This window comes from Humulus lupulus, chromosome 7 (genome assembly GCF_963169125.1).
Source record: "Humulus lupulus chromosome 7, drHumLupu1.1, whole genome shotgun sequence".
NCBI classification, from domain to species: Eukaryota; Viridiplantae; Streptophyta; class Magnoliopsida; order Rosales; family Cannabaceae; genus Humulus; species Humulus lupulus.
In genome coordinates, this window is record NC_084799.1 from 73,407,237 (window position 1) to 73,479,325 (window position 72,089).

Sequence of the window (72,089 nt, forward strand, 5' to 3'; positions counted from 1 at the left end):
CAATCGCAATACACATAAATACAACATTTATGCCCTCAACGGGCTGAAATTACAAATATGCCCCTAACAGCCAAATGGGGCCCACATGCATATTTAATCACCTAAACATGCACTTCTAATCACATATTCATTAAATTCACATATTAATACAATATATCAATTATTGCCCTCCAGGCACGCTAATCAAGGCCCCAAGCCTTATTAGCAAATTTGGGTCGCTACAGCTAGGGCAAAGGACCCCAGGTTGATTTTATGGTCATCTATTCAGGGAAAAAGGCCCCGGAGTGAATTATTAGTCTCATATCCTAGCATTGACTTATTAGTCAAGGACGGCATTAGCACGGTGAGTGCTGGTCGTAAAGCATTGACTTATTAGTCAAGGACGGCATTAGCATGGTGAGTGCTGGTCATAAGGCATTGACTTATTAGTCAAGCATGGCGATAGCACGCTGAGCGTTGGTCCATATGATTTAGTCTAACCAGGAGCGCATTATACACTTGACTGACCTATGTGTCAGAGATAACTAAAGTGTCAAGTATGCTGGGCCAGTTCCAAGGCTCGTTATACAAAGGACAGAGCAAAGGGGCCCAAGGTGTCTCATTAGTCCCATGTCCTAGGGCATTGAGCCAGTATGATTCCATAATCATGTATTTTAGGCATTGGGCCCCGATATGATTCATTGATCGATTATCCAGGGCAATTGGTCCCATATGACGCTATAGTCATTTATATGATTAGTATGCATGCATGAGAAGGATTATTACTGCTAGGCATGCTTTTTATGATTTGGATATATGTTGTTAACTAATTATGAGCATGTTTAATTTTTCTTGCTGAGCCTTGGCTCACAGGTACTATGTGGTGCAGGTAAAGGGTAAAGAAAGTTGGACCATCCTTGAGTTGGAGAGCTTAGGTGACGATGTGTACATATGTGGCTGCTCAACCACCACGGCCAAGGGTTTACAAAGGAACTAGGGTCGAACCCTACTTTGCCACTTAGGTCGACAAGTTATAACTCTTTTATTGTAATTAACCTTTTAAATGTATTTTTGGGATCCCATGTATGCAATAAACATTTTAGTGAAATGTTTGTATCTTTGACCAAAAAATTTAACCCTAAACCGTTAATCATGTTTAGCTACACGATTATGGCCAAATGACTCGCTTAGAGAGTTTAGCCCTATTTAAAATACATAGTGTAACGGTCCCTGGGTAGTAGGGCGTTACAACTTGGTATCAGAGCGTGCCAAGGTTAAGGGTTCCTAAAGACATGCTCAGCATGTACAATCGTCACTAAAGACAAGCTCCACTTAGGGTATGGTGACTATTTATGTGGTTATGTGTTTAAATGCTTAAATAGGATATAAATGCTTTACATGCATGCCTTATTAGGAAGCATGAGATTCTGATAGGGCCTGGCCCTTGACTATTGATATGATTATGTGATGACCTGCTTAGTGAATATGTGAATGCTTTATCTGCATGCTAGAGTTAAAAGTGTGATATTTTGTTGGCAAGAGCAGGGGTTATTGATTGATGCATGAATGTTGTGGGCATGTATTTTAGTACTACAGTGGTATGTGAATATGGTTTCGTGTGATTGTTCCCGTGGGGGAAGGCTTTTGAATGTGCTCATCATGCTTAATGAGTCAAGTTATTGACTACAGACTAAATCATAGGTTATGTACCCATGGCAGTTAATAGGACTCTGTGGTATTTATATTGAGGCTGGGAATTACAGTGAGGGCCTGAGCCCTCCACCTGCCTGTCAGAATTGGCAACAGGTGTTTACAAATATGCAATTAAGATTGCAGAGGCAAGAGGAAGATATCAAATGTTTAAAACAGCAGGTTTTGTCAGGGAACACATCTTCCTTTGCTATGCCAGGAGTGGCACTAGTATTGGCTCAGCCTAGGGTTGAGAACAGATGAGAGTTTCTATGTGGCAGATTTCAGGAACATTACCCTCCAATTTTTGAGGGAGGCCTAGATCCATTTAGAGCTGAGCAATGGACGGGCATGATTAGTTCCATTCTCGACAATATGGGGGTGGTGGGTCACGATAGGGTGATCTATGCTACATATGTGTTGTGGGAAGATGCATGGACGTGGTGAGAAGTGGTATCCCAAGCAAGTGATACAGCTACGATGAATTGAAAAGAATTTAGGTAGTTGTTTAATGAAAGATATTATTGTGATGCAATTAAGACAGCTAAGACAGTAACAGTAACAGATTCGATGGGTTGGCCAAGTTTTCTTTTGATATGGTACTCACGGATGTAGCTCAGAAGGAGCGATTTATCTTGGGGATGAATTCCAGAATAGCTAAGGGTGTTGGAATCGCCCCAGTTCATGAGATCTTTACCTATGCTCAGGTGGTAGGGAGGGATCTTATTGTTGAGAGCACAAGAAATGAGATATGGAGGGAGAGTGCTGGAGAGCGCGGAGCACAGGCAGTGATACCTCCGTTTATTGGATCAGGCAGGGGTAGAGGCCCCAATGATTAGGAAAGAAAAGCTATCAATGTATTCGGTACCTCTAGTTTAGAAAAGGGGTTCCAAAGTGCTCAGATAGGCCATCAGGGCGAGGATGAGTATTGGAAACTCTACTCGGAATGCACTTGGTGCAAGAGGCGCCATCTGGGAGAATGTCGAGCAAAGGCATGCTTCTTATGTGGAATGGTTGGGCACTTCAAGAAGGATTGCCCAGGGCTAAGGAAGGATGAACCAAAGGGGGCGGATAGCTCGACTCTAGCTTGAGTGTTCGCTCTGATACAGTTAGAGTCAAAGACTGAGACTGAGACTGGTTCCTCAGTAGTGGCGGGTCGGCTTCCTGGTTATGATTCTTGTATTATGCAGACTAGTTTTGGTGCCATGTTGCTTTTTGTTTTGTTGCATTTAAGAGAGGCATAGACTTGATATGCATATTACATGGTTATGTCGTGATGGGAATTTGGTACCCTATTAATAATTTTAAGAGATGAATTAGATTATTATGGGAAAGGACTCATCAGTTAACTTGATAGAGTTGGTTATGACCGACTTTGATATGATCCTGGATATGGATTGGTTAGCCAAATATGGGGCAATGATAGATTGCAAAGAAAGAATAGTGACCCTTGGGCTTGAGGGTGAGAAGCCCTTTGTATTTGTTGGCACTATGCATGGACCCCATATACTTATGACATCTGTACTTAGAGCTAGAGACCTATTGCAGGAGGATGCATGGGACTCTTAGCTAGTGTGGAGGATACCACTCAGGTCGTGTCAGTGAGACCAGGACATACTAGATTAGTCTGTGAGTTTCTGGATGTGTTGCAGGGGATTTGCTAGGGTTACCTCTACACCAAGAGATAGATTTGTGATTATGTTGGTGCCAGGGACGGAACCAGGTCTAGGGCACTGTATTGAACAACTTCAGCAGGGTTGTAGGAACTAAAAGTTCAGTTATTGAGTAAGACAATATTCTCCAAGGTGGATCTTCGATTTGGTTATTACCAGCTGAGGATCAGGGAGAATGGTATGCAGAAGACTATTTTTCGTAGCTGTTTTGGGTATTATGAGTTTAAGTCATGTCTGTTGGATTAGCTAATGCTCTGGTAGCACTTATGGAATAGATGAACAGGGTGTTCAAGGAATATTTGAATTGGTTTGTGATCGTCTTTATTGACAATATTGTGGTATGCTCTCAGTTAGAGATTGGCCAAGGCCAAGGAACGCCTCAGGGGTCAAGAGTTTCCTTAGATGGGCAGGGTATTTCATGTGCTTTTTGAAAGAGTTTTAAGTCTTCCTACGAATCAGAACAAGTTTATGGGTTATTATGATACATCATTGACATAAAAGGTGATTGCCTATGCATCACGATAGTTGAAAGATATGACCAGTACTAGAGCTGAGTTACTGGTGGACCAGTTGGCCAATATTACACTTGAGTTTACTCTTTTAGAGAGAATCAAAGGAAAAAAAATTGTTGAGTGACACACAGATGGGAAGGAATGAGGGGAATGTCTTAGCTGGATTAGCTAAGGACCATACAGTGTCAGACATGAGTTTGTTGAGGTATAAGGATCGGACTTAGGATCCGATGGTCACTGGATTAAACGAGAGATTCTGGATGAATCTCATACTACCCCTTATTCTCTTCATCCAGGCACCATGATGATGTACTAGGATATGAAAGCTTTATAGTGGTGGCCTGGGATGGAGATGGACGTAATTGAATATGTGGCAAAGTGCCTAACCTGTTAGCTGGTCAAGGCAGAGTATCAGAAACTAGTAAGGTCATTGCAGCCTTTGTGTACCACAAAGTGGAAGTGGGAGGACATCACGATGGATTTCGTGATGGGGTTTCCCAGGATAATGGGCTAGCATGATTCAGTGTAGGTCATTATGTACCGGTATACAAAGTCAGTTTACTATTATCAGTAAGGATGAATAATACAGTTGACAATTATGTAGATCTCTGTGTGAAAGAGATAATACGCCTTCTTGGGACTTTGAGGTCTATCCTGATGGATAGGGACCCTGTATGTACTTCCAAGTTTTGGGAAAAAAGTTACAGAAGGCGATGAGTATATAGCTGGAGTTCAGTACAGCTTATTATCCTCAGGCTAATGGTAAATCAGATAGACTTATCCAGTATTTGGACGGGCACCTTATGAGATGTTGTAGGGTAGGAAGTATAGATTATCCATTCATTGGGATGAGATGGGTGAAAGGAAATATTTAGGTCCTGAATTAGTTCAGAGGACCACTGAGGTTATGGAAAATATTAGAGCTTGGATGCTCGCTTCTTACGAATAGATGGAAAAGTTATGTTAATCTGAAATGCAGGAACGTGGAGTTCCAAGTGGGAGACTAGGTCTTCCTTAGAGTCTCACCATGTAAAGGGATGAGGAGATTTGAGGAAAAAGGGCAAGCTGAGCCCTAGATTTGGTGCTCGAAAAAAGCTACAATCTTAAGCTGGTATATTGAGTACTTCGCATCAAATAGATGCGAGAATACAAACCCAAGCATAAAGACCATGGGTTACTCCACTCATTATCAATCAGTTTTGAGATGAAATAACATGTGTTTTAGATCATCTCCACATACAATCCCTAAATGCACTCCTGAGCTAAAATAGGGAGTGGAATGGGTCTTGAAAAAAAGAGCTACAACCACTCAATACAATGACTCTCTAAAATATAGAATGAATAAAGAGCTCTCCAAATGTAGCGAGCTCTCTACTTTTTTTTAATAATATCTCACAACCACCTTTTTACTTTAGAAATTCAAAGTTATTAAAAATTATTAAAATAATCAATCTTAGCCAAAAATAAGGAGCATAGTTGGAGTGAGGTGAGAAATTTAGCTAAAAAATAAGCTCTCTTGGAGTTGCTCTTACCATTCATTCCATTCTATACTATATAACTTTCTACTCCCTTTCCATAATGCAATATAGTCTTGATCTCATTTTTAATTCATCAAAATCATATCCAATCTCATTATCGTGACCTTTAAACCACGTGGATTAGTCATATATCATACTACCATAAAATTTTATTAATATATATTGGGGAATTTTAATACGTTTGAATATAGTTTTCGGTACTGTAAACTATTCGGAATTTTCTGAAAATTTGCAGGATGTTCTAAATAGCTACAATATACATGGTTATAAAAAAAACCGCACCAAAAACTATTCAGGGGTCAAGAAACACTGAGAGTCCTACCGGTAGGGCTTAAAGTGAAGCCGCTATAGAAGAATTGTCCTATAAATATATATATATATATATATATATATTATTTATGCTATCTTGAGTTTTCATTTCTTTATTCATGAACACATTAACATGAAGATTTTTATTTTGTTTTTTTTTTCAAAAAAAAAACTGCTATACTCTCTCTAAAACCTCTCTACTAATGAAACCCTAGTATCTGCTAGGACTTCTCAAATGACCTTTGGCTTTCTCTCAGTCGGAGCACACCTGTGGCGCTTCAATTGAGTAGCCTTTCCCCTGCAGCAAGACTTCCTTGACCATGGTGCTTTGCTTGTGGAATTTGGCTTCCTCCATCACACTTGAATATCTTTCTCCTTCTAGTTAGTCGTCTTGGGCTCCTCCCCAGGCTCTAACTCTGTGTTTGGTCCATGCAGTGGTGGCTTTCAGCTTGGAGTACGGCTTTGGTAGGCTCTGAATCTAGTGGTCGAGCCTTGCAATGTGCGGGCAGTTATTTCGACTTTGCGGTGTTGCGTGGAACCTTCGATGTAGGTTCGATGGTCTCGAGTTCACGGTGGTCTTCAAGGGGTTGTATGAGGTAGGTCTCGACTTTGTTGGTGGTGTGATGATGGGCCACAGTGAAGCTTTGTAATGGTGGTTTTTAGTCTTGGTTTTATTTTCGTTGTTTCTATTTGAGTTATTCTGCTTATGATGATTTGGTAATGATGATGTTTTATCACCTTGTCCTCTGAGGACCTTGGCTTGTTCCTGTTTTGTATGATCGATCCATTTGTTCAAATTGCATTTGGGTTTGGAGCACCGTTACTTGATTGCAAAAGATCCTTTGAAGGCATACTACCTTTCTTTGTATCTTGATAGAGGTTTTGATCCAATTCAGTGTCTATCATTTGTCGAGATTGATCTTAGTTCGTGGGTTGTAATGCTCTATCAATGTAATGTATTCAGCTTGGTTAGCCTTTAATTTGATTATCGCCCATTCTAGCCGGTGAATAAAAGTTCATTTCCACTGAAAACAAAACATACAATTTGTGTAAAAAATGTGTACGACATCACTCGTGTTTTAATAAATAAATTACATTCTTTTTAGTCGGCGTTTAGTTGGAAATAAGGAAATAAAATTTATTTTTATTCTATTCTTTTGGTAAGCATTAATATGTATTCCAATAAATAGCTTTTCCACTATTTTGATTGAACAACCGTTCTTTCTAAAAATAAGAAAAAACGCCATTCCAATGAACAATTAAAAAAAAATTATTATTTTTTGTCAGAAAAAAAAGTTATTAATTTGTCATTATTTTTACTCATTCATATGTTTTTGAATCTTCACAACCAAAATGTACCCTAGTTCCTGCAGATAGTGACTAAAAAAAACTACTTCGAGGCTTGGCTGTGGAATAAAATTACTGTTTCTTTAAAACGAAAGTTAAGAAAAAGGCTCCATGTTAGAAAAAAAAAACCTAAATATTACATCAATCAACTTCCATGATGAGCTCAACAAAATCCATAGCATGAATGGATCTCATAAGCTGCCACAAGATACAATCTTCCTGCATGAAAAGTGCAAAAAGAAATGTTACTTCAAGTAAATGCAACCATCATTCTTAAATGTATCATATTTCATACATAATTTCCCAACATAACTCGTGAAAAAAAGGACATCATGAACTGGTTATAGTTCTACACGTAGTTAATACCTGATTACAATAATATTGTCTCTATGTTCTGATGCCAAATATATTATTTCTTCTTTTTACCACCGCCGGCTTTTGATTTCTTGTTACTGGCGGCTTTAGAAGCAGTGTTCACGGGTGTTTCCTGCCAAAGAACAAGCAAAACAAGTTGAAAGTTGAGAATTGATTGATCCAACCAATGATGGGTCCAAAGACTTCTGCAGATATATCTTAAGAACAAACCTACAAAACAGACATCTATTTGCTGCAAACAAGAAAACCCAAGGAGATACAAGTATATCAGAAAACACAGGACCGTAGCTGGTTCTCAATACCAGAATCCAAATGACTGGCAAAAGAGTCCTATTGATGTGGCGCCATTATTTGATTAGTTCATAGGGGAGGCATCAAACTATGATAAATAAAAGTTTTATATGGTGAAAAGTTATTTCTGCTAATTACTCACCACATTCTTGAGCTCAAAAGGCTAGAGTTATAAGCTAGATTTTACATCATCCCATTACAAGTGCGGTATGAAAAATAACAAGTCAAATTGTGGAAAGAAAAAAAAACGTGTGTGAATTACACCACCATTTTGTGCTAAATATATTGAATTGCAAAGGAATTTAGTAAGGAGTGGCTTTGAAGGTCACCAGGATTTCAACTTCAACCGGCAAAGCAAACACCTTTGGATAGTGGCATAGGGTACTTGAAACCCAGATCTAATATTGCCAGGCCCAAACCGCCAATGCTCTTGTTCCCAAATGAATTACATGCTTTCAAAGAGAACACTTTAGGCTTCAAGGCTGGTTTAGGCGATCTTAGCACACATTTGCTTCCCTGTTATCCAATGTAGTGAGAAATTATGGTAACAGATCAGGGCAAGACTTCTAGAACATTAAGGGACAAAGTGACCCTTCCATAATGGCTCTCACATAGAAGCTTAACAACAAAAAGACCAATAAACCCTTTCACCTTTTTTCTATCCTCTCAAATAGGGTATAAAACACTGATATTTTATGGAAAATTAGGCAAAGGCTCAAATTAATGTTTTCCTTGAAAAGATTGAGCAGAGAGAACAAACATCATCAGCTCAAATCGTACATTCAGATAATACATTCATAGTGAAATTAGATACTAGTAAATTTTGCATGATGGTGATTAGAGCAAAAACAGTTAATGAAAATTCTCAACAGCTGGGCATAACACCCCACCTAGGGAGGGTGGGTGGGGGGGAGAGAGGCAGGCAAATGAATTGAAATAACCATTATGGATCCACATATAAACTAAGATCAAATCTGCAGCATTCAGGTCATATCTTAAGGGTATGAACCAACTATATCTAGTAGCGTAATAAAACCATGGAACAGAAATGTTAATGTACAGCATGAGAATATACACAAACAAAAATTGATGACAGATGACAAAAGCATAGGATTCTTAATCAGAATGTACCTTCCGCTTAATTGGTACGGCTGGATTAGCAACTGGCTTGAAAAATGATTCCAATCTGTCAAAGGAATGCAATGCATCACAATACCAAAGAGAAGGAACACGTGGACATATCTATACATCATATAACTATCACTTACCTGCCCTGTGATGACTTGTTCTTCGCCACTTTAATTTTTTCTATTGCCTAAAATAATTAGAAAAACAGAATAAATAAAACATTCAGTTTTCCACAGCAAAAGTAATGAATTCTTTTTTGCTAAATAAAAGTAACGATATCTGAATAAGTAGAATGCACACCTTAGTCACTCTGTCACTGTTGAATCCATTCTCATTTACCAAAAAGGTAATCAATCCCTGTAAAAACAAAATGAAAACTTAAAACTAATTTTAAACAGTTAAAAAAGTTGATACATTATACTTATGTACAGCATATATAGTGAAACCATACATACATATGCTCCCAGCGGAAACATATTCATATGTGAGTATTAACATACAAATTTATTAACATATATGATATATGATACACACACCGGAAAAAAAAGGGTACTCAAGTATAAATTACTTCTTCATCTGGAGCAGTCCACTTAATCTCAGGTTCCTCTTCATTAGTATAGACTTGCGGCTCTTTAAAAAGCTGCCTAGCCTCTCGATACGGCCAATTATCTGGTATTTGATACCTGAATAATTACGAAAATTAATTAGTGAACAGAAACAGTGAGATTGAATGTAAAGCGCACCCATTCTACAAACTAAGAAGGATTATTCCCCATGTGCTGTTAACTCAAAAAACAAACTCAGTAAGCTTGCGAAAATAGACCGCATAAGCCAACTTGCAAAACCATTTCAAAAGAATAATATTCTAACTTACAATTGTCGTCATTTTCATTACCTATCGCTCTGATAACAATAATTATATTTACAAATCAAAACTAATGATTTTAAGTCTAATAAGCATCATAATCAAGTAAACCACCTCTCTTTGTTTATGTTCTCCAGTATATTCTCTATGGAGCCATGTTGACGGATGAGCTTCAATGCAGTCAGTCCTCCGATACCTGTAGCATATCGATTTCTGGGTATTTAATACTTGATGCATCATTATAAGAAATCAAACTTCAGAGTCAAGCTTCGTGCTAAAGAAGAAAAAGACAATATAAATGAATATCTAAATAAACAAGAAAGGTGTGTGTGTGTGTGCACATTTGTGGGGTTGAACTACCTCGGATGCTGTCACAATAATCACATCCAGAAAGAATGCACAAGTCAATGAACTGATCCATGGTAAGATTTAGTTCCTCCAAAATCTAGAAAGAAAAAAAAATCATAATCAGAATAGCGCACCAAACCTTAGAATATTGGTATGATATTGCTAGTAATTAACAGTAAGGAATTAGTAACTGAGCTCAAAATAAACTCCTCAACAGCCTTTTCATTGAAAATACCCAGAATTCGAGAGCTGGGTTCTCTCCAAATACAATCTGATTTCTCAGTAAAAGAATGCACACTCTGCTCTACTTCTCTCCTCTATTTATACTAAGGCTTATCAATTCTACCGTGTTCCCCTTACACAATACAAAATCCCTTCTAACTAACTCTCCTCACTCCTACTATCTGCTGACCTGTCATTCTTTCTGCCCTTACCCCTCCTAGCATATACATAAGTCAATGGTGGTCTAACATTACCCCCGGCCCAAAGACGCACCTTGTCCTCAAGGTGGAAGTCTGGAAACTGCTGCTGAACCATTGCTAAATCCTCCTAGGTAGATTCGAACTCAGGTAGATGCAGCCATTTGATCAACACTAGCGGCTGTTCACAATGTGTTCCTGGTCTCATATCCAGCAGCGCTTCTGGTTCGAGGAGCCACTCCAGTTCTCCTGTCAGTTTCTTGGGCAAGGTGGTAGCTGTTTGGTGCGGCCCCAAAGCTGGTCTGAGCATAGACACATGAAAAACAGGGTGTATCTTTGCCTCAGCTGGTAGTTGCAGCTTGTAAGCCGTCATGCCTATCTTGGACAGAATCTGGTACGGACCAAAAAACAAAGGTCCCAATTTCTGGTTCTTACGCTTTGCCAATGTCTGCTGTCTATATGGTTTAAGCTTCACATAGACCTTATTACCAACTGCATATTCGATGTCCCGTCTCTTCTTGTCAGCCTGAAACTTCATCTTTTGCTGGGCACGGTGCAAGTTCATCTTCAGCAGGTCCAAAACTTCATCACGCGCTCGCAGATTTTTTTCTACAGACACCATAGATTGGTTACCTTCTAACCGAATTAATGGTGGTGGATCTCGGTGGTACAACGCTTTGAATGGTGTCATTCCTGCTGCCGAATGATAAGATGTATTGTACCAGTACTCTACCCAAGCTAACCATTTGACCCACTATGACGGCTTAGAGCTTACAAAGCAGCGTAAGTATGTCTCCAAGCACCTATTAAGTACCTCGGTCTGGCCATCCGTTTGTGGATGGTAGGCTGAGCTATGCTTGAGCATCGTCCCTTGTAACTTGAATAGTTCCTTCCAAAAAAGGCTAAGAAAAATTTTATCCCTATCCGAGACAATGGACCGTGGAATACTGTGTAACTTGACCACCTCCTTGAAGAAAGCTGCAGCGACCGTAGCGGCTGTGTAAGGGTGCCGAAGAGGAACAAAATGCCCATACTTTGATAAGCGATCCACCACCACAAGAATTGAGTCAAACCCATTAGATAGTGGAAGACCCTCTATAAAATCCATTGAGATATCATCCCATACTTGGTCCGGTATTGGGAGTGGTTGTAGCAATCCGGCAGGCGATTGGGCCAAATACTTACACTGCTGGCATATGTGACATTCAGCGACGAATTTCTGTATATCTCCCCTCATCCCGTGCCAATATAAATCGGCTACTCGCTGAAATGTACGGAATGCCCCTGCGTGACCTCCCACATTACTGCAATGATACTCCTGTAGTAATAATGGTATAAATGGTGACAAAGAAGGAATAACCAGCCGCCCTTTAAACTTCAGACAATCCTTAGCAAAAGAGTACCCGGCGCAAGTTTCTCCTGCCTCAAGTTTCTGAATAATCTTGGACAGATTAGGATCAGTGGCTACATGGTGCTTCAAATTCGAAATTGAAATCATGTTGGGGAACGACAATGCTTGGCACTCCACCACCTGAGGTACCCTTGATAACGCATCGGCAACCTTGTTTTCCAGGCCCGGTCTGTACTGTACCTAAAAATCATAGCCCAGTAATTTCGTCAGCCACTTTTGGTGCTCCGTTGCTACCATTCGCTGCTCAAGTAAGTAACGTAAACTCCGTTGATCTGTCCGAACAATAAATTGGCGACCCAACAAGTAAGGGCGCCATTTTTGTATAGCTAACACCATTGCCATGAGCTCCCGCTCATATACTGATTTACAGCGAGCCCGAGGAGAAAGTGCTTTGCTGAAATATGCTATAGGGCGCTGCTGTTGCATCAATACAGCCCCAAGACCTGTACCCGAGGCGTCCGTTTCCACCACAAACGGGGCTGCGAAATTTGGCAGAGCCAAAACAGGGACTTCACACATGGATCTCTTCAATGCGAGGAACGCGTCTTGTGTTTCCTTACTCCAGCCAAATGCATCTTTCTTTAACTGGTCCGTTAATGGTCTTGCCAACTGCCCATAGCCCCTTACAAACTTCCTATAATAACCGGTAAGGCCGAGAAAACCCCTTAATTCCTTCAGATTTTTCGGCGCTGGCCACCGTGACATTGCTGCCAGTTTCAGCGGGTCTGCTGAAACTCCTTCCGCCGAGACAATATGGCCCAAATATTCCAATTTTGACTGCGCAAACAAATACTTCTTTTTGTTTGCATAAAGTCGATGCTAGCTGAGGCGACTTAAGACTATATCCAGGTGCTGTAAGTGAAGCTCCAGTGATGTGCTATAAATGAGTATATCGTCAAAAAAAACTAACACGAATTTTCTCAAAAACTCACGAAAGACGTCGTTCATCAAGGCTTGAAACGTGGCTGGAGCATTGGTTAGGCCGAACGGCATTACCAAAAATTCGTAGTGCCCCTCGTGTGTCCGAAAAGCCGTCTTTTCTATATCTTTTGCTGCCACTCTTATTTGGTGATATCCGGATTTAAGGTCCAATTTCAAAAAGACCTTCGCCCCAAAGAGTTCATCTAATAACTCGTCTATCACTGGAATAGGGAATTTGTCAGCGACCGTCTCGCGGTTCAAGGCTCTATTATCAACAAAAAATCTCCAGCTGCCGTCTTTCTTTTTGACAAGGAGGACCGGGCTCGAAAAAGGGCTCGTGCTGGGCCGTACTATTCCTGCCTGTAACATTTCAGTCAACAACTTTTCTATCTCATCCTTTTGTATCTGTGCATATCGATACAGTCTAACCGATGTAGGACCCGACCCCTCCTTCATCGTGATATGGTGCGCATGAGAACGCGGAGGAGGCAACCCTCTTGGCATGTGGAAAACTGAATCATGTTTCTGTAATATATCCTCAACTTCGGACAACGTAGTTGTAGACATATTCTCGGTATTGGCTGCCAAAGCCCCAAACTGAATCCAGTATCCTTGTCCTTCCTGTTGAACCGAGTGAATCAAGGCTTTCAGGGAGATTTGTGATTTGCACAAACTGGGGTCCCCCTGTAATGTTACCCACGACCCCCCTACTTCGAATTTCATCACCATTGTTCGCCAGTTTACCTGTATATTGCCCAGCGTACTCAGCCATTGAATGCCCAAAATTGCATCAGCACCCCCCAAGTCCAAAGGCAAGAAATCTGTAACCACCAGTAACGAACCTAAATCCAGCTCCACGTTCGTACAAATGCCCTCTGTACGCACTCGGCCTCCTGTTCCCAGCAATACTCCATAAGCGTTTGTTGCTGTAATCGGTAGATGAACCGCCTGAGCCAACTCCTTCGACACAAAATTATGTGTGGCTCCGCTATCAATGAGCACCGTGACTGGATGCTTGGCTATGGTGCCTGATATTTTCATTGTATGGGCTGATGATATTCCAACTAAAGAATTCAGGGACAGCATCGCTAGTTGCTCCTCTTGCAATGTTTCTTCACCGGATTCTGGGCTGGACGGGGCTGATTCTTGGCTTTCGGACCCTTCTAAGTCATCGGCAACCAACATGACATGGAGTGCCTTCTGTTCACACACATGCCCTCTGTGAAACTTCTTATCACAACGAAAACAAACTCCACGATTCTTCTTGTCTAGATATTCGGCTTCCGTCAATCGTCGCATTATCGAAGGGTTTGTTTGGGTTCCCGTCGTATGTTCTGTCCTTGCCGTTGGTTGGTTTGAGCCACCGGAGAAGATGGTGTGCGAACTCCTCGTCGAAGAGGGCTGGGGTGTGAACCTTGGTATCACAATTGGGCTTGGGGCAGCCCTAGCCATGCCCCCTTTATGGTGAAAGCCCAATCCAGTCAAGTGATGACCCTCTTCAATCCTTTGGACCATGTCCATGATTTGGGCCAGGCCCGCTGGCTGCAGCACGTGTAAAGGGCCCTTGATCTCCTCTTTCAGTCCCTTGATGAAACTGCCCTCCAGAACATGCTCTGGAACTCCAACCACCCTTGACGCCAGTGCTTCCCACTGAATCCGGTAAGCTCTCACCGTCGTCTCCTGCTTTGCGGATAATAGCTCCTCCGTCGTCGACCCCACCGGAACCGATCGGAATCGCACCATCAGCAAATGTTTCAGCAGAGCCCATGAAGTGATTGGGCGCCTTGAATGTTCCCACTGGAACCACGTGAGTGCATCCCCTTCCAACCCGATAATCGCCGCCTCCAACATGTGAGCTTCTGTGAGACAATTCAGCAAGAAGTAACGCTCCACGCGAAATACCCAGCCATCTGGGTTCTCGCCCGAGAACAAGAGTAGCTCCATCCGCGGCGGCCTGAAATCCCGAGCTGTGTGTGGCTCCAATGGCGGTGTCGGATAGCTCGATGAAGGTGCTGGTGGTGGATGCGTCGCCGACGGAGGACCCATCGGTTGATGCAATGACGAACTATCTCCTTCAACTGCCTTCCCATGCCGATCCTCCGCCGCACTCGGACCAACATCTCCCATACGATTTGAAGATTGCAACAGCTGAGTGATATGGGTAATCAAGTACTCTACCTTCTTTTCCAATTCTGGGATCCTCTGTGTATCAGCGCGTAATGCTTCCAATTCTTGCGGAAAGTGCTGCATCTGTGCTCGAATTTCTGACACCTCCTGCCGAAGCTCCGAGTGAACTTCCTCGATCTTCTCCTCCACCAATTCTATTTGAACATTCGGCTTATAAAGGATCTGGACTCTGATACCACTTGGTATGATATTGCTAGTAATTAACAGTAAGGAATTAGTAACTGAGCTCAAAATAAACTCCTCAACAGCCTTTTCATTGAAAATACCCAGAATTCAAGAGCTGGGTTCTCTCCAAATACAATATGATTTCTCAGTAAAAGAATGCACACTCTGCTCTACTTCTCTCCTCTATTTATACTAAGGCTTATCAATTCTACTGTGTTCCCCTTACACAATACAAAATCCCTTCTAACTAACTCTCCTCACTCCCACTATCTGCTGACCTGTCATTCTTTCTGCCTTTACCCCTCCTAGCATATACATAAGTCAATGGTGGTCTAACAAATATTTTATGGCTTTAAAATAGCAAGCACCTTTGTAATTTCAAATTCCATGACTGGGATTTTTCTTGAGCTAGGATCCATCAAATGGCGCAGAAATCTAGGAGCTCCAAATGTTAAAGAATCCATATCTTCAGAAGCCACACCATAAACCTAAAAATAAACAGACACAAAAAATAAATGAATAAAAATAATAATACTGATCTATTACTCACACTATTGACACATTCAAGCAAAACTTGGAATATAATTAACTTTGTGAGGCATTCCCCTTCACAATGAAACATATAGAGTTTGACATCAGTACTGATGTAAACATGTTTTAAACAATCAAGCAAAACCAGTAGAATATCACTCAAATAGGATGCATGGATTTGTCAAGCTGAAATTCTTATACAATGCTGTCAAGAAATAGGTTATGCTGTTTCTACACGCCATAATAATAATTTATTTTCTTTCAGTGTATTAAATGTAGTAAACAAAATAATTGAGAATGTAAGAGATTTTCTTGCCTTCCCCAATTTGCAAAGTGCAGCGCACTGTGCTTCTGCTTCTGAAGGAGCCTACGAAAACCAAACCATTTTCCCTTATAAGCAAGGCAGTATTTGTATATCCTATATACTTAAAGGTCACGTCAGCCAAAATGACCTAATGTTACCTCAATTACAGGAACACCCATGAGCTTTAAAAGCCTTTTGCAGTCATCATTGTGCTGCTTCGTCACCTGCCAAAAATAAGAGCACTTCAGATTAAAAAGCATGCACAAAAGACAATACAAGTAAGAATCAAATGCAAATGCCTAGCAGCTGATAAAAGAGCAGCAGAAGTAAACAACCCACTTTCACAGTCCGTTTGCTGAATTTCTCAATGTCTTCCTTGTTGCCAGACTGCAAAGACAAGAAAAGGTATACCATAATTTTAAAGTAGAAAAGAAAGCCAAGTAAAGAAATAGGAAAATAAAGTAAACATGGAAGTGCATACCTCCATGGCCGCAGCCAAATCCTCGGTTGCATCTGCCCTCTTTGAATACCTGTGTCATAATCAAAGTTAGGAAAAACACTAGGAGAGAAAGAAAAAGCTCTTCAATGCACTTTGTTTTTCTTGTTTATGCTGGGTGTTACAGTTTGATTAATAAGAAGGGGGAAAAAAAGGCAAGCTTGGTGGTACTAGGAAGTAGTACCGTTTCGCCAGTTCTTGCTTTTTCAACTCTGGAGGTTTCCCGTCAAAAACATAGCTGAATTTAAATATTAATAAATTAGTCCAAAACTTATCAATCGGTCAACGAATTATGAAACGAGTAGAAAATATAGACTTACACTGGCTTAATTCCGGCCTCCAGAAGTCTAATTGTCCTCGCAAACATACCTTGCAAATGACTGCAAAAAGCCAAGAAGAAGAAAACCCATCTCAAAACAACATAATACAACTCAAGAGAATTCAATAACTAAGTTTAGGCTTTCTAGCAAAATTTCACTCAAAATAGGAAATGTTGCTTAAGTGAAGAATTTGTCAAACCTAGTAACTTCACCAGCTTCATTGGTCAACATCTCAGTCCCACTTCTTCCCACAACAATCTACCAGAATTGAAAGAAACCCACATCAAAACTAAGCCCAAAAAAAACAACAGAACATACTTAGGTGAACATTACAAGCAAGTACATAAAGACAAAGAAAAGAATGTGCATACGAGAAATTGGTATATGCTCATGCTGGCATCCACAGCGATCTTACGGCCAAAATAGCTCTCGAATTTTTGCTCTTTCATGGACTTTGGGGCATTATCCGCCAAAAGCTTCGTTAAACCCTAAAGGCCCAACAATAAACCACGGGCTAAGAATCGGAAATAACAACTAAAAGCCATGAACCAAATAAGAAAATGATCTCAGAAATGAACTACCTTAATACCCATTTTTGATTGAGCTCGGAGAAGATGATGCTCTGTAGATTTTGGGGGTTAGGGATGACGCTCTTTCCCGCCTTTTGCAGAAACTCCCCTCTCACTCAACAGTGAGGCCTATTATATACTGTTGGATCACACGTGTATCATCTCTTTAGTAGGCCTCAATTTGGGTTTTCTTTCAAGGGACCTTTTGTACTTTTCATTTTGCATAATGACACATTTTCATTTTGGTTCTAAAAAATACCACACTTATTCTAACTAAAAAATATGGTACTTTCGTTTTAGTGTTTTTTTTTTCTGTTATTTCGCAGGTAAAATTATTGTTGGCTCATATTTTAGCCAACCACTAATTTAATAAAATAAGGAAAAATTGTTCATAAATTCAGAGAATATTAAATATGTAAATGCTCTTGAATACAATAGAGTCTAAAAAATGCTAAAGCTTCATCTCCCCGGGATTGGATACACAAGGAGTAAGTAATACTCATTATCAGTAATGACTATATGTCGTATTTTTTAGGAAATAAATAAGATATTTTATTAACTATATGAAGTAAAGATACAAATACACACTATATATTAAACAGACGACGAATAAATGGCGACTAAACATACATCGATTAGCCTCCTTCGACTTGGTGAACAACTTACTCTTGGTGTCTTAGGGCACGTTTGGTACATCATATTGTATTGTATAGTATTATTTTTATACAACATTGCGTTTGGTATTCCCTTGTATTAAAATGTTGTATTAAATTATATTATGTTTAGTACGCAACTGAATTGTATTGTATTGTATTAATTAAAATTAAATAAAATAAGTATTTTAAAACAATATCATATGTGATACTACCCCGACCCCAGCCTTAGACCCCGGAACCCAGTCCTAGCAGGGATCTCAACCCAGCACTAGTCGTAGCCCCAGCCTCGGACTCGGACACTGACCCTAGCCCCGACCACGGACTCCAAACCCGAAACCAAACTCGGACCCGGCCCTGCCCCAGCCCTGGCCCCGGCCCCAAACCCCAGTCCCGAACGCAGTCCCTGGCCCTGGCCTCAGGCTCTGGACCTTACCACAATACAACTTAATTTCAAAAATATTACAATACGAGTTAACACATACCATTTCTTGTGTATTTAATAATATGATTGCTATTGTATTAAATTTTGTGATTATAATAATTAATACAATACAAAATTCGATCCAAATATAGTGTTCTACTTATTTAATACAATACGTTCTCCTTATACGTCCTGCCAAACGTGCCCTTAGTAGCTTATTTTTGTCACACCATTGATCACGTCCTGGGTCAAAAATAGGTTTAAAGATCATTACCTTTTACATCTATTACATTATACAAATTTTTATATATTATATTTTATGATAATATGTTATTTCATGTCTACTCACGCAAATTTATATATACTATATAATATAAGAAAGGGTTTCTATTATCCCTAAAATTTCAATTCAATGACATGGCAATCAGAAGTGACAAGTGGTAGTGCATGGTCATCAAGTGGCACATTAATGGTCAATAAATATGTTGACTAAGGGAAGTGAAAATGTTAGAAATTGACTTACGGAGTTTGTGATATCACTGGTCGAAAGAACATTAGCCGAAAAGATGATTTTATCTGGTCAAGAAGCAATTTTCCCAACCAGGTAAGAATTTACCTGGCCAGGAAGTGATTTGCCAACCAGGTAAGAATTTAACTGGTCAGGGAGTGTTTTACCCGACCAGTTATGTCAGAAAGGAGTTTCACCTGACCAGTTACATCAGAAAGGTCTTTTACCCGACCAGTTATATCAGATTGGAGTTTCACCCGACCAGTTACATCAAAAAGATGTTTTACCCGACCAGCTACATCAGAAGAAAGATTTAGCCGACTAGCTATGTCAGATTGAGGAGTGCAGCCGACCGGATGTTTCAGAAGCTCAGGAGTTAACTGCCCAATGACTTCTTTGCAGAACTTCAGTAACAACTTCAGCCAGAATCACCCGTAACTACCGCGCGAATCTCTCAGATATCCCGAAGTAATAGCCATATCGTTATATTTTAAATTTGTTTTATTAGTTAGAGTTGGTTAAAACAACTAGATATTCCCTCAATTCAGGGGATCTTTCTTGTACGATCCATGAGCCTATAAATAAAGAGCTCATGACATCATTTTAGTGGACTAGGGAATCCTTCTTTTGGAGACTCTTACTTGGGGATTCTTGGCAGTATTTTCTGAGGGAGCTTAGAGAGAAAAGCTGGTATTCTCTAGAGAGAGAAACTTTGTGTAACGCCCTACTTCCTCAGAGTCGTTACTAAGTGAGTTAAAAATATGCCATTAGCTCGCTAATCGAGGTTTTAGGTTAAAAGTGTAGCTAAACTGTAATAAAAGTCGTTTTAAGGCATTTAATATAAAAATGTGCCCATTCATTGAAAATGTAAAGAGTTATACATTTGGGATCCCAAAATACTGTTTAGAAATACTTTACATCTCAAAATACATTTAAGGTCGATTTAGACGACAAATCTACCAATACATTACATCTTCCCAAAATAACCCTGGTTGTGGCAGCCAGATAGGCCGAACATGTACCCGTCGCTCCACACTCTCCGTACTCATGGTTGATCGACCTTTTCTTTACCCTTACCTGCTCCATAGAGCACCTGTGAGCCGAAGCCTAGCAAGAAAACTAACATATAACATATGCATAGAAGTCAACAATGTAGCAAGACAGCCAACAGGCTAAACATATAACGGTCAACGTCGTCCCAGACGCTTTACCAGGCCCTGGGTTCGCAGTCTTCACCGAAAGGATGACTCTAGCATCCTAGGAGGATCTCGCCCTAACGGCTTGTACTTCGCATGCTCAACGCCGATCATGGTCCCTTGCCGTACTCGACTTCCTGTCATTCTCAGCCTTCGTCATTCCCGTCCTTCGCCATTCCCAGCCTTTACCGTTTTCGGCCTTCGTCGTTCACTCACAAATATGCATCACATAGCATAATATCAACAAATATTTAAACATATAACAATAGGGCTACACCCTGCAATTCAATCAATAGGGCCACGCCTGCAATACAAACATTAGGGCTACGCCCTGCAATACAAACAACAGGGCTACGCCCCGCAATACAAACAACAGGGCTACGCCCCGCAATACAAACATTAGGGCTACGCCCTGCTCTATGGGTACAACAGTTTTCTTACCTATGTCTCGAGCTATCTGAGCACTGCAATCCCGAGCACAGTCCCCTAACCCGAGCCTCGTTGAAAACCTAGTCACAACGCATTCATAATAACCATCCATCAAGTTCTAAACCAATAAATAATTTCATAATATAAATCTCGCCTCCGGGACCTTGGATTCTATCGATTTGGGTAGTAAAATCCTTCCAGAGCCTTAACACTTGAGTTCCCGAGCTAAAAACCTTCAAACATCCTACATTTCACATTTGAGTCGCGGCCCAGCCCCTTAAGGGTCGCGGCGCGCTCAAGTCAGAGGCAAAAATGCCTCTCTGCTGAGGGACACGGGACGTGGTGCGCTATACCTTGCACCGTGACGCGCCTAGGTAGACAGAGGCTTCCAGCCTCTTCGACACACGTGGGCTGCGACGCTTGAAAAATAGGGTCGCAGCTCGAGCCTCCAAACCTAGAAAATCACCATTTTCTCAACATTTTTCTCCAAACTTAACCCTTAAATTCTCACCCTAAACACCAACTAAACCCAGAACTAAGTTTGGATTTCTTATTCACATACCCTAAATATCACAACAAATCCATAAACAATCCCATATACTCAGCAAACACCCATAACTAAACTTATAATCCATTTTCATGCAAGCCCAAGGTTCTAACACAATCCAACAAAATTCAACAGTAAGATTAAATTAAGGAGTTTACCTCTGCACTTAATTCAGTTCTTTAACTGATTCCCTGTGTTTTCAAGCTTCCAATCCACCAATCCTTTAGCCTAAACCCTCAAATTTTCTTCAAATTCCTCAAGCACCATGAGAGGGGAGAGAAAGCCATGAGACAGAGAGAGAGTTGGGATTCCTTCTGTTTCTTTCTAAATGACCCTAGAACCTCAGCTGCCTAAGTGATCAAACCACTCCCTAGTCAAAAGTCCAAAATACCCCTTAAGCTTATCTAAACCTTCAAATGCCACCAAGGGCAATTCTGTCATTTGCCACATCCCGCTAACTCCTCAAGTGTTTCTATAAATCCCCGTTTAATCCCGACATGTACAAATCATTACTAAATTACTACCCATTACTTGGTCATTCCCGAACACATATAACACTCCCAAAATACCCCTAGGCTCCTCCCGAGTCGGGTATTTGACCCCGTTGTGACTTCCTAGATAAACTGCTCTCTAGGACCGTCTCAGATCGTGCATCACAAATATATCACCACTCACTCATGGTATCAATCACGATATGCAAAAATATTACATTTATGCCCCTAATAGCTAGATGGGGCCCACATGCATATTTAATTCACCTAAACATGCATTTCTAATCACGTAATCATTAAATTCACATATTAACATAATTAAATCAATTATTGCCCTCACAGCATGCTAATCAAGGCCAAAAGCCTTATTAGCAAATTTGGGACGCTACAACTATCCCCTCCTTATAGAAATTTCATCCTCGAAACTACCTGAATAACTCGGGATACTGATCCCGCATTTCTGTCTCAAGTTCCCAAGTCGCCTCTTCCACTTTGTTGTTCCTCCACAGCACTTTCACTAAGGCGATGGTCTTGCTCTGCAAGACTTTATCCTTTCAGTCGAGATTCTGAACCGGCTTCTCTTCATACGATAAATCCTGATCTAGCTCCAAGTTCTCATAACTCAGCACGTATGCAGAATCTGAAACATACTTCTGAAGCATGGATACATGGAACACATTGTGAACCCCTGATAGAGCTGGAGGCATCGCCAATCTGTAAGCTACCTCTCCAACCCGTTCCAGAATCTCAAAGGGGCCAACATACCTAGGGCTCAGCTTGCCCCGTACACCAAACCATTTCACCCTTCTTAAGGGAGAAACTCTGAGAAACACATGGTCACCGACTTGAAACTCTACGCTCTTGCGTCTCAAGTCTGAGTAACTCTTCTACTGACTCTAGGAGGCGAGCATTCGAGCTCTAATCTTCTCAATCGCCTCATTGGTCCTCTGAACAACCTCAGGACCTAGATATCTCCTCTCACCCGTCTCATCCCAATGGATAGGTGATTTGCACTTCCTCCCATATAACATCTCATACGGAGCCACTCTGATAGTTGTCTGATAACTGTTATTGTACGAAAACTCAATCAAAGGGAGATACATACTCCAAGATCCTCCAAAATCCAACACGCAGGCTCGTAACATATCCTCCAGTATCTGAATCGTCCTCTCAGACTGTCCATTCGTCTGAGGATGATAAGCGGTACTAAACCGTAACTGTGTACCCATAGCCTTCTGCAGGCTCTCCCAAAACTTAGAGGTGAAGGTGGGGTCCCTGTCGGATACTATCGATCTAGGAGCCCCATGTAGTCACACGATTTCCTTCACATACAATTCAGCATACTGCTCCACGGTATAAGTTGTCCTAACAGGCAAAAAGTGGGCGGACTTGGAATACCTATCCACAATAACCCACACTGAATCATGTTGTCCCACGGTCTTCGGTAATTCAACCATGAAGTCCATGGTGATATCCTCCCATTTCCACTCTGGAATCCCTAGAGGTTGCAACAACCCCGCTGGCCTCTGATGTTCATCCTTTACCTGCTGACAAGTCAAACACATGGCCACATAATCAACCACATCCCTCTTCATCCTTGGCCACCAATGCAAAGTTCTCAAATCTTGGTACATCTTCTTCGTACCCAGATGTAAAGAATAGGGTGTGGTATGAGACTCATCCAAGATCTCTCACTTGATTCCAAAATCCATCGGAATGCAAATCTGGCTCTTGTACTTCAGTAATCCCATCTCTGAATTAGAAAAGTCTTTAGCCCTCCGGCTAAGACGCCCTCTTTGTGCTCTCTCAACTGGGGATCCTCCCCCTGTGCCTCCTTGATCCTCTCAAGGAGCGTAGACTGAAGAGTGATGTTAGTTAACTGACCAACCACCAACTCTATATCTGCTCTAGTCATCTCTTCAGCTAACTTGTTTGATATCTGCCTCGAACTGAATAGCTGTCCTGGGCCCTTCCGACTCAGCACGTCGCCCACCACATTGACCTTCCCAGGATGATATAGAATATCACAATCATCATCCTTTACCAATTCTAGCCAACATCTTTGGTGCATGTTCAGATCCTTTTGAGTAAGGAAGTACTTCAAACTCTTATGTTCGGTGTATATTTCACATTTCTCACCATATAAATAATGTCTCCAAACCTTAAGTGCAAATATCACTACCATCAATTCCAAATCATGTGTGGGATACCTCTGTTGGTATTCCTTCAACTGCCTTGATGCGTTGGCTATTACCTTTCCAGCTTGCATCAGAACACATCCCAAACCTTGTCGGGAAGCATCACAATAGACTACAAACTTCTCATTGTCTAACGGCAGACTCAATAGTGGAGTGGTGATCAGTCGCCGCTTCAACTCTTTGAAATGTTTCTTACACCTATCTGTCCACACATACTTAGTCTTCTTACGTGTCAATTCGGTTAATGGTGTGCCTATTCTAGAGAATCCCTCGATGAACTGCCGATAGTACCCTGCCAATCCCAAAAAGCTCCTAACCTCTGGTACACTACTCGGCCTGGGCCAATCCCTCACTGCCTCAATCTTACTTGGGTCAACCAGAATCCTCTCCTTACTGAAAATATGACCCAGAAATGTTACTTGGGGTAGCCAAACTCACACTTGCTGAACTTAGCATATAACCTATGCTTTCTTAACCGCTATAATACCAGGCATAGATGTTGCTCGTGCTCTTTCTCTAACTGAGAGTACACCAGTATGTCATCAATGAATATGATCACAAACTTGTCTAGATAATCCTTGAAGACCCTATTCATCAAGTCCATAAAGGGTGTTGGGGTGTTGGTTAATCCAAAGGACATAACCAGGAATTCATAGTGTACATACCTCATGCGGAAAGCAGTCTTTCATTGATGGTAGCCTGACCAAAGATCGATCTTAGAGAATACTGTCTTTCCTTGTAACTGGTCAAATAAGTCGTCGATCCTAGGTAGGGGTACTTGTTCTTAGTGGTCAACTTGTTCAACTCCCTGTAGTCAATACACATTCTTAAAGATCCATTCTTCTTCTTGACGAACAACATTGGAGCACCCCATGGCGAAAAACTCGGTCGGATGAATCCCAAATCCAGTAACTCTTACAACTGAATCTTCAGTTCCTTCAACTCTGTCGGAGCCATTCTATAAGGTGTCCTAGATACTGGCTCCGCCCCTGGCGCCAACTCTATGACGAAATCAATCTCTCGGTGTGGCGGCAACCCTAGAAAATCTGCAGGGAACAAATCAAGAAACTCATATACTAGTCTGGTCTCCTCCAGTCCAATCGACACAACTTTAGAGGTATCCACAATGTTTGCTAGGAATTCTATGCAACCCTCTTGCATCAGATCTCTAACTTTCAGTGCTGAAATCATAGGTACTCGCGGCCCACTCACTGTCCCCAGGAATACAAATGGTACCTCCCCTTCTGATTCAAAGGTTACCATTCTGTGCTTGTAGTCAATCGTCGCCCTGTACTTTAATAACCAATCCATCCCTAGGATCATATCAAAGTCATCCATCGCTAACTCAATCAGATCAACAGACAATTTCCTAATGTCTATCTCTACTGATAATGCTCTAACCCATCTTCTAGAGACTACCAATTCCCCAGTTGGCAACAAAGTCTGAAATCCCCTAGCATACAAATCACTAGGTCTACACAATTGATCTATCACTCTAGCAGATACAAATAAATGAGTAGCCCCTGAGTCAATCAATGCAGTAAAAGAAGAACCAGCACTAGAAATCTGACCTGTTATGATTGAGGGGCTAGCCTCAGCCTCAGTCTGGGTCAAGGTAAATACTTTGGCAGGAGTAAGACTGTCGCTCTGTTTTGGCTTTTCCTTTCTAGCTTGTGGGAAATTCTTCTTCAAATGGCTGATGCTCCCACAAGCAAAGCATGCCCTGATCCTGCACTCTCCCTAATGTCGTCGTCTGCACTAAGGGCACACTAGGAAACTCCTCCAGTTGTCTCCCCCGCCCTGACAACCACTAAAAGCACCCCGTGCCCTCCTATCTGAGCCAGGAGGAACAAAATAGTCTGGGGCCTTTCTCTTCTGCTCACTGGGGCCACTACCCCGGCTAGATCCAGTAGAAGGAGGCACCATCCTCTGAGCATCATGCCTAGCAGTGCCCTCTCTCCATATCTGATCCTTGGCCCCCTCAGCCGTAAGGGCCTTGTCCACTACCTGTGCATAAGTGGTAGTCCCCAAATCCAAAGTTATCTTGACATCACGAGCGATCATGACATTCAATCCCCGCACAAACCGGTCTCTTCGTGCCATGTCAGTCGGCACCGAATCTGGTGCGAACTTCGCTAACCAGTTAAACTTCAATGCATACTCAGTAACTGTCATCTGGTTCTAAGTCAGGTTGGTAAACTCATCAACCTTCGCAGCTTAGACTGCGACACTGTAATACGTCTCATTGAATATATTTATGAACTCTTCCTAGGACATAACTGCAATATTCCTTCTCTGAGACACCACATCCCACCAGATGCGGGCATCTTCTCTCAACATGTAGCCAGCATATGCTACCTTCTCATTCCTTTCCACCCTCATGAAATCCAGAATGGAAGAAATCATGTTCATCCACTGCTCTGTCACATATAGCATACAACAATCAAGAGGGCATGCCGTAGCATACAACAATCAAGGGAGCCATGTCGTAGCATCATGCACATGTTAACTCATTCATCATGCTCTATTAAAATATTCAGGCAAACAGGGCACTTTAACAAACAATCAAGCATATAATTCATTAATTACCAACCAATCCTGAGTCGAGCTTGTCACTGCAACGAGCGTACATGTTCGGTCGATCTCCAGGAACCATACACCTTGGCTCGCTCTGATACCAGGTTGTAACACCCTACTTCCTTAGAGTCATTACTTAAACGTGCCATTAGCTCGTTAATCTAGGTTTTAGGTTAAAAGTGTAGCTAAACTGTAATAAAAGTCGTTTAAAGGCATTTAATATAAAAATGTGGTCATTCATTGAAAATGTAAAGATTTATACATTTGGGATCCCAAAATACTATTTAGAAAATACTTTACATCTCAAAATACATTTAAGGTCGACTTAGGCGACAAATCTACCAATACATTACATCTTCCCAAAATAACCCTAGCCGTGGCAGCCAGATAGGCTGAACATGTACCCGTTGCTCCATGCTCTCCGTACTCATGGTTGGTCGACCTTTTCTTTACCCTTACCTGCACCATAGAGCACCTGTGAGCAGAAGCCCAGCAAGAAAACTCACATATAACATATAACATATGCACAGAAGTCAACAATATATAGCAAGACAGCCAACAGGCTAAACATATGACGGCCAACGTCGTCCCAAGCACTTTACCAGGCCCTGGGTTCGCAGTCTTCACCGAAAGGATGACTCTAGCATCCTAGGAGGGTCTCGCCCTAACGACCTGTACTCCACGTGCTCAATGCCAATCCCGGCCCCTTGTTGTACTCAGCTTCCTGCCGTTCTCGGCCTTCGTCGTTCACTCATAAATATGTATCACATAGCATAATATCAACAAATATTCAAACATATACTAAACATAAACAATAGGGCTATGCCCTGCAATTCAATCAATAGGGCCACACACAATACAAACATTAGGGCAACACCCCACAATACAAACAATAGGGTGACACCCCGCAATACAAATAATAGGGCCACGCTCTGCTCTACGAGTTCAACAGTTTTCTTACCTGTGTACTGAGCTATCTGAGCACCGCAATCCTGAGCACAGTCCCCTAACCCGGGTATAAATCTAGCCTCGTTGAAAACCTAGTCACAACGCATTCATAATAACCATCCATCAAGTTTTAAACCAATAAATAATTTCGGAATATAAATCTAGCCTTCGGGACCTTGGATTCCACCAATCCGGGTAGTAAAATCCTTCTCGAGCCTTAACACTTGAGTTCCTAAGCTAAAAAACTTCAAACAGCTTACATTTCACATTTGAGCCGCGGCCCAGCCCCTTAAGGGCTACGACGTGCTCAAGTCAGAGGCAAAAATGCCTTTCTGCTGAGGGACACGGGCTGCAGCGCACTATACCTTGCACCACGCCGCACCGCGCCTAGGCAAACAAAGGCTTCCAGCCTCTCTGACACACGCAGGCCGCGGTGCCTGAAGAACAAGGCCGCAGCACGAGCCTCCAAACCCAGAAAATCACCATTTTCTCAGCATTTTTCTCTGAACTTAACCCTTAAATTCTCACCCCAAACACCAACTAAACCCAGAACTAAGTTTGGATTTCTTATTCACATACCTTAAATATCACAACAAATCCATAAAACAATCCCATATACTCAACAAACACCCATAATTAAACTTATAATCCATTTTCATGCAAGCTTAAGGTTCTAACACAATCCAGCAAATTTCAACAGTAAGATTCAATTAAGGAGTTTGCCTCTACACTTAATTCAGTCCCTGAACTGATTCCTTGAGTTTTCAAGCTTCTAATCCACCAATCCTTTAGCTTAAACCCTCAAAGTTTCTTCAAATTCCTCAAGCACCATGAGAGGGAGAGATAGCCATGAGATAGAGAGAGAGAGAGCTGGGATTCATTCTGTTTCTTTCTAAATGACTCTAGAACCTTAGCTGCCTAAGTGATCAAACCCCTCCTTAGTTAAAAGTCCAAAATACCCCTTAAGCTTATCTAAACCTTCAAATGCCACCAAAGGCAATTCTGTCATTTGCCATAGCTCGCTAACTTCGAGTGTTCCTATAAATCCCTGTTTAATCCCGACATGTCCAAATCATTACTAAATTACTACCTATTACTTGGTAATTCCCGAACACATATAACACTCCCAAAATATCCCCAGGCTTTTTCCGAGCCGGGTATTTGATCCCGTTGTTGCATCCTAGCGAAACTGCTCTCTAGGACTGTCTCGGATTGTGCATCACAAATATATCACCACTCACTCGTGGTATCAATCACGATATCCACAAATATTACATTTATACCCTCATCAGGATAAAATTACAAATATGCCCCTACTAGCCAGATGGGGCCCACATGCATATTTAATTTACCTAAACTTGCATTTCTAATCACGTAATCATCAAATTCACATATTAACATAATTAAATCAATCATTGCCCTCCTGGCACGCTAATCAATGTGCTAAGCTTTATTTACAAATTTGGGACGCTACACTTTGTATTTTCCTACTTACACTTAAGAAACTTAGTTGGCTCAGCTTCATCTGATCTTAAGCGTAGGCTTCATATATTACAACTCCAAGTGGATTAGGCTATTACCAACAAATTGGGGCTGAACCACTATAAAATTATTTGTGTCGTTATTTTCTATTCAAGGCTTACTATCATTTTTATAAAAAAGTACAGCGTTCGACCGGCTAAGAGGACATGCTACCCGGAGAGATTTGCGAGATGTCATTAGCAACAAAAAGAAGACCCCACTGGTCGAAGAGCAAGATCCTGTCTGCCATCAAGTAGAATGATAAATGAGTTTTAGGCTCGTTTATGTTCTAGTTATTAGAAAGGTTTTCATTAGTTTAGGGTTATTTTATCGTAGATTTATGCTTGTTTGTTCATGTTTCAGGTTTTTGATGTTCAGAAGGTGAAAAGAGACGAATGAGGTAAAAGTGGGAGAAAATGGAGCAATTTTGGAGAAAATTGAGTCGTTTTGGAAGTAAGGAGTTCGAGTTAAGTCACTGTGATTAGCGCCCCAGTGCTAGCCTAGTAGCGCTACAACGCTCATTTGTTGTTATGAAGGCTTGTGTTTCTGTAAGTAGCGCTACAACGCTACAAACCTAGCGTTATAGCGCTAGTTGATATTTATTTGGAGTATGATTGTAGTGCTACAACTCTACAAACTTAGCGCTACAACGCTAGTTGATATTTATTTGGAGTCTGATTGTAGCGCTACAGCGCTACAAACCTAGCGCTACAACGCTAGTACGTGAATTTTTGATGGAATTTGGCTCTATTATCAGCGCTATCGACGCGATTTTGAAATTTTAAGTCATTTTTAGAAGGACAAAATGGTCTTTTCACTTGTGGGCATTAAGAATCTATTTAAGTGACATTATTCTGCGAATTTGAGGAGGCTGATGAGTTTTATAAACCCTAGATTTAGAAAAGACTGCTGTGATTATTGTATTTAGATTTCTTTTTTTGGTTTATTACTTTCTAGATTTCTTCTTCATCTTAATTTATTTCTTAGGTTATTTTTCATGAACAATTATCTGAATTCTATTGTCATTATGTTATCAATGAACTAAATCCTTTATCTAGGGATTAATGTAGTCACTTGAATTTTGATTTAATTTTATTATGATGTTCTATTGATACTTTTCCTCTATTCTAATCAATATAATGTTTGCTTAATGCTAGTAAATACATGATCAATATTTGCTTAATTTAATGATTTTGATTCAAAATTCGAAAGATGCGAATTGAATATGCTATCGTTATATAGACATAGGTTACATATTGGAAGAAAGTACCTGTATGACTTGTGTAGCAATTAAGTTACCATTCTTAATGCCTGCTATGTGTTTAAGTTTATCACAGAGATGTAGAAAACTTGCATATAGTTTGAGATCTTATATCTTGAAAAGAATAGGAATCGATTTATGTTAACCTGCTATTAGAATAGGAAGAAGAGATTTAGAACTGATTAGTAAAATTAATAGAATGAAAAGTTGATGAAATTAATTCTCTAGCTTTTTATTATTGATTTTTAATCCGTTGATTCATTGTTCTATTTATAGTTATTTAAATTGTGTTCGTAGTTTAGAATTATTCATCTTAATTTTAATCACCTAATAGATATTGAAAAGCAATTATTGGTAATTGGTTAATAGTCTCTGTGGGACGTTCTCTGTTCTTACAGAATTTGTTACTTGACATGACCACATATACTTGCGTGCAGATTTAAGCGATCAAGTTTTTGGCGCCGTTGCCGGGGACTAATAACCAATATCAAAACTAATTGTTTTTCGATATACTTTGGTTTTAATCTAACGTTTTCTAATTCGAGTTGCTTTTAAATTTCTCAATTTCAGGTGACCTATTTTATGCAATGTAAGGGTTCGAATATACTAGTGCCTGTTGATCTTGAGATTGAGAAGACTTACAAAAGAGAAAGAAACCAGAACAAACTTGAAATGATGGCCCAGAACGTCAATAATGTTGCCAACAACAATCTGAATCAAGGTAATGAGGGTAGCACTACAGCTGAGGCAAACCTACCCCTGAGGGATTATGTACTCCCTACTGTTATAGGGATACATTCTAGTATTCGCCCACCTACTGTAGAGGTGAACAATTTTGAGATCAAGCCTTCAATTATCCAAATGGTTCAGAATTGCATTCAGTTTGGGGGGCTACAGAATGAGGATCTGAACCTCCATATTACCAACTTTTTGGAGTTATGTGATACTTTCAAAATGAATGGAGTAAGTAATGATGCAATCCATTTGAGGCTATTTCCATTTTCTTTGAGAGACAGAGCTAAAATTTGGTTGATTTCACTGCAAGCCAATTCCATTATGACATGGGAAGATCTTGCTCAAAAATTTCTCGCTAAGTATTTTCCTTCCGCTAAATCAGCCCGGATTAAAGGTGAAATAAATAATTTCTATCGATTTGAGGGGGAATTGTTATATGACGCTTGGGAAAGGTTTAAAGAGCTACTTCAAAAATGTCCACATCATGGTATAGTGAAATGGATGTTGGTGCACACTTTTTATAATGGACTGAGGGGAAACACAAGGACTATAATAAATGCAGCAGCAGGTGGAGAATTTATGAGCAAAAGTGCTAACGAAGCTTATAAGCTTTTGGAGGAGATGGCCATGAATAATTATCAATGGCCAGCTGAGCGAGAGGATAAGAACGTGGCTGGAGTTCTAGAAGTTGATCCTATTGCTATGCTCACTGCTCAAATTGCTTCACTAATTAAACAAATGCAACAACAAAACAACATTTCAGCTTAAGCGATGCAACTACAACTCGCTCCTATCATTTGTGAGACATGTGGAGGCTTTCATCACTTTGAGCAATGTCCAGCGACGAGTTCTTATTAGGTAGATGATATTCCACTTGAAAAGGTTCAAGCCATTGGTAATTTCCCAAGGCAACCGAATAACAACCCATACTCTAACACTTATACTCCAGCGTATAAGAACCATCCGAATTTTTCATGGAGTAATAATCAAGGGCACCAACCACAGTATCATCCAAATCCACCTCAATATCCTCCAATTAGACCATCTTATGGGCTGAATCCAATACCCTTTTATGACACTCAAAGGCCACAAATGCCGCAAAGTCAACAACCACCGCCTCAAATGACTAAACCAGAGGTATCCGCTGATTCATTGAGCCAATTTATGATAGAAACCAGATCCTCCATTCGGAGCTTAGAAACACAAGTTGGCCAACTTGCAAAGTTAATGGTGGATCATAATCAAGGGGCTTTACCTAGTTCAACTGTGGTGAATCCCAAAGAGCAATGTCAAGCTGTCACTTTACGGATCAGGACTAAGTATGAGGGGCCTACAGTAGAAAACAAGGGCAAGAAGATAGATGATCAACATGTTACTAGTCCAACACAAGAGGAGGATACTGAGGACCTTCCAAAGGTAGAAAAACCAAAATACACTGAGCCTCCACCAAAGATTCCATATTCAGTTCCGAAAGGCTAATCTTGACAAACAATTTTCTAAATTTTTGGATATCTTTCGAAAACTACACATTAACATCCCTTTTGCAGAGGCTTTAGAACAAATGCCAAGTTATGTGAAGTTTATGAAAGAAATTTTGTCAAGAAAGAGGAAATTAGAGGATTATGAGACGGTTGCAATAATTGAAGAGTGCAGCGCAATACTTCAGAAGAAACTACCTCCAAAGCTTAAAGATTCTGGTAGTTTCAATATCCCATGTTCTATAGGGGGTTTAGTAGAAACAAAGGCTTTATGTGATTTAGGGGCCAGTGTGAATTTAATGCCTCTATCAATCTTTCAGAAGCTGAATTTGGGAGAAGCTCGACCAACTATGGTATCTTTGCAGATGATAGATGGATCAGTTAATCACCCTCTTGGAGTGATTGAGGACGTATTGGTAAAAGTGGGTAAATTCATCTTTCATGCAGACTTTATTATTTTTGATATGGAGGAAGATGAAAATATTCCAATAATAATAATACATTAGATGTAAAATATCTGAGGCGTGAGGTTTCTCTCTGGTTTCTCCATGGCGAGACGTAAGAAGATTAACCAGAAGCCTGCTATTAGTGATACTGTGATTGAAGCACCATCGGTCCAGGGTACGTGCGAAGCAAAGTTGACTAATGTCGACGAAGAGCCACCGGCTGAGATGGAGGAGATTTTCAAGGATACATTGGTTGAATTTCTTGAGATTGGAGGGCAGGTTCTTTAGATATGAGTGCGGGAAAGTCTGGGGTGAAGTAGATTGATGTGAGATGGAGTGATCAAGGAGAGCCTGGAAATGATTTTCAAAATCTGGCCAAAGATAAATGGTCTAATTTTTGGGCAATGTTATCGAATCAAGGAGGAGCTTGACTTAAATTTGAGGAACCATTAATTCGTGATGGTCAACGGATTGCTCAGGTTGATTTGGAGGAGATTGAAGTTGAAGCATCATTCTGGAATTCAGCAGTGGTGTGTATGGTCCTTGGTGCCAATCCCCTATTTGCAGTGTTTGAGGGCTTCATTAAGAGAATGTGGGGTAAAATTGGTATTGAGAGGATTGCGAGACTAAATGTTGGGTATGCTCTTGTTAAATTCAGAGATGAAGTTACTCGAGATGTGGTGTTGGAAGCAGGTGTTATCCACTTCGATAGAAAACCAGTTATAGTGAGACCGTGGACAACTAATTTAGCTGATATGAGGTTAGTAAAATCTGTTCCTGTTTGGGTGAGGTTGCCTGGTCTGGGGCTACAATACTGGGGGTACTAAATGTTTGAGTGCCTTGATGAGTACCATTGGTAAGCCAATACTAGTAGATAAAGTAACAAAAGATCGATCCATGATGCAATTTGCTAGGGTGTTAGTGGAGATTGAAATATCAGATGAGGTTCCTAAGTCCATTCAATTTTTGAATGAAAGAGGTCAATTAATGGAACAATGATTGGAATTTGAATGGTTGCCAACTCAGTGTAAGCATTGCAGAGTTTATGGTCATACCGAGGCTTTGTGTAACAGAAAACAGGGTGAGGTTTAGAGGCAGAAAGAAAGGAATACTGAAGGAGAAACTAAGCAAAAGTCCACTGATCCGACAACTTTATCAGTTACTACTGGTTTAGCTGATGAGGTAGTCTCAAAAGACAACCAGAAAGAGGTTTCTAAGGAGAGAGAAGACTCCCATTTGAGATCAGTTCCTCCTGATGCAGACATTGGTAAAGTCTCCAAAAACTCTCAGGAAGTTGTGGGTAAGGAGAGATGTGACACTAGAGAGGCACAGGAGGCAGATTGGATCACTCCTAAAAGAATGGGTGGTGTAAAGCACTTAGCTCCTAATTCTTAGAATAAGTTGAAGAACTCATATAGTGTTTTGCAAGATAAGAGAATGGAGGTTACAAATTTGGGATTCACTACAACAAAGACTTTAAATGGAGGAGTACAACATTCTTAGCTGGAATGTTCGAGGCTTAAATAAAAGGGAAAAACAGAGATCCCTTCGTGCATTTTGTAGTTTGAATAAAATTGGTATAGGTGCTTTTCTAGAGACCAAGTTACGTGGTAATAAATTAGAGGAGATGATGGCTAGTCAATTTGTTGGCTAGAAGTTTTATAAAGGGACTGCTAATGAAGGTAGAATTTTACTGGTTTGGCAGCTCAATTTTATGTCAGTGGAAGTTTTACAAGACAGTGATCAATTTATACATGCTTATGTTAAAGAGTTGTGTTCAGGTAGAGAATTCTATTTAACGTTTGTGTATGGTAGAAACACTATTCAGGAGCGGATTCAGTTATGGCAGGATTTATCATGTCTATCTTTTCCAGTTACACCTTGGCTTGTGGCTGGAGACTTTAATTCTGTGTTTGAGTTTGATGATCGACTAGGAGGGCGTGTAGTATCTGCTGCAGAATGGTTGATGCTCAGAGATGGAAATCTTTGGGGTTGGTGGATGAACTTCGATCTATTGGTTCACATTACACTTGGACCAATAACCAAGCTGCTGGGGCTAGAATATTCTCTAAACTGGATCGTATTTTTAAGAATGAAGCTTGGATGGATTTGTTTCTTGATTCTATAGCATATATAAAGTGGGATATAATTTCTGGCCATTGTTTTTGTATTATTAAAGCTATTTCAGCTTTGAACTCAGGTTTTAAACCTTTCCGTTTCTTTAATATGTGGACTGAACATGAAGGTTTCAAAGATTCTATTATGCAAAGATGGAACAAGTCGATAAAAGCTCATGTTTAGAGGGAATTATGAGAAAATTGGTGAGGCTAAAACAAGTCCTTCGCGAGTTCAATAAAAGGGAGATTGGTGATGTTGAGCACAAGTTTAATCTTGCCAAAGAGGCTTACCATTCTGCCCAATGTCAGCTCCAACAGGACCATCATTCAGCTGATTTTCAAAGGGAGGAAAGGTCTACTTTTGAGACTTTTGTTAAGCAAGCCAAATACTATGATAGTTATCTAAGGCAGAGGAGCAATGTCAACTGGCTTCGGTTTGGGGATGATAACACAACCTATTTTCATGCTTGTTTGAAACAGAGGAAGGCTTCTAATCGAATTACTTCGTTTATCAATGATGCTGGGCAGATAAATGAGAAGTTTGAGGATGTAGTGGTTCACTTCTTAAATCATTTTCGTAGTATCATGGGTAGTCACAGTAAGGCTTCTGTTCCAATTCAAAGAGAGTGTTTTATTCATGGAGGCATCTTGTCCTTAGATCAACAGCTGACTTTGATAAAACCTTTCACCAAGAAGGATGTTACAGATGCTATGTTCAGTATTAACTCGATTAAGTGCCCAGGTCCCGCTGGATATGGTTCGAGCTTTTTCAAAGTAATGTGGAAAGAGATAGGAGATGAAATATCAGATGCTATTTTGGATTTTTTTGATCATGAATTGCTGCCTAATGAACTTAATAATGCAACTCTTTCGTTGATTCCGAAGGTTGAGAATCCTACTAAGGCAGTGAAGTATAGACCCATAGCTTGTTGTAATACTTTGTACAAATGTATTTCTACAATGCTATGTGGTAGATTGAATAAGGTTCTTCCTCTGTTAATTAACCAAAATCAAGGAGCATTTGTTAAAGATAGATTGTTGGCTCATAACATTCTTATCTTTCAGGATATCATAACATTCTTACAAGAGGAAACATATCTCCCCTAGATGTGTGATGAAAGTTGACCTTAGCAAGGCCTATGATACGATAGATTGGCAATTTTTGGAGGATATTCTTTCAGCCTACTGTTTTCCTGGTCAGTTTATTAGATGGGTTATGGTTTGTTTAAAGGGCACATCTTACTCAATCCTGATGAATGGTAGATTACAAGGTAGCTTTATTGGTAGGAAGGGTCTTAGACAAGGGGACCCTATTTCTCCCTTACTATTTGTTCTTGTTATGGAGTACTTTACTCGGCTGCTGATTCAAGCTTCACAAAGAAAGGAATTCAGATATCACCCTAATTGTAAGAAGCTGAATTTGGTTAGCCTTTGTTTTGCTGATGATTTGGTGTTGTTTTGTAAGGGAGCTGCTAACTCTCTTCAGATTATCAAAGATTGTTTCAATTCCTTTAGTCTCGCTTCTGGTTTAACAGCTAATTTAGGTAAGTCACAGGTGTATTTTGGGGGTTTGGCAGAGGAGGAGTCTAAGAATATTCTGGAGAGACTTCAATTTACTGAAGGTTGTTTCCCTCTAAAGTATCTTGGAATTCCTCTCAGGCCTACTCAATGGAAGGCAGGTGACTGTGCTGCAATTATCAAAAAGATCCACTTGAAACTTCATCATTGGTCCAGTCGACATCTGTCTTTTGCTGGGAGAGCACAGCTTATTCACTCTGTATTATTGAGGATAAGATCATTTTGGATGAGTATATTCCTCCTCCCAAAGAGTGTAATTAATGAAATTGATCAGTTATGTAGAAGAATTTTATGGGGGACTAGTAACAATAATGAAAACAGAAGCAAAGTTCATCTCACGGCCTGGGAGCAGGTTTGCTTACCTAAAAGTTTGGGTGGTATTGGGTTTAAGGAAGGGTCTAAATGGAATAAGGTGTTGTTATCTACGTTCCTTTGGGTTATTTCCTCTAAACAAGATATCCTTTGGGTGAAATGGGTGGATGCCATTTATCTCAAAGGGAAAAGCTTTTGGGATTATAAGATTCATTCTGATGTGAGCTGGTACTGGCGCAAGATGGTTAATTTGAAAGCTGTTATCACTAGAGATGTGCTGGAAAAGGTAGTTAAGAAAAACAAACTCAATATGAGAAATCTCTATATTCAGCTGCTAAACAAAGAGAGGGTTCAATTTGCTAATGTGGTTTGGTGCGATCTGGCAATTCCCAAGCACATATTTGTTTTATGGCAAGCTACTTTGGGGCATTTACTTACCAAAGACAATCTGGTGCATTGCCATCTGAAGTTAGATTCTATCATGTGTCCGACTTGTGATATGCAGCAGGAAAGTCATTGCCATCTGATTTTTAATTGCCAGTTCTCTCAACAGGTTAGAGATAGAGTAGATGCGTGGCTGGGAAATGATGTATGGCGAGTTCAGTTTGAAGAGTGGTCATCTTGGATGATTGGGAAGCCTAAGGGTCTGAAGCAAAAGTTGGCAGCAGCTGCATTAGCTGCTTCAGTCTATTTGATTTGATGGAATAAAAACAATTGTCTGTTCAATTTTTGTTCTATGACTGTTGATAGATTTGATCATTTGATAAAGTTTTACTTGAAAGCTAGAATTTCTAGACTTCCTAGGACTAAATTGAAGAGCAAAGATATAGCTTTTATTGAGAAATTAATTCTCATGTAATGTCTCTGTTTGAGGGTGCTCATTTTGAGCTTGAGTTGTAATTGGTTGTTGTGGTTCAATATATTCTCTTTTCATAAAAAAAAAAATTCCAATAATACTTGGAAGGCCATTCTTGGCTACTGGTAGGGCTTTAATTGATGTACAAAAGGGTGAGTTAAAGCTGCGGGTGCAAAAATAGGAGGTAATATTTAATGTTTTTGCAACAATAGAAATTCCAACGTGTTGTAGAGTTGAAGTGGTAAACCAAGGAGAGAACAAGTTGGAAGTCTCTAAGAAAAGATCCATAGTTAAAACCAAATTGAGAAAGGGGCGTAACCAGTTAAAAAAATACATTCATGAAAGGATTCGAATGTTATATGAGCGAGGGAAAGTACCACCAATTTCTAATCACAAGAAACGAGGGCCAAGTCATGACACTATGGCTCTGAAGGACGAGTGGGGTGGACTTGATCCAAGCTGAAATATGAAAGAAAACAAGCGTCCGGCTAAATGACGTTAAAGACAACACTCTTAAGAGGCATTCCTATGTTTATTTTTAATTTTTAATTTTATGTTATTTGTTTTTGTTTTTGTTTTTTTATTGGAATAATGTTTTTAGAGATTTTATTTTAGTTGTTTTTAGTTTTATTCTAGAAAAATTGTGTTGTAACTCGTAGCTCGTGAGAAAAGTGAAAAAAATTGAAGTTTAGGTGGTTATGGCGCTACATCGCCACATGCCAAGCGCGACAAGCAGAGGCTGGGGTCATTTTTTTCGAAGAGATAGCGCTACAGCGCCCTACGCCATTAGAAAAGTTAAAATTAAGGGTTTCGTCCCAGCCTCCACAGCCGCCATCCTGATGTGGCTGCTCAGGTTAGTCTCTTTTCTCATTCTTTATGCACTTTAACAATGGGAACAATGTTAGGTTTTAAGTTTGGGGGAAAGATTTATTTTTAGTGTTATGTTATTTGATGTTTTTTTTTTCAGTTTGGTTTTCTAGTTAGTTTCTATTAAGTCGTGTTTTAGAGTGTAAATTAAGTTGATGATAATTGCTATTTTAATATGATTGACTGTTATGTTGTATAATCCAAAGGAAAAGTTGATGTGCTTCTGAAAAAAAAATTTGTGTGCTTGGTTAGAATACTTTGTTTTTTTTCACTGTGATCTGTGATTTAGAGATCTATTGTTCATTAATTGCAACTGTTATAATTAAGTTATGTTATGCATGTCAAATTTGGATTGTGGATTGAAAAAGATTGAAAAAAATTTCTAAAACCTGTTTGCTTACTATTTGAGATGAAAATTTGAAACAATGCACATTTAGGAAAATGATATAGGCAATTTTTGGACTGGTTGTGCCTTTCAAGCTAACCCTATAAATTTTATCCTTAGTTAACCCTTTTGAGCATTATAACTGTTTTCTTGTTAACACATTCTTTTGAGCTTAACTGTGAATTGGATTACCATTTATTCTTTTGACCCATACCATGAGCATGAAAACTATTATGTGTGGGGAGTGAATGTGTAATGGGATGTTATGTATCATGTGTTATTCAGAAAATTCCTTGTGATTGAGAAAATTTAAAGAAAGAAAAGAAAAAGAAAGAGCAAAAGGATTACACTCCCAAACAATTATATATTGAAAAATCAAAGTTTGGGGGAGTGTAATATTAGAAAGAAAAAAAATAAGTTGGTTTGTATAAATTTCTTAATCATTGAACAGAAAAAAAAGGGTAACAAGGGATGACTGGTTTGAAATTGTTGGGAAAGTTTGTTTAGTTGGAATGCTCGTGGTATGATTAAGCTTAAAATGTTTATTTATCTACCTGTACCTAAGCCTTCTATTACAACCTTTGTAAAGTCCTATTGATTCTTATTTGTGCATTTGTTTATATTAATGGAGAATAGTAAGTAATACATGCATATGGAATAACTTGGTTATGTGGTTAGTTAGTGAGAATTTGAGGTGCATAAAGTGGTTCAATTATTTTATTTGCAATTTATGAGTAAAATGAGCTTTGGCGTTAATAGATTGCAGTGAAGGGGTGAAGTATTTTGACTGGAAATCTAGATTAATATTTTAAATAGCATGATTGTTTTCCTGAGAATTATATGTGCATAGCAGTCTTGAGTGTTGGAATTGGTTGGTTATGTCAACTTGGTTTGTTTAGGTTTAAGTCTAGTTAAATTCTTTACTCGAGGGTGAGTAAAAGATTAGTTTGTGGAGTTTGATAAATGAGTTTTAGGCTCGTTTATGGTCTAGTTGTTAGGAAGGTTTTCATTAGATTGGGGCTATTTTATCGCAGATTTATGCTTGTTTGTTCATGTTTCAGGTTTTTGATGTTAAGAAGGTGAAAAGAGATGAATGAGGTAAAAGTGGGAGAAAATGGAGCAATTGTGGAGAAAATCGAGTCATTTTGGAAGCAAGGAGTCGGAGTTAAGTCACTGTGATTAGCGCCCCAGCGCTAGCATAGTAGCGCTACAATGCTCATTTGTTGTTATGAAGGCTTGTGTTTCTGTAAGTAGCACTACAACGCTACAAACCTAGCGCTACAGCGCTAGTTGGTATTAATTTGGAGTCTGATTTTAGCACTACAGCTCTACAAACCTAGCGCTACAGTGCTAGTTGATATTTATTTGGAGTCTGATTGTAGTGCTACAAACCTAGCACTACAACGCTAGTACGTGAATTTTTGATGGAATTTGGCTCTATTATCAACGCTATAGCGCCCAAAACCTAGCGCTACAGCGCTATCGACGCAATTTTGAAATTTTAAGTCATTTTTAGAAGGACAAAATGGTATTTTCACTTGTGGGCATTGGGAATCTATTTAAGTGACATTATTCTGCAAATTTGAGGAGGCTGATGAGTTTTATAAACCCTAGATTTAGAAAAAACTGCTGTGATTATTGTATTTAGATTTCTTTTTCTGGTTTATTACTTTCTAGATTTCTTCTTCATCTTAATTTATTTCTTAGGTTATTTTTCATGAACAATTATCTGAATTCTATTGTCATTATGTTATCTATGAACTAAATCCTTTATCTAGGGATTAATGTAGTCGCTTGAATTTTGATTTAATTTTATTATGATGTTCTATTGATATTTTTCCTCTATTCTAATCTATATAATGTTTGCTTAATGCTAGTAAATACATGATCAATATTTTCTTGATTTAATGATTTTGATTCAAAATTCGAAAGATGCGAATTGAATATGCTATCGTTATAAAGACATAGGTTACATATTGGAAGAGAGTACCTGTATGACTTATGTAGCAATTAAGTTACCATTCTTAATGCCTGCTATGTGTTTAAGTTTATCACAGAGATGTAGAAAACTTGCATATAGTTTGAGATCTTATATCTTGAAAAGAATAGGAATCGATTTATGTTAACCTACTATTAGAATAGGAATAAGAGATTTAAAACTGATTAGTAAAATTAATAGAATGAAAAGTTGATGAAATTAATTCCCTAGCTTTTTATTATTGATTTTTAAATCGTTGATTCATTGTTGTGTTTACAGTTATTTAAATTGTGTTCGTAGTTTAGAATTATTCATCTTTATTTTAATCACCAAATAGAAATTGAAAAGCAATTATTGGTAATTGGTTAATAGTCTCTGTGGGACGATCTCTGTTCTTACAGAATTTATTACTTGACACGACCACGTATACTTGCGTGCAGATTTAAGTGATCATAGAAATACTTGACAGAAGTACACCGGTCAGGAATGCCCAACCAGTTATTCAAGCTCATCTTGATGCATTGGCGGCCGCGGTGCAGAGCTTGAAAATTTGATCTACCGGGTTGGATGGCATTGACCATGGGAATGTTAGCCATTTCGGTAAAATCGAGCAGTGTTCAATTGGTCGGTAAAATTGACCAGTGTTCAACTGGCGGTAAAATCAGGTAGTGTTCAACTGCTCGACATGCTTGAATAGTGTTCAACTGGTGCGTAAATTCGATCAGTGTTAAACTGGTCTGTAAAATTAGGCAGTGTTTAACTGCTAATTTTTTTTTCCATATTTTCCCATGTGTTTTGCGTGTAATTAACCATTGATCACTTGGGGGGCACATAGAGTATATTGGTATATAAAGTATCTCGCAACTTCAATTCCAGGGTGAAAGATCGAAAGTTACAGGTCAAACGATTTTGTTCTGAGAAAGGTGTTCATCAAAGACGAAGTAGCTGGAGTGCTAGGACTAGATTGGGAAAGACATTATCAGATAAAAAATTTTTTGCCCCCAGCACTTGCAAACTTTATTGGCCGAATGGAGCTTGATCAGGAACCACTGGAATGACGAGCGTCTAAGGATATATTATCATTAAATACCATTTTTAGAGTGGTAGCTTAATTTCAAGTTGTTTAACTTGTTATTTAAGTTTGGTTTATGAGCTGGTTATTTGCTGACCAACCATTTATTTTTGAACAATTTTTGTTGTTTAAGACTCGTTATTAGACACATTTTCATTTTTTAAATTTATGAATAATAAAAGAGACTACGCGCATCGTGGTCGATTCTTGCTACAAATATGCATGTGTGTTAATTTTTTGAACAATGTTCAACTGGTCGGTAAAATTGGACAGTGTTCAACTGGTTGGTACGTTCAAGCAGTGTTCAACTGCTCGAATATTTTTCATATATTCTATGTGTTTCACGAGTAATTAACTGCTCGAATATATTTAATCAAGTACCAAGTGACCAAGGATCTTTCAACACTCGATCACTTGGGGGGCACATGGGGTATACTGGTATATAATTTAACACAGGCAATAAGAGCACGAGTTAAGATATTTTTTTTAGGCTGACTTGTAAATTTTCAAAGTAAAAAAAAGGCCATTAAGCTAACTTGTTTGACAAAGCTTAAGTAACTTGGATTTTTTTTCAAAATTTCAACTTAGAAGCAGATATTCGTGTGAAAATAAACATTATGCTTATAAAATATAGAGCAATAAGAGTGTGAGAAAGTATACGTAGTAGGGACTTATGAAATGTCTATAATTTCTAAGTTAGAAAACTAAGTACTCATGCGAAAATATATAAGGCATAAACCAGAGTGACTTTACTATTCACAAACAACTTATAATGGTATTTTACTATAAGGCATAAATTAGACCTAGGGGTATTTTAGACATTTTGCAAGTTGGGGGGGGGGGGGGGGGGTAGACTTGAACTTAGACACTAGGCAGTTGAGGACTCTAGAACTAAGGAAAGACAAACAAAAAAAAAAAAAACAGAACTTAGCTTATCTCATTTTCTCTCTCTCGGCTCCTTCTCCCTCTCTTTGGTGCTTCGAGGTTTGATGAAATTTTGAGGATTTTAGGCTAAAGAATTAAAGGATTAGAGACTTGCTAGGCTTGGGAATCAGCTCAAGGTTGGAGAGGTAAGGGTTTTAAGTTGTTGTTTCTGTTGAATTCTGCTAGAACCTTAAGCTTGCATGGGAGTTGGACTCTAAGATTGGTTTTTAGTTTTGATGAGCTTGTAGTATGATTTATGGGATTTTTATGATGCCTAGGCTGTGGGGATAGGGAATCTAGACTCAATTATGGGTTTAAATGATGTTTGGGGTGTGAATTAGTGATTTAGGCTTGGGGAAAACGAAGTAGGAAAGCTTGGTTTCTGGGTTTCTGGGGCTCGCGTCGTGGCCTTGTTCTATAGGCGTTGTGGCACAGGGCATGGCGCACCGCAGCCTGTGTGTGCGAAGAGGCCTGGGGAGCCTTTGTGATTGCCCAGGCACCGCGGTGCGCCATGCCCTGTCGCGGCTCGTGTCCTACAGCAGAAGGAGCTTTGCTCTCTGACTAGCAGCAGGCCGCGACCCTAGGGGGCGAGCCATGGCTCAAAATGGGGAAAAAGGGCAAATGAAGGTTTTTAAGCTCGGGAACCCAAATGTTAAGGCTCGGGAAGGGTTCTACTACCCAGTTTAGTAGAACTCATGGTCCCAAAGGCTAGAATTATATTTCGAAGTTATTATTTGGTTTAGGGTTTGATGGATTGTTATTATGGATGTGTTCTGACTAGGTTTACGTCAAAGCTCAGATTAGGGGATCGTGCTTGGGATCACGGTAATCAATCAACTCAGGCCACAAGTAAGAAAACTGTTCATGCCCATTGCATGGCCCTATTAATTATTTTTCAGGGCATGACCCTAGTAATTGCGTTTAATATATGTGTGAATATTTGTGAATACTATGTTGTCTTATGCATGTTTATGAATGAATGGCGAAGGCCGGGTACAGCAAGGGGCCGAGATCGGCGTTAAGCACGCTGAGTGCAGACCACTAGGGTTAGACCCTCCAAGGGTGATGTATCCACCCGCTCAGTGAAGATCGCGAACCCAAGGCTTGGTAAAGCACTTGGGTCGGCGTAGGCCGCTATGTGTTTAGTCTGTTGACTATTTATGCTGCTTATTGTTAGATTGAATTATGCTTTGTATGCGTTGAGTTTTCTTGCCGGGCTTCGGCTCAAGGCTGCTCTATGGCGCAGGTAAGGGCAAGGGACCAACCATGAGTTGGAGAGCGTGGAGCAGTGTGTACATGTTCGGCCTACCCGGCTGCCACAGCTAGGGTTGTTTAAGGAATTTCTGTAAATTGCTAATTTTGTCACTTAGGTCGACTTTATTATTATTAACTCTTGAACTGTAATACATTTTGTAATAGTGTTTTGGGATCCCAAATGTATAACTTTTATGATTTTTAATGAATGTCCAAATCTTTATATTCAATGTTGTCAAATAAGTCTTTAATTCAATTTAGTCACATTTTTTAACCTAGAACCTCAATTAGCGAGCTCATGGCACATTTATATCTCACATGGTAACGACTCTAAGGTAGTAGGGCATTACAAGGAGCATCAATCAATGTCATGCCATACTTCATCTATGCTTCCCTTAATCTTGGGCCTTTAGAAGATTCGAGAGTAATTATTCAATTGGCTGACCATTCTAACGCTTATCCCCGAGGAGTGGTGGAAGATGTTTCGGTTCAAGTAAATGAACTTGTTTTTCCAACTAATTTCTATATTCTAGAGATGGAAGATGAGTCTATTCCGAATTCTACACCAGTCTTGTTGGGAATACCTTTCTTGAAGACCGCTAAGACCAAGATAAATTTTCATGAAGGTACGTTAACTATAGAGTTTGATGGTGAGCTTATTAGATTCAATATTTTTGAAGCAATGAGGTATCCTAGTGATGTTCATTTTCGATTTGCTATTGATGTGTTGGATACCTTGTCTCAAAGACTTTTTGAATTATATGGGGAAGATGAGTTGGATGTTGCAATTCGGGAACATATTGAGATGGTTGATGGAAATTCTACTTTGTGTGATGCTATGGCTAGTAATGAGGTACAAAATAATGGGATTGCTCTTAATTCTATATTTGATGAAACTCATGAAGTCTCATATGCTTCGTTACCTATTTCTTATGACAAGCTTCAACCATCTATTGTGACACCACCTATTCTTGAATTGAAGATCTTACCAGAGCATCTCAAATATGTGTATTTGGGGGATAATGACACACTTCCAGTCATTATTTCTAAAGACCTCAACCAAATACAAGAACAAAAATTTAGTAGTGTGCTTTGGGACTACAAGACAACAATTGGGTGGACAATAGAGGACATTAAAGGTATTAGTCCCACTATGTGCATGCATCATATTTTTCTCGAAGAAGGATCAAAACCCACAAGAGAAGCTCAAAGGCGCTTGAATCCACCTATGATGGATGTGGTGAAGAAGGAGATTTTTAAGCTCCTTAGGGTTGGTGTAATCTATCCCATCTCAGATAGTAAATGGGTGAGTCTGATTCAAGTGGTTCCAAAGAAGTCTGGTATCAGTGTTGTGAAAAATGAAGATGCCACAGTTAACATGGAAGACGATCAATCAACACAAGTGTTAAATGCCATTGATGGCATGGATGAGTACATTGGTTACATCCTGGACCAGTGAGGAGGCGATATTTGAGGGAGTTTTTCTTTCCTTTCCTCTTTTAATAAGCCCATTGAAGAAAGTGTTCTATTTCAGTGTGTGTGTGTAGGGGGGAGTGTTGACACAGTTTTTCGCCAACAGTAGATAAAGAAATCTAACAAGGATATTAGTGCTTATTTGTAAACCGTAATGAAATAATAAGAACCCTTTTATACACACAACTTTTATGTGGTTCAATGGTTAAAATTCACCTAGTCCACAAGACAGTATTATTGCTTTTCTCTCACAATTTCTGTAGAGTTTTAGTAATACAAAAAGGTCACATTACATTGGGATATGATTTGATAACAGAATACAATATACTCCTACTATCTCAGATAATAAATGATAGATATGCAATACAACATGGGCATTAATGATCGTATAGGAACCTCCGAGTCTCTTGGGATCCTTCAGTATGCATTCTGATCAGGTTTCCACGAGTTAAATATCTCATCCGAGCCGGTGATCAAAGATTATCTAATCCTTAGCTCGGATCAAGCTCAGAGCGCCCAAAGGAGGATTTGACCATTATAGGTCTCGAACTTGATTGTTATCTTAAGGGGTGTTCTGATAATAACCTATATGTCGTGTTGTCAAATCCTAACTCAAGCTACCCACAACATTTTCAATCAGATGTTCTACTTGGTTGCTTTTCCATGTATTCATCTGCCAGCTGTACCCCGAGCTGAGTGACTAAACTCGCACTAATTTTTATGGTACAACATTTCCCCCCCAAGCTCCTGCTCGTGCTTGATGTCGTCACTTTTTGACATGCACAATAGGGGCTTTTAGGCTTCTGCCATGTAAAATCATGCTTGCCTACTACTCGAGTACCAGATTCGTGGCTGTCTATAATTGGCGTTCATTCAAGTTTCGAGGACTGTTAAAACCTGTCCTGTCAACTTTTTGCTGCCGTATGGTTCATTTAATCTTGGCCTTTGGATCTCGAGCTGACCCTTTCGGATGGCCCAAATTAATTCCCATAATTTACGTATAAATAGGATGATCAGACTTGAACCCTTACCACATGTGCATTAAAAAAGTTCCCTTTCAAAATCAAAATTTCCTTTTTTCTTCTCAAACTTCTCCCAAAAACCTTCATTGCCTTTCAAATTCTCAAAAGCTTTCAAGGAGTTTCCTGTGGATGTATCAAAATTTTCTTTGAATCGATTATATAAACTGTAAGTATTTCCTCATCTGGTTTGAATATTTGAATTCTTTATTTTCCAGTGAGCTTTTTACTTCGAAAAATGTTCTTTGTTCAATATCGTTTAGGCTACGTTTGAGTGTAAATAGGAAATAAGGTTTGGTTTAGGTTAAAAGAACGAGACTGGGCTTGTTTAGAAATAAGGTACTTATAAAACTGGTCAAATTTTCTAGGTTTTACAAAGAAAATGCCATTGGTAAACCGATTAGAATAACTGTTTCGGTGTAGAAGTCGAAAGGGTTTTATGTTTGATTCTAGGTAGCTTAAGGGTCACGATTCCTTAAGCGGTTTTGCATTAATTCACTTTCAAAATAAAAGTAGTGGGTCTGACGAGTTTGACACATGAATCCCAAAGTATTAGGGAATTTCACAAATTCAAAGCGCGTGGCCTAGGACCACGCGTTGAGGCTAGAACACACCTTAGCTTGTGTAAAATTTAAATCCCAAAAGTAAACCACTTAAACCCTCAGATCTTCGTACCTGTATCATCGTAGCTAGTAATTGTCTTAGGTCTCCACTAATAGGCCGCTTTATCGTCGGGCGAGCTAAATCATGCCCCCCAAAGAAAAACATGGCGAGCTCCTCTGCTTAGAGCAAGAATACAGGCAAGCAGGTCACATCTGACTCTCTAATTCTTCACTTCGGCCCTGTGGTGGAGAGGGAACTCGTCGTCGACCCAAACATGTTCTTCAAGGCCAAGCACATAGTGTCCCTAATAACGTCACAGGGGAAAGTTAGCAAGATCCTACTAAGTCATGGAACTGAGATGGAAGTTGATGGCCTCCAGGCCCGACCTCTGTTGGAAAGAGAGCGGAGTTGCGCCCTTCTCCAAGATAGCTATGGGTTGTGGTGTGATGAGCACCTGAAGGCAGGTGCCTTCCTCCCACTGGACCAGTATTTTGTAGATTTCCTGAACTACGTTAGACTAGCTCCGTTCTAGCTCCCGCCAAATTCATATCGACTTTTGGCAGGGTTAAAATATCTATTCCTAAGGCATGAGTGGGAGGTCCCCACTCTGGCAGACATCATGTATTTCTTCTGCCTCAAGGCCAGTCCCGACCAAAAGGGGCGAGGTGACGATTTCTACTACCTCACTTGCTTTCCCAACTCAACCTCTGTCATTGACCTCCCCAGCCACCCAAATGACTATAAAGACTTGTTCTTTATGTCAAATGAGTTCAAGAACTGCGAGCTTTGATACTTCAACCCCCCTTATAAGTCTTCTATCTTTATGAATTCAACACGTGAACTTTTTTTATTACTTTCACACTTTTTCTTTTGTTTAAGTATTCTAACCGAGTTCTTTCCTTGTGCAACTATATTTGCAAGGACAGGGCGGTTTGAGACCCTTGGGGGTCAATATGAGACTTTGTCTAGTCTTCCTTCCAGGGAGAAAGACTTATGTCAGGTTGTGAACGCTGCCACCATGGTAGCCTACAACCTGATCAGCAAGGGCCAGATGCTGGCTATCAGGACCCGAGCTCCTCTTCATGTCATCCTCGAGCTCCCCCCTCCTCAAGAAGCCTTGCCAGTCAATGAAGACATCGAGGAGGAAGAAGGTGTGGCACCGCTGATGCGTAAAAGGTGAGCTCCTGAGGACAATCAGGGGCCTGATCCAGAGCGAGCTCATCCAGGGTAGCAACAGGCCCCTCCGGCCAAGGTAACCCATATAGAGAGTTAGATCGGGCTGGTGCCAGTTTTAGGCTAATTTACTTCAACCCTAATCAACTCGTTAATCATCATCCTACCGACCAAGACCTAAACACAACCCTCATTCAGCGTGTGGACCATTTGGTGGGACGCTATGACCACAACTACCCCAAATGTACCATTGTGGTTGACAACACTCTCAATTTTAGGTACTCCATTTTTGAGGAGTATGGGACAAACCATAGGACCTGGCCTTCCTTGCGTCAAGGTGAATATGCCCCTGGTTTTAGGCAGTACGTAGATGAGTCCAGCCCCGAAGAAGGACCTGCACCCCCTAGGACCCAGGAGGTAATGATTTTAGATTCTCCCCCACCTCCATTAATCCAAGAGTTAGAAGTTGTGCCTCGCCTAATCCATAACCCCGAGCTGATCATAGTAGATTCCTCCCCTAGCTCAAAGGGTAGGGTTCTTGCTCTTTTTCTTGTCTTTACATTACTTTGACTAATTATTTCTTATGTCTGAATCTTCTACTCATTCTTTTTCAGGTGAAGAGATGGAGCTGCCAGATGCCTCGGGTTTATGGGTGTTTTTAAGGCCGGCGGGACCAGAGCTGGTCCTGTAGTGAAGAGGGCTAGACTAACAAAGAAACAAACTCCCAAGACTGGGGCCACCACCTAGTCTCCAGATAAAGACAAAGGTGCCAGCTCCACCCGAGAGCAGCCACAAAAACCCTCCCCTTAGCTCCGGTGACAACAGTCACGGTTCATCAAGCTCCACCTCCTCTTCCTTGGCCTGTACCTCCCTCAATTCCTCAAGTGATCCAAGGCTAGGCCCCCACTATCTAGATCCCAGTTAAGCCACTCAACCTGGCTAGGATTCCCGAGGCGTTTAAGGGTACTTTGTACGAGATGGAGAGCCATATTGTTGGCCACACCTATAGAGCCAACGCCAAAGACTTTAGGGCTATAGAGGAGCGTACATCTGAGGACGTCCTCAAATCTGTTATGGGGATGAACCTCACAGTGAGTCCTTCTCACTCTTCTAACTTTTCTTTTTCTTTTCTCAATTTTTTTTAACTATTCTTGACTTGCCTTATCCTTTCTCAGTCTGTTCTGGCTCAATTCTGAGGAATTGCTCAGGTTAAAGCTAGGGATGAGGAGCTCCGAGCTGCTCTAAGTGCCGCTCAAGAGGGCGAACAGATCACCAAAGCCGCCCTAGTTTCCTCCTAGGAGAGTGAGCGGTCTACAAAGGCTGCCCTGTCTGCCTCCTAGGAAGGCGAGCGAATTGCCAAGGTTCAGGTCATGGAGGTGAGTTATCGCGTGGACTAGCTGCATGATGAAAATGAAGGACTCAAAAAGAAGCTAGACGAGGTCGAGGCTAAGGCCAAAGAGGAAGCTGCGGAGTCATCGACTCAAATGGAGGAGATGCTTTACTGTTTCTGGGCTTTCAACCAGGACTAAAACTTCTCCTTCATGCAACCAGAGTTATGGGAACCATATCTTGCCAGATTCAAGTTTATGTTCTCACAAGAACCCTCGGAGACCACCGAAGCTTCTGAAGCTGTTGAGGGAGATGGCGAAGAGGTTACCTATTTGGAGTGAGTCGATGAACCCTAGCGATTTATTATTTTTGTTTTTATTTTTATAATTCTGTAATTAAGTCCCTTGGGACCAAAACAATTGCCTTCGGGCTCAGGTCGAGGTTTTTTCTCCTTGAGATAGCAATATATTCTTGAATATATATCTAACTTGTGATCTACTTGTGTTCCCCTCAGTCTATTACTTTCTCATGTTTGTGAGTCCTTAGATTCTTCTACATTCGAAATCTTGGGGGTTGACTTAAGATCGGGATAGATTTTATCGATATCTTAGTTGTATCAAAGATTTTTTTTGCTTAATTGCGTCATACCTGTTAAGAATCAGGCCTCGGACCTGGTCATATCCAGGGGTTTTAATAGGCTTAATAGCTTTATACATGTTAGGAATCAGGCCTCAGACCTGGTTATATCTAGGGCTTTTATTTTTAGAGATTTCTCAGACTTAGTTCACATTCAGAATTTTGAAAATTTGAGCTTTAAAAAGTCGTTGAATAATCAATTTTTCCAAACTCTAAGTTTTAATGTTTATTCTGAACTCTCTTAAAAGCTCTCTTCGGTTATGTGCCGCCCAAGCAACCAGAACTTATAAATGCTCTAGGTTGCTTTTACAAAGTGAGCTCGTGATAACAAAACGATAAAATTGATTACTTAATAATCCAACTGATATTATACTGAAATGACCTTTATAAACAAGCCTTCCATAAACGGTAACTCCAGAAACATAAAAGATGACAAAATTATTGATAATACTTTTTTAGGTGTAGGGCATTCTAGGTTTGCGGGACTATTTCTCCACTTAGCCGAGCCAGCTTGAAAGTCCCTTCGCACAGGATCTCCATGATCTGATATGGTCCTTCCCAGTTCAACCCTAACACCTTGGGATCTTTATTTGCTAAAAAGACTCTTCGGAGAGCCAGATCGCCCAATCCGAGTCTGCGTCCTTTCATCTTCGAATTGAAATAACAGGTGATTTTCTGCTGGTAATGGGCGAGCTGTAATTGGGTTGCCTCTTGTTTTTCTTCAATTAGATCGAGGGATGCACAAAGTAGCTCGTGGTTATGATCCTGATCAAAGGTCTTTTGTCTACGGGTCGTCACCAGCGCCTCAATTGGGACCATAGCCTCGCTTCCAAAGGTCAAAGAAAAAGGAGTATGCCCCGTGGAGGTTCGATGTGAGGTCCGGTAGGCCCAGAGTACCTGCGGGAGCTGCTCGGGCCATAATCCCTTGGCTTCATCTAATCGTTTCTTCAAGTTCGCCTTCAGGGTCTTATTTACAGCCTCGACCTGCCCATTGGCCTGTGGGTACGCTACCAACGAGAAAGTCTTAGTTATGCCATATTTTTCACAAAAGTATGTGAAAAGATCGCTATCGAACTAAGTTTCATTATCTGACACAATCTTTTTTGGGAGTACAAATTGACATATGATATTCTTCACAAAAAAGTTGAGGAATCTCTTCGAGGTGATGGTTGCCAAAGGTTCAGCCTCCACCCACTTCGTGAAGTAGTCGATGGTGACAACAACATAACGAACTCCTCCTTTTCCTGTCGGCAAATAGCCAATTAAATAAATTCCCCATGCTACAAATGGTGAAGGGGATGCGATCATGGTTAGCTCAATGGGAGCAGCTCGGGCAACTATGGCGAAGTGTTGGCATTTGTCACACTTCTACACATACGAGATCGAGTTCTTTGTCTGCGTGGGCCAAAAATAGCCCTGTCTCAGTACCTTTAGAGCTAGGTTTTTCCCCCAGCATATTCTCCACTGAAGCCTTCGTGTATTTCTTGCAAAATAGTTTGCACTTCCTTGGGGAGAACACATTGTAGGAGGGGCAGTGAATGTCCTCGTCGATATAAGATCCTTTCAACCATAACATACTATGGAGTTTGATACAGTAGCTTTCTCGTATCCTTTTGATCGTCAGGTAGCTTTCCAGTTGTGAGGTACTCCACTATGGGGGTCATCCAGGTTGGTTTTATGTTAATCATTCCGACCTCAACCATTCCGTTGTTATACTCAGGCTTTCCAAGAACTCCCCTGGAACTACATTTAATGTATCAGACTTTTTGGTGGTACCAAGTCAAGCCAAAGCATTAGCATTGGAATTCTGCTCGCAGGGGACTTGCTCAACGGAGCTAAACTTGAACTTGGACAACTTGCCCTTAAACTTAGCTAAGTAGGCCACCATCTTGATACCACGAGCTTGATATTTCCTCAATATTTGATTGACTACGAGCTGAGAATCATAATAACATTGGATGGCCTTTGCCTTCAGATCTTTCGCCACCCTTAGCTCTGCCAATAAGGCCTTGTACTCGGCCTCATTGTTGGATGCTTCCAATCTGAACCTGAGAGCTATATGGAATTGATGCCCTTCAGGTGAGATTAATATTATCACAGCTCCTAATCCGTTTTCATTAGACGATCCATCAACAAAGATTTTCCATAATTCCTACACTGGTTCCCTTATCAACTCGTCCTGAAATCTTGTGCACTCGACCACAAAATCAGTAAGGGCTTGGCTCTTGATTGCTGTCAGCGGCATTTATAATATCTCAAACAGGCTGAGTTCGATGGCCTATTTTAATAGACATCCTGATGTTTCTGGTTTTTGCAAAACCTTCCTTAAAGGTTGGTCGGTTCAGACGTGAATAGAATGGGACTGGAACTATGGCCTGAGCTTCCTTGAAGCCAAAATGAGACAAAACGCAAGCTTTTCTATCAACGGGTACCATGATTCAGCTTTGAGAAGTCTCTTACTTACATAATATATGGCTTTTTGCGCCCAATTTTCTTCTCAAACTAACACAACACCGACTGCATTTTCTATCACGGCCAGATATAGAAACAGACATTTTCCGGATGTCAGTTTTGATAGTATGAGGGGTTAAGCTAAATGCGTTTTCAGGTCGCGAAATGCCTGTTCACATTCTTTAGTTTCCTCTGAGCAAGTTGTAAAATTGTAGACACTTATCAGTGGATTTTGAAATGATGCGGTTTAAGGCCTCCTCCTTTCCAGTTATGCTTTGTATTTCCTTACGCGACCTAGGGAAGGCATCTCTAACAACGACCTATTTTTTTTTTTTCTGGATTCACCTTTATCACCCATGTGTTGACTATAAACCCCAGAAACTTTCTCGACGCAACTCTGAAAGTGCACTTCTGGGGATTCAACTTCATGTTATATTTTCTCAATATGCCAAAACATTCTTCCAGTTTGGATTCATGGTTACTGACAGTCTTTGATTTAACAAGCATATCATCGACATACACCTCCATGTTTCTCCCGATCTGGTTAGCGAAAATTTTGTTGACTAACCGTTGGTATGTAGCACCAACATTTTTCAGCCCGAATGGCATAACTTTGTAGCAATATACGTTATGCTCAGTCATGAAGCTGGTATGCTCTTAGTCTGAAGGGTTCATCGCGATCTGGTTATATCTAGAATACCCGTCCATGAAGGACATGAGCTCGTGACTGGCTGTGGCATCTACCAACTGATCAATTCTTGGTAGTGGGAAACAGTCCTTGGGACAAGCCTTGTTGAGATCGAAGAAATCAATACAAGTTCTCCACTTCCTGTTTGGCTTCGAGATCAGCATGGGGTTAGCAACCCAGATCAGGTATTTTGGTTCCCTGATAAATCCACATATAAGTCGGTGAGCTACTTCTTCTTCTAATGCTTCATATCTATCCCCAAAAGCCTTCATTTTTGGGACATTGCAGGCACATTCTTGTCCAAGTTCAAAGTATGCATTATTACACTCAGATTGATTCCCACCATATCCTCATGCGACCAGGCGAAGACATCCGGTTCTTCCTCAGGAACTCAGCCAACTCCTTCATTTCGGCTTCAAGATTTTTTCCAACTTTCACAACTCTTGAAGGTACCCCTGGGTCAATATTCACTTCCTCGATATCCTCTATTGCTTTGAGCTCAAACCTATATTTGCCTATTCACGGATTAATTTTGTCTCGTTGGGCGACCTTGTCATCCCCTTCTTGAGGTTCTTCGGTCCCACAGGCAACTTCCATTACCCAGGACTCTTGACATCCTTCACCTATGACCATCGCCTGTTGCCTGGGTTGTCATTTTCCCTTCATAGCAATGTTGTAGCATTCTCTGGCAGTGAGCTAGTCTCCTCTTATTGTGCATATCCCCGAGGTTGAGAGGAACTTCATTGCAAGGTGTCGGATTGAAGTAATGGCCTCAAAGGCCATCAGTGCGGGTCATCCCAAAATCGCATTATACAAAGCCAAAAAATCGATTACCATGAACTCAAGTATTTTAAAAACAGTTCGTGCCTCTTCTCCCAGTGTGACCACCAATCCGATAGTCCCTATGGCTGCTGTTCCTTCACCTGAAAAACAGTACAAAGTCATTCGGGTCACCTTCAAATTTGTTACGGACAATCCCATCTTTTCTAGGGTAGATTGGTATGTTGATAGTGGAGCAAGTGACCACCTCACCTCAGATCTAGCCAAACTCACCACGGCAACATGATATTCTAGTAAGGAGCCAGTAGTCATTGGTAATGGTAAAGCACTACATATAGCAAATGTTGGTTCTGGCTCTTTGTACACTCATTCACCTAACCCTCTTGTTCTTAAGCACTTACTTCATGTCCCACAAATCACCAAAAATCTTATAAGTGTTTCCAAATTAACCTCAGAAAATAATGTTCTCATTGAGTTTCATTCCGATTTTTGTTGTGTGAAGGACAAGGTGACAGGGGCGGTGCTACTTCAAGGGCGTCTTAAGGATGGTCTCTACAAGTTTGACACCCCAACTTCCATTTCCCAGCTGCACTCCTCCACTTCAACCAGCCATGTTCCCAAGTGTCTACTTAGCTCAACCCTTAAGAATAATGTAGATCAAACACCTCAGTCTGAACTATTATGTATTTCCAAGAATGATGTATGGCATAGGAGACTAGGCCACCCCTCTTTTCGAGTTTTAAATCAAGTTTTACTAAAAATGAATGAAAAATCGTTGCTCAATACCTCTGTACATTTCTGTGATGCTTGTCAAATGGGCAAATCTCATGCTCTTCCATTTAAAAACTCTGTTACTAGAGCCTCTCATGCACTAGATCTGATTCACACGGATCTTTGGGGTCCAGCACCGATTTTGTCTAATACCAAATACAAATTTTATATTCACTTTATTGATGATCTTAGCTGCTTCACTTGGATTTATCCATTACGAGCAAAATCTGAAGCGTTTGCTGCCTTTATTGAATTCAAGAAACTCGTTGAAACCCAGTTTGATAGGAAAATAAAAACAATCAGATCTGATTGGGGTGGGAAATACCTTTCTTTCTCTCAATTCTTGCATGACCATGGTATTGTTTTTCAACACTCCTGTCCACATACTTCCGCTCAGAACGGAAGAGATGAACGCAAGCATAGGCACATCGTGGAGATGGGTCTTACGTTACTTACCCAAGCTGCAATGCCACTGAAATTTTGGGTTAATGCCTTCCAAGCTTCAGTCTATTTGATCAATAGACTTCTCACACCAGTCCTAGCAAACAAGTCACCCTTTGAAGTCTTACTGTCTAAACAGCCAGATTACAGCTCTCTTCGAGTGTTTGGTGCAGCCTGTTTCCCATGCCTACGCTCTTACAACACCCACAAGTTCCAATTTCGTGCTCTCAAGTGTGTCAATCTGGGGTTTAGTGAAACCTTTCAGGGGTACAAGTGCCTTAGCTCCACGGGGAGAGTGTATATTTCTCGCCATGTCACTTTCAACGAGACTGATTTCCCTTTTCGAAATGGTTTTCTAAACACGCACAACTCAGAACTTCAGGCTGAAACATCATATACAGGGTGGTCTCACTTGCCATATGTTGCACCTGAACCCGTACATACTAGCAGTACCCTTACTGACGACGCCCCTACAGTAGTACCACCTGTCGTCTCCTCTTCTAGTCACACTCAGGTATCATCTTCCTCACCTTCCTCACTTTCACCTTGTACACCTAACGCTACTTGCCCTATTGCTTCATCTATTGGTTCTCAGCTATCTTCCAGCAGCTATCACTCACCTCAACCTCCAGCTCCGCCCAAACCAACTCACCCCATGGTCACTTGATCCAAGCATGGCATCTACAAACCCAAAGTGTACCTTGGCCAAGCAAAATGGACTCCCAATAGTGATGAACCTGCCACTGTAGATGATGCCTTATAACATGAAGGTTGGCGAGCTGCTATGCAAGAGGAATTCCGTACCTTGACAGACAACAAAACTTGGACTCTTGTCCCTCACCAAGATCATTACAACAAGTGGGTTTTCAAAGTAAAAACCAATTCTGATGGTTCCTTTCAGCGGTTCAAAGCTCGCCTAGTTGCTAAGGAATTTCACCAACGGCCTGGCATCGATTTTGGTGAGACTTTCAGCCCTGTGGTAAAAGCCTCTACTGTTCGGATAGTGCTTACAATAGCTGTCTCTATGAATTGGGAGATTAGACAGCTCGATATCAATAATGCCTTCTTAAATGGCAGCCTTGAGGAAGATGTTTTTATGGCCCAGCCACAAGGTTTTGAAGATCAAAATAAGCCTCACCATGTGTGCAACCACAAGGCATTATATGGACTGAAACAAGCACCTCGTGCATGGTTCGATAAACTCAAACAAACCTTGGTTTCATGGAACTTCATTAATTCGAAGGCAGATAACTCGTTGTTCTTTTATACTCACGACAAGATCAAGATATTAGTCCTCATATATGTGGACGATATTATCATCACAGGGAACAATTCAAAAGAAGTACAAGGGTTCATAGCTGCTCTCAATAAAATCTTCTCCCTTAAAGATCTTGGACCTCTAAACTTCTTCCTTGGTATAGAGGTTCACCGAGATGACACTGGGCTATATTTGACTCAGACCAAATACATTGAAGAACTTTTGACTAAGTTTGGCATGAAGAATCTGAAACCAGTCCCCACTCCTATGACTGTGGGAAGGCCAATATCTCGGATAGATGGAGAGCTCTTGCAAAATCCAACTCACTACCGAAGTCTTATAGGTGCCCTTCAATATCTCTGTCACACAAGACCGGACATAGCATACTCAGTAAACAAACTGAGTTAATTCCTTCAAGAACCAACCAACACACATTGGAGTGCTGCAAAAAGAATTATGCGATACCTGAAAGGCAGTGCTAATGTTGGTCTTCACATTGCTTACAGTGAGAGTTTGAATATAACAGGATATTCAGATGTCGATTGGGCTTGCTGCCCAGATGATAGACGTTCAGTGGCTGGGTATTGTGTCTATCTTGGCAACACATTGGTGTCATGGTCTTATAAGAAACAGGCTGTCGTGTCAAGGTCCAGTACTGAATCCGAATACAGAGCCTTAGCTCAAGTTGTTGCTGAGATTGCATGGATTGAGTCCTTGTTACGAGAGCTGAAGTTTCCTGTTATTCAGAAGCCAATCATCTGGTGTGATAATATTAGTGCAGGTGCTCTAGCATCAAATCCAGTGTATCACGCAAGAACGAAACACATTGAGCTCGACGTACACTTTGTACGTGACAAAGTATTGAAGAAAGAACTTGAAGTTCGATACATTCCCTCTGCAGACCAAGTAGCCGACTGCCTTACCAAGAGCCTCTCCCACACTCGATTTCAGTTTCTGGTTTCCAAACTTGGAGTGTTGTCATCACCCTTTCGTTTGAGGGGAGGTGTAAAGGAAATCACATCAGCTGCTAGATCAGCACCTGCACTGGACATTCTTGATGACTCAGCAAATGACTCAAACACTCTAGAATATTCAGCCAGGACCACAAGATGAACAAATCACCTTCTGTAACAAATTCTTGTTATTGAGAATATTTTCTGTTATAAGTATATAGTAACATGTACAAAGTCTATTGGACTCTATTTTGTAATTGTATATTCACAGAACAATATATATATACAACAACTACAGCAGTCTCGTTTTTGAGCTGCTTCTTTCCATTCATTTTCAGTCTAAAATTACCATCTCTGCATATATTTTATCTGAATCTCTTTTGGCCGCATTCTCACACCAGATCTTGTTCTCTGCGCTCTCAGTTGTAAGCGACTTCTCCACAGCCTATGCATAGGTGGTCAATCCTGGCACAGTGGTAATACGAACATCTCGGGCTATCATAGGATGTAGCCCCTGGAGAAACCTCTCTCTTCTGGTCCCATTAGTGGGCACCAGATCCCTGAAATTTTTTTCCAATCTATCAAACTTCAGGGCGTAGTCAGTCCTTGTCATGTTACCCTAAAGTAACTTTCTGAACTCTTCAGCCTTTGCAGCTTTAACTGAGTCATTGTAGTACTTCTCATTAAACAAAGTTCTGAACTCTTCCCATTTCATGGTGTTTACTGCTCTGGTCTGGGATACCACCTCCCACAATATTCGTGCATCCTCCCAAAACATGTAAGTGGCACAGGACACTCTCTCATTACCACCTACCCTCATAAAATCCAGGATGGTGGTTATCATGGTCATCCACTGCTCAACCTTTAGTGTATTTGAGTTTCCCTAAAAAAATGGAGGGTGTTGTTTCCTGAACCTCTCATACAGGGGTTACCATCTATCTCCCCCTGCCTGGGGCAGCACTATCACTGGTACCTCTAGCTGTATCACTGTCGATATTGCGGGCTGTGGGTTCCCTTCTGGAACATGTTACTGTCTCAAGAGATGAATCTCATCTTCTACCTTTCTAATCTGGCTTGCATACCAACAAGCACCTGTTGCCAATTTTCTGGAGCTGGTGGTGGGTCCTAGTCTTGATCATTCTCTTCCCTGGCCTGTATCTCTTGGTCAGCCAACCTTTCTGACCTTCGAGGATTCATACTGATATCTAACCCACTCTGCAGTGATCAAATCAGCCGTTAGGCAAGTAACAACTATACCTCTTGGTGCCTGACGGTCCAAGATCAAACAGATGCAATGCTAATAAGCATGCCAACACATAATTTACTCATTCATGGTGCTAATAAGCACAACTTGATATTCATCAGCAAATAACAATGCTAATAAGCATGTTCTTTATTATTCATGAAATTGTCAAGGTTCAGGCTCTATCAGATTATCTCATGCTTCCTAAACAGGCACACAGATAAGGCATTTATATCATATTTAAGTAGTTAAGCACATGACCACATAAATAGTTACCAAACCCTAAGTCAAGCTTGTCTTTAGTGGTGAGTGTACATGCCCGACCAGTCTTCAGGAACCCTTAAACCTTGGCAACTCTGATACCAAGTTGTAACATCCTCCTAATCAGGGACCGTTACACTGTGTACTTTAAATTGTGTCAAACTTGCTAATCAAGTCATTTGGTTATAAACGTGTAACTAGGGTCAACGTCAAGGGTTAGGGTTAAAATTTTTGGTCAAATGAACTGTTTTCTTTTTATTTAAAAAATTTCATACATACATGGGATCCCCATAATATTACAAACAAGTGTTTAAAATGGTGTATATACATCAAAAGTTACAACTGGCCGACCAAAGCGGCAAAATTAGGGCTACAACCCTAGTTCCTCTTAGATATCATCGGCTGTGGTGGACGAGTAGCCGCATATGTACATGCCGCCACCGAAGCTCTCCAACTCATGGTTGGTCAAGCTTTCATTTTCCCTTACCTACACTACATAGCACCCGTGAGCCAAGACTCAGCAAGAAAACTTAAACATGTGCATGAACGTAAAATACAGATTTCCGGATACTTATCTAGCATGCCCACAACAATAATCTACTCATTGGACCATTCGGAGGCTGCTACCCTAAATAATTGACAATAGAGTTAACCCCGAGGCCCTACGCCCTAACTATGTGACCATAGAGTCACTTAGGGCCCTTGCCCTTAGCTCTGGGTAACTAGCCATAGAGCCATCCAAACACTTTTATTTTCCAATGACCATTAGGTCAGCCAACGTAATAGTACGTTGCTGATTTGGGCATAAGCCTTTCGACCAGCACACAGCGCACTATTGCAATCCTTGAATAATAAGTTAAGCCCTGAACCAGGTATACAGATACAAATACAAAAACAAATATAGAAAAGCATACTTCAGACAATACAAGTATGCATACACATTAATCTTATAACATCATCAAGTAATTGCAAACATAGTAATAACCATGCTCCTTAACGGGGCCAAGCCCTAGCTACGTAAACCATATGATCAGTCATGTAACACTTAATCAAGTACAGAATATTCAAGTATATTTAATCAACAAGCGAAATGATAACTTAAACATGTTCATTCTCAAAGGCCCGAGCCCTGTTCATAATTATAGTCAACAATCGGGCCAAGCCCTAATCACACATACATCATGTATTGGGTGCAGTTTTCTTACCTCAGGTTAAAGTATAGCGTAAAATAAGAACAACCCTCGAGCACGATCCCGATTCTGAGCCTTCTAGCGATAACCTAGTCACAGCCATAATATAGGATTTCGCCAATAACAAGCAAATAAAGGCTTCCGGACCGAGTCCTAGCCTCCGGGACCTTGAGTTATACTAAATCGGGTAGTAGAATCGATCCCAAGCCCTTAGGAATAAATTCCCATCATTAAAAACCCATGGTGGCCAAAACAGCCTAGGCGGGCTCCGACGTGCCCTTGAGGGTCGCAGCGCGCCCCTCAAGTCAGAGGCCCCCTTCCTCCTAGAAATAGGACACGGGCCGCGACTTGCCCTAGAGGGCCGCAGAGTGCCTCCCAGACAGAAGCCCCCCAAGGACCCTAGGTTCGGTTGGGTCGCGGTGCCCCAAGAACAGGGCCACAACCTGACCCTGCGAACCCAAAATTTCTCCATTTTTCTCTAGCCAAACTCAATCAAAACCACCTCAAATCCACCCTAAAATCACAATTCAATCCTCATAATAGATTTAACATCTTCCCATCAACAAAACCTAACTAAAACTTGATGAAAAACCCACCCAAAATTCACAATCCATCACTTGAGCCACAAATCTTAAGAACACTCAAAACTCAAGGAAAACTTGACAGAACATTAACTTAAACAGGGATTAAAGCTCTACCTCTGCTATAAATGATGCTCTCCTAGCCGCAATTAGTCCCGATTCCTAAGACGAGCCTTCAATTCCCAAGTGTTCAGCTAAGAATCTCCTTAATTCCTCAAGAACTTCACTCACAATTGAGAGAGAGTGAGAGAGAGAGAGATTTGGTTGGGTGAGCTACTTCAAGTGTTTGTTGTGTTTTATGTTTTGTTTCCTTAAGGCTTAAGTAACTTAAGCTAATCCCGAGGCTCGGGGTACCAAAAATGTCCCAGAGGGCAAAACAATCAAAATCCCCAGTAATCCCTCCTAATCTCACTAACCCCAAATATATCCTCAATTATTCATTCCTGTTTCCCAATAACTCGATACTGTGCTAAATACCTAAAATACCCCTTGACTCGCCCCAAGTTGGGTATTGGGTCCCATTGTGACTATCCCGCTAACTTTCTCCCTAAGATCGTCTCGTGCCGAATAACCCAAATAAACCAACATAATAATGTGGTCTCTCACATATATCACATATATGCACATATATACAATTATGCCCATAACAGGCCAAATTACAAAAATTGCCCTTTTACTAAGAAATGGGTCTACATGAATATTTAATACTCCTAAACATGCATAACTAGTTATATTATCATATAACTCGCGTAATCACATAATCATACACAAATATATCATATAAGCATATAATTCCATATATTGTCATCCTAGCCCCCTAATCAAGGCTCCAAGCCTTATTAGGTAATTTGGAACGTTACATATATGATCAATGGAAATAGATATTTGCTTAGTTATAAAATACAATAGAAAAATATATATTATAATTAAATAGATTATGCGGTTATTAATTCAAGGTATGAATTAATTAAATGTCAATTTATATAAGATGATTTTTTATTATAATTATTAGAAAATTAGTTATGACTAAATATCTTATTTGTTTATAAAATATAATATTTTGAATTTGAAATATCAAAATAAATAAATATAGAATGAAAAATCTTGAAGATAAATGCTATGATTGATTTTTTTTATTATAATTATTTAAAAATTATTTATTAATAAATATTTTACTTAAATTCAAATCAATATTTAAATTAAAATAAAATAATGAGAGAAAATAACATCTCAGTGAACTACAAAGAAAAATCAAATAAATTCACACATTAATAAAACATCAATCATATAAAAATTGTCTCAAACGTGTTAGTCATATGCACATAATCATTCAAATGTGTTAATTGAATTAAATTGTCAAATGTGTCTTATTCAGTCAAAAGACCCATCCATTTCAAATGCATTAATATCAGCCATAATGTTCTCCACATTTTCTAGCTCAAGTTCTCTACAAAATGGCAAGAAAGTACGGAATCACTCTCCAGACTCAATCAATGAAAACACAAACCAATACTTAGAATTATATTATTACCTACCTACAACGCTAGTCAATATGATCTTTATGAGTAGAAGAGTTATAAATTCCAGTGGCCTTACAATTCTTACTATTAGAGTTATTTCTGTACAATAATAAAAAAGACAAAATGTACAAAGATGATGATGGAATTGATGGCTAAAGCACCAAAAACTAAAAAGGCCATCTCCACTGAAGCACTTAACTTCTCTCTTTTCTCTTCTCATATATATATTCATAGTTAGTAAACTTTAATATAGAATTTTTTTCATGGGAAAAGAAATACAACCAAAAGAAGTAAATCAAAGAAGAAAAAGAAGAAGGAGAAGTAACGTACAGGGATTTTGAGTTGGTGTTATATGATCATATCTCAAAGTCTTGCATTACTAAAATTAAAACAAATCCTTCACGGGGATTCTACCTGAGAAGATTCCTCAAAAGTCTTAAGGAGATTGAGTAGATTTTGCTATCCAAACAGAAGAAAATATAATCTCTTGATATGTCCATTTGCATCGTAGATAAATAAATATGTTCAAGCCTTTGTTACATTAGAAATTCATTATGGAGCATTATGGAAGGGTGGAATGCAAAATGATGGAGAGAAGAGAAAGAGAAGGACTATAAATAATATCAAGTTGAATTTGAATATAAATATCCAAAATTTGAATATTTTAGTTTTGTTTAGAAAAAAGTAAAAAATGAAGAAAAAAATAGATAGAGTGATTTAAAGCAATTTTAGAGTGCCACATCATCTAAGTTGAACTTGAATTTGAATATAAATATCTAGAATTTGAATATTTTAGTTTTATTTAGTAAAAGTAGAATTAAAAAATGAAAAAAATAAGAAAATAGTATATCCAAAATTTGAATATTTTAGTTTTATTTAGAAAAAGTAGAATTATAAAAATGAAAAAAAAATAAGAAAATAGATAGAGTGTGTTGACGTAGTTTTTTGCCAACAGTAGATTAAGAAATTAAATAGGTAGATTAGTGCTAAATCATAAACTGTAATGCAATAATAAAAACTCTCTCAACCACACACAACTTTTACGTGGTTTAGTGGTTAAAATCCACCTAGTCCACGAGACAATGTTATTGCTTTTCTCTCTCAATTTTTACAGAGTTTTAGTAATACAAAAATGGTCGTCCCCTTCCCTATCCTTTATTCTTAATATTTATAGAGAAATTTCCTGGACAAGTTTGGGTAACCGCGTGAATAAATAATGTATACATTTAATGCATATTATTCCAATTTACATTGGGATATGATTTCATAACAGATTGGAATATATTCCTGCTATCTCGGATAATAAATGATAAATATGCGATACAACTTGGGCATTAATGAGCGTATAAGGAGCCTCTGAATTTCTTAGGATCCTTCAGTGTGTGCTCTATCCAGGTTTCCACGAGCTGAATATCTCACCCGAGCTTGTGTTCAAAGTCTATCTGAACCCTAGCATGCAGTAAACTCAGAGCGCCCAAAGTTGGACTGGTCATTATAAGTCTCGAACTCAATTGTCATCTTGAGAAGCAGTCTGATAATTACATGTGTATCATTTATGAACTGGACTGAGTCTCGAGCTGCTCACATCATCATTAACCAAATATCCTACTTGGCTATTTTTCCACATATTCATCTGCCAGTTGTACCCGAGCTAAGTAATTGAACTCGTGTTAATTTTAGGGTACAACATTTGCTCCCCAAGCTCTTGCTCGTGCTTGATGTCATCACTTTCTGACATGCACAGTAGAGACTTTTAGGCTTCTGCCATGTAAAATCATGTCTTCCCACTACTCAAGTACTGGACATGTGGCTGCCTGCAATTGGCGTCCCTTCGAGTTTCGAGGACTGTGACAACTGTCCTGTAAACTTTTTGCCGCTGTATGGTTCGTTTAATCTTGGCCTTTGGATCTCAAACTAACCCAATTGGATGGCCCAAATTAATTCCCATAGTTTACATACAACCAAGGTGATCAAATTTGAACCCTCACCACCTTTGCATTTAAAAAATTTCCTTTTCAAAAAACAAAGTTTTCCTTTTTCTTCTCCAACTTCTCCCAAAAACCCTCTGTTACCTTTCAGATTCTCAGAGGCTTTCAAGAAATTTCCTCTAGACGTATCAACCCTTCTCTGAGCCGATCATATCAACTGTAAGTATTTCCTAAGCTGGTTTTAATTTTTCAACTCCTTGTTGTAATGTCCTGAATTCCCTAATATGGCTTAGTGCCTGGATTAGGGGGCCAGGAGGACCATAATTGATTTAATATGTGATTATATGCATGATTATGTGAGTTATATTATTATATGGCGGTATTTGCATGCATGTGGCCCATTTCTTATTAGAAGGGCTTTTTCGTAATTTTGACCCATTAAGGGTATATTTGAATATATGATTATATATTTGTGATATATGATGAGACCACATTATTATGTGGATATATTTGAGATACTCGGCACAAGGCGATCCTAGGAAGCAAGTTAGCGGTTTAGTCATAACAGGGTTAAATACTGGGCTCGGGGTGAACCTAGGGGTAATTTGGTGCTTAGTACATTATTGGGATTGAGCGGGTAATGGGAAATTATTTGGTAATTTTTTGGGGATATTGGGAGTAACGGGAATTATAAGGCGTTAATTATGATTAATGGACTGTGAGACAAATGACCACTTTGCCCTTGAGGGCATTATAGAACCTAAGCCTTACTAAGGGGCATATTGGTCATCTCCTTCCTAAAGGACAGATATACTCTGCCATTTTAGAAAACAGGGGAAAGTTTAGAACAGAGCAACACTTCTCTCTTTTTCTCTACTTCTCGGTTACTCTCTCTCTCCTCTCTTTGGATTTCTTTGGGGGAAAAGCTTGGATTTAAGGAGTTTAAGCTAGGGAATTGCTTGGGGGATTGCTAGGAAGCTCTTTAGTTCTTGAGGTAATGATTCTCTAAGCTTCAATCTTGAGTTTTTTCTCTGCTCTTATAGTTTTTACTGAGTTTTTAATTTGATGCTACTTTTGGGAAATCAATGCAGTTTTTTGGGAAGTTTTGATGTCTAAGACTTGTAGAACTGGTTTTTGGGTTCATTTGTGGGTTTGGTTGAGGTTTGGGATCAATTTTTGAGGTTTGAGATTCCGAGAACACGAAGAGAAAAACCCAGAGTTTTGGGTGGCCGCCATCAGCGCTATAGCACTAATTAGGTAGCGCTACCACGCTAGTCTAATGGCGGTCTAAGTGTCTGACTATAGCGCTGTAGCGCCCAGTAGGTAGAGCTATACATTTTTTAGAATTTGGTTTTTTTGGTACTTTTTGGGGTTTTGGCCCGAGGGCTCGGGGGACGATTCCACCACCCTGTTTGGTGGAATTGTAGGTCTCGAGAGCGCGGGATTGGTCCCGAGATCGGGTTTTGGAATTTAAACTCATTAAGATACCATTTATGATTATGACTAGGTTACCGTTAGGGCTCGGGATAGGATCGTGCTCGAGGGACGTTCTTATTGTCTGTGTCACTCGGACTTGAGGTAAGAAAACTTCACCCATTATGTGACATACATAATTAGGGCTTGGCCCGAATGCTGAATATGGTTTTGATTGGGCATTGGCCCTTGTAAATGCGCATGATTATGCCTGTGATTATTGATGAAGCATGTTGAGCACTCTATATAAGCATATTTGTTATATGATGAATGCTTGTTTGCATTATATACTTGAATAAAGCATTGACTTATCAGTCAAGGATGGCAATAGCGCTGAGCACTGCTCGTAAAGCATTGACTTATGAGTCAAGGGCGACAATAGCGCGTCGAGCGCTAGTCAATGTGATTAGATCTGATCAGGAGAGAATTTCATGCTCGTTCGACCCAATGGTCATAGAAAACTAAAGTGCTTGACTAGCTCTATGACTAGCTACTCAGAGCTAGGGCAAAGAACCCAGGTTGACTCTATGGTCATCTATTCAGGGCAAAGGGCCCCATGTTGATTCTATGGTCATCTAATTAGGGTTGCGAGCCCCAGAATGTTTCTATAATCATTTACTGGTACTTGTATGCATGCATGAGTAGGTTATTACTGCTGGGCATGCTAGATATACATCTAAATCTGTATATATTGTTCATGCACTAGTATTAAGTTTTCTTGCTGGGCCTTGGTTCACGGGTGCTATGTGGTGCAGGTAAAGGAAAAGAAAAGTTGGATCAGCCATGAGTTGGAGAGCTTAGGTGGCGACGTGTACATATGCGGCCGCTTGACCACCATGACCAAAGTTTCTTAGAGGAACTAAGGTTTAACCCTATTTTTGCCACTTAGGTCGGCAGATTGTAACTTTTGCATTGTAATGACCATTTTGGAACTATAAACAACTTTGTAAACGTTATTATGAGATCCCATGTACAACTTAATGTTTTAATGAAACATCCATTCCTTTTAACCAAATTTTTTAACCTTGGACCATATGTCAATTTTAGATGCACGTTTATGGCCTAATGACTCGTTTAGTGAGTTCAACACTATTTAAAATACACAGTGTAACAGTCTTGGCTAACCAGGGCATTACAACTTGGTATCAGAGCGTGCCAAGGTTAAGGGTTCCTGAAGACAGGCTGGGCATGTACACTCGCCACTAAAGACAAGCTCGACTCATGGTTTGGTAAATATTTATGTGGTTATGTGCTTAACTGCTTAAGTAGAATAAAAATGTTTTATTTGTATGCCTTATTAGGTAACATGAAATATACTGATAGGGCCTGGCCCTTGACTGCTGCATAATTTAAACAGAATGTGCTTATTAGCACTGATTTTGCTTGTGAATGCAAAGGAACCACTTATTAGCGCTGTTATATGGACATGTAGGTCAGGACACGCTCATTAGCGCTGTCATAGATACATGTATGCCAGAAAGTGCTTATTAACATATTTAATTGTTATGAATATCAGCATGTGCTTATTAGCACCATACTTGAATATGAACATGAATCGACATGTTTATTAGCATGACTATTGAATGTGAATGATTATATGTTTGATCTTGGATCGTGAAGCGGCAAGACATTTAGTTATCACTACCTAACTGGCTGAATTGATTATTGCAGCAGTATAAGCTTGGAAGTATGCTTCCAAGGCAGATAGAGTTATCAGCTGGCCAGAAAGATCAGGGCCAGAATGACAGATAGGGTCAGGATAATGACCAAGGTCAGACCCCTCAGCCAGCTACTGAGAACTGACAGTAGTTGCTTGCTGATTTGCAAGCCAGAGTATTGAGGCAGGAAGAAGAAATCTGCCTCCTGAGACAACAACATGTTCTTGTAGGGAACATCTTGCTAGAGGCACCACCTGTGATGGTGCCAACAGTTGAGGAGCCGCCAGAGGCTTGGAATAAATGGGAACCTCTTTATGAAAGGTTCAGGAAACAACACCCTCCAGTTTTTTAGAGTAGTTCAGATCCAGCCAAGACCGAGCAATGGATGAGCATGGTTACCACCATCCTACACATTATGAGGGTGTTTGGTAATGAGAGGGTGACTTGTGCCACATATATGTTTTTGGAGGATGACCGAATTTGGTGGGAAGTGATATCCTAGACCAGAAATGTTAATGCCCTGGATTGGGAAGAGTTTCAAACTCTGTTTAATGAAAAGTACTACAATGATGTCAGGGCGACACATCAGTGACTAAATATGCTCTGAAATTTGATAGATTGGAAAAGTTTACCGACAAACTGGTGCCCACTGATGGGACAAGAAGGGAGATGTTTCTCCAAGGGCTACAACCTATGATAGCCCGTGATGTTTGCATTACTACTTTTCCAGGAGTGACTATCTATGCACAGGTTGTTGAGAAGGTGCTCAAAGCTAAGAGCGTGAAGAATAAAATCTGGCGTGATAACGCGACCAAGAGAGACGCTAGGAGGGTGGGACCTCCATTTATGAGTCCAGGTAGGGACAGGGACCCCAGTGATAAGAAAAGGAAGGCTCCTGATGCCTTTCTAGCTATAGACCCTGACAGGAGACCACGTGGTATTCAGACAAGTCCCTAGGGTGGCAGTGAGAGCTGGAGGACTTTTCCAGAATGCACTAGATGCAAGAGGCATCATATAGGGGAGTGTTAGGCAAAGGTCTACTTTTTATGCGAGATAGTGGGACACTTAAAGAAAGATTGTTCAAAGGCCCGGAAGGAAGGACCATGAAAGGCGGACAGCTCGGCCCCAGCTTGAGTGTTTGTGTTGACACAGGCAGAAGCTGAGACTTGTCCCTCAGTAGTTATAGATCAGCTTTTTAGTGCTAGAACCCCTTATACTGTTTTGATTGATTTTGGTGCTACACATTATTTTGTTGCTAATAGAATCATTGATAGATTATGTAGACCATGTGATTATTATGTTGTGGGGTTCAGGACCTTATTGCCCTCTGGGGTGTTAGTAGTATCCAACAGATGGGTCAAATCATTGTAGGTGAAAGTGGAGGACAGAGAGTTATTAGTTCATTTGATAGAGTTTGTTATGACTGACTTTGATATGATTCTAGGTATGGACTGGTTAGTGAAGTATGGGACAACCATAGATTGTAAAAGGAAAATGGTAACCTTTGAGCCTGAAGGTGAGGATCCTTTTGTGTTTGTTGGCACTGTGCATGAACCCCGTGTACCTATGATATCTGTATTGAGGGCTAGAGATCTATTGCAAGATGGTTGCATAGGATTCTTAGCCAGTGTTGTAGATACCACTCAGGTCGTGCCAGTGGGACAAGATTATTCTGTGAGGTTCCAGATGTGTTTCCAGAAGATTTACTAGGGTTTCTGTCACACAGAGAGAATGAATTTGTGATTGAATTGGCACCAGGGACGGAGCCAGTGTCTAGGGCACCTTACAGATCCCCAACATAATTAAAAGAACTAAAGGTATAGTTACAGGAGCTATTAGACTTAGGTTTTATCAGACCTAGATTATCACCATGAGGTGCACCAGTCCTGTTTGTAAAGAAAAAAGATGATTCTCTGAGAATGTCCATTGACTATAGGGAGCTGAACATGTTAACAATTAAGAACAAGTATCCTTTGTAAAGGATAAATGACCTATTCGATTAGTTGCAGAGTAAGGTGGTATTCTCAAAGATAGACCTTCGATCTGGTTATCATCAGTTGAGGGTCAAGGAGGGAGATATACTGAAGACTGCCTTTCGCACCAGATATGGGCATTATGAGTTCTTAGTCATGTCCTTTGGGTTGACTAATTCCCTTGCTGCTTTTATGAATTTGATGAACAGAGTGTTCAAGGATTATTTGGACCAGTTTGTGATCATCTTCATTGATGATATTTTGCTTTATTCTCAGTTAGAGTCTGAACATGAGCAACATTTGAGGTTGGTTCTACAGAGACTGAGGGAACACAGATTGTTTGCAAAATTCAAGAAGTGTGAATTCTGGTTATCTCATGTATCTTTCCTTGGACATATTGTCAGTAAGGAGGGGATCAAGGTAGACCCAGTCAAGATTGAAGTGGTCAGAGATTGGCCAAGGCCAAAGAATGCTTCAGAGGTTAGGAGCTTCCTTGGGTTGGCAGGTTATTACAGACGTTTTGTTGAATGATTCTCAAAGATTTTCACTTCATTGACTGAACTAACACGCAAGAATCAGAAGTTTGTGTGGTCAGACAAGTGTGAGAACAACTTCCAGGAATTGAAGCAGAGATTGATTACAGTTCCAATTCTGAGTCTCCCAATAGATCAAAAGAAGTTTGTGATTTACTATGATGCCTCATATCAAGGTTTGGATTGTGTTCTTATGTGGTCATGGAATGTGATTGCCTATGCATCACGTCAGTTAAAAGAGTATGAGCAAAGATACCCCACGCATGATTTAGAGTTGGCAGTAGTGGTATTTGCATTAAAGGTATGGAGGCATTACCTTTATGGGGAAAAGTGTGAGATATACACTGACCACAAGACCCTGAAGTACTTTTTCACACAGAAAGACCTGAACATGAGACAAAGGCATTGGCTGGAGTTGGTAAAGGATTATGATTGTGAAATCCTGTATCACCCATGGAAGGCCAACGTGATGGCGAAGGCCTTAAGCTGGAAGGGTCCGGGACAAATATTCAGTGTGAGATAATTATCCAGAGATTTGGCAGAGGATATGAACATAGCTGGTATAGAGTTGCTGGTGGGTCAGTTGGCTAACATTATGCTACAGTCTACACTGTTGGAAAGAATAAAGGAAGGTCAGTTGGGTGATCCACAATTGTCAAAGATCAGAGAGGACGTCCTAGCCATAGTGTCTAGGGATTATACAGTGTCAGATATGGGCTTGTTGAGATACAAGGGCCGGATCTGTGATCTGATGGACACTGTTATCAGACGGGAGATTCTGGATGAATCTCATACTACTCCTAACTCTTTGCATCCAAGCATCACAAAGATGTATCAGGATGTGAGATCGTTGTATTGGTGGCCTGGGATGAAGAGGGGTGTGATAGAATATGTGGCTAAGTGCTTGACATGTCAACAGGTCAAGGTTGAGCATTAGAGGCCAAGGAGGCTATTACAACCTCTGGACATCCCAGATTGAAATGGGAGGACATCACGATGGATTTTGTCGTAGGGTTACCCAGAACTATGGATCAACATAATTCGGTATGGGTTATCGTGGATTGATACACCAAATCAACTCACTTCTTACTAGTGAGAACAACCTATATAGTTGACCAGTACGCAGATCTCTATGTGAAAGAGATTGTGCGCCTTCATGGGGCACCGAGGTCGATCGTGTCAGATCGAGACCCCAAATTTACTTCCAAGTTCTGGGGAAGTTTGCAGAAGGCTATTGGTACACAGTTGAAGTTCAATACTGCTTATCATCCTCAGACAGATGGACAATCTAAGAGGACCATTCAGATATTAGAGGACATGCTATGAGCATGTGTGCTGGACTTTGGTGGGTCCTAGAGTAAGTATTTGCCTTTGATAGAGTTTTCCTACAACAACAACTATCATTCGACCATTGGGGTGGCTCCTTATGAGATGTTGTATAGTAGGAAATGTAGATCTCCCATTCATTGGGATGAGATAGGAGAAAGGAGTTACTTGGGGTTATTGAGAAGATCAGAGATCGGATGCTCACTTCTTAAAGCAGACAGAAAAGTTATGCTGATCCCAAAAAGGTAGGAGCGAGGAGTTCCAAGTGGGATACTATGTCTTCCTTAGATTCTCACCATGGAAAGGGATAAGGAGATTTGGGAAGAAGGGCAAGTTGAGCCCTAGATTTTCAGGCCCATTTGAGATCCTGGAGAGGATTGGTTAGGTGGCCTATAGGTTGGCCTTACCGCTGGCATTGTCGGTCGTGCATAATGTATTTCACATTTCATCTCTTCGAAAGTATGTATCGATGTGACTCATGTGTTGAGTTATGAGGATCTGGATCTCGAGGCAGATCTCTCATATGAGGAACAACCAGTCCAGATACTAGACAGAAAGGATAAGGTCCTGAGAAATATAACAATACCTTTGGTTAAGATATTATGGAGGAACATCAAGGTCGAGGAAGCGACCTGGGAGGTAAAATTTCGAGGACGAAATTCCTGTAAGGAGGGGATAGTTGTAATGTCACAAATT

At 40.2% G+C, this 72,089-nt stretch overlaps 1 protein-coding gene across 4 annotated transcripts; it reads right to left on the reverse strand.

Moving 5' to 3' along the window:
- Positions 1 to 7,107: 7,107 nt before the first annotated feature.
- On the reverse strand, positions 7,108 to 17,540 carry LOC133788291 (flap endonuclease 1). 4 transcript variants are annotated; one of them, XR_009873177.1, is made up of 19 exons: positions 17,390 to 17,540; positions 17,180 to 17,296; positions 17,008 to 17,066; positions 16,809 to 16,868; positions 16,673 to 16,726; positions 16,474 to 16,522; positions 16,332 to 16,379; positions 16,151 to 16,216; positions 16,005 to 16,055; positions 15,526 to 15,645; positions 10,067 to 10,151; positions 9,821 to 9,902; positions 9,410 to 9,524; positions 9,142 to 9,198; positions 8,982 to 9,028; positions 8,845 to 8,899; positions 8,043 to 8,229; positions 7,414 to 7,534; positions 7,108 to 7,266 (listed from the first exon to the last, which is right to left on the reverse strand). XR_009873177.1 is itself a non-coding variant. In XM_062225721.1 (18 exons), the coding sequence occupies exons 1-17, from the start codon at positions 17,399 to 17,401 to the stop codon at positions 7,457 to 7,459; spliced, it is 1,155 nt and encodes a 384-aa protein (XP_062081705.1). In that variant the 5' UTR covers positions 17,402 to 17,540; the 3' UTR covers positions 7,108 to 7,266; positions 7,414 to 7,456. The 4 variants fall into 4 exon arrangements, 2 of the variants coding, with proteins under 2 accessions (XP_062081705.1, XP_062081704.1); XM_062225721.1 differs by lacking the exon at positions 8,043 to 8,229; XR_009873178.1 differs by lacking the exon at positions 7,108 to 7,266 and having other exon boundaries at positions 7,482 to 7,752; positions 7,856 to 8,229.
- Positions 17,541 to 72,089: the final 54,549 nt, after the last annotated feature.

Coding starts and splice junctions, on each gene's coding strand:
- LOC133788291 (XM_062225720.1), bottom strand. Junction 16,869..17,007: donor GAAGCTGGTGAAGTTACTAG/GTTTGACAAATT, acceptor GGCTTTTTGCAG/TCATTTGCAAGGTATGTTTG. Junction 16,380..16,473: donor ATTTGGCTGCGGCCATGGAG/GTATGCACTTCC, acceptor TTGTCTTTGCAG/TCTGGCAACAAGGAAGACAT.